Source organism: Genypterus blacodes, unplaced genomic scaffold (assembly GCF_046128005.1).
Source record: "Genypterus blacodes isolate CSIRO-AG114 ecotype Tasmania unplaced genomic scaffold, CSIRO-AGI_Gbla_v1 ptg000055l_1, whole genome shotgun sequence".
Taxonomy (NCBI): domain Eukaryota; kingdom Metazoa; phylum Chordata; class Actinopteri; order Ophidiiformes; family Ophidiidae; genus Genypterus; species Genypterus blacodes.
The window spans coordinates 1,569,634-1,631,642 of record NW_027466867.1 but is presented as its reverse complement, the minus strand read 5'-3'; the positions used below and the strand labels follow the sequence as shown (position 1 = coordinate 1,631,642).

Sequence of the window (62,009 nt, the reverse complement as noted above, 5' to 3'; positions counted from 1 at the left end):
ACAAAGAGCTGTGGCCGATGAGCTCAGCACGGAAGTTAACAGAGTGAGTCACCGTTTCTTGGCTCACCCTCTTGGCCGCACATTCGAAGCCCGTCCTTTTGTCTCGCACACAGAAAACGTCGCCATACGAGCCGTTCTGGATGTGGCGAAGAATACAATACTCCTCTCCCTCCCTGTACTTGGCCCTATTTGGCTGGAGTTGCTTAAAAGGACACAAAATACACATTAAAGGAACAAAATCGGCAACTGGCCTACAGGAAAAACGCATAAACATTTAAAAGGGCAAATGTGGCTTTGCTCTCATCAGTGATATCATGGCAGGCGTTTCCTATCAGGCCTCAGATACAAACTATGTGCTCTGACCACTGATTTGGGGTGTGGTCAGCGACATGCTTGTATTGGAGCACACTAATGTCAGAGATGCATATGTCTTACAGCGTGGAAGAGGATCCCTTCGTTGACAGGTACATTCTTCCTCCCGTCATCCATGTGTTTGATTAAACCGGTAAGGAACGGCCTAACAAAGTGTCTGGACAGCTGTGTCACTCTGCCACTCAGGCCACCCGACACTGTGTCAACAACACGCACGTCCTCAGCGCCGAGGCTGCGGCGAGATGTTGACACAGCTCTCTCGGCATAGGTGGAGTCAGAAATACCCAGCAGGCTTTGTGCGCAGCTGGAAGCCTGGGCGACGCAGCCGTAGGAGGCAGCGACGCCCGCCCAGCTGGATTCAGCTGCGGTGTTAAAGCCAGACACACCCATCAGGTCAAAGGTCAGATCCGACACGTTGGCTTCTTGTCCAAATCTATCTATTGCACGTGTGTGTGAGTGGCTCTCCGGCGCGTCTCTGGAGCTGTGTACACAGTCACGCCCGTCCTCCACACAGCAGGATGAGTCTGAGTCCCTCTCGTGAGTGCGAATGGATTCAGAGTCTGACGCCTCTCTGCTGTCGGAGCTGGATGTGTCTTCTGCATCTCCTAATCCACATTGGTCCTCTGACGGTGACGCATCATTCGCATCTCCAGACGATCCGTCGGGAACACATGAGCATGGATTCAGACTGGATTCACACAGAGCCCGGCCTGAGACAGAGTCAGTAAACTGAGGAGGAGGAGGTATGATGCCGCTCGGTATTGTCAGTTTGCTGTCCAGCGATTTCAGCCAGTCGATCTCCTGCACCCACAGGCCGCGGATAATCGGAGGTTCTTCCCCTTCCTCCTGAATCCGTCTCACCGTCCTGGTTTTCCGCCTCTGTTTCCTGCTGAGGTGGTGGTGTGGGAACACGGGGGCTCCACCAAAGTCTTCGTCGTCTGTGTCACTTATGAGTGCAGTTTCCCTGGAGAGGGACCTGGAAATGACAGAATCTACTGTATGACCTAGGAAGAGAGGCTCTGCCGGTTTAATGACTGAATCTGAATATTGTAGGCAGTAATATAGAGATGTACATACTATTTTGAAAAGTACCTGTGTTTTTTGAGCAGCTCAGATCGCGAGTAGACACATTTGGTGTTGGTTGGGCTGAACTCCTGGAAGTCTTCTCCTGAGAAAGTTAACAAAGACTTCAGCATAGATGAAGGTGAGGTAGACACATTTAGATTGTTTTTATACTGGATTTGATCTAGAATATGAAGATAGAATCCACGAACAGAGAGGAAAGGGGCCTGACATTCCTACATTTGAGGCAAACAATCTTACTTTCTGCCTGTGCAACGATGGAGACATAAGGATCCTCCACAGACTCCTCATGCCCCCCTGTGGCCAGGAGCTTGGCAGTGCCTTGCTCCATCACCCTGCTCAGATGAGGCGCGATGGCTTGGGCCAGCGAGTCTTTCTCCTCGCCGCGCTCATGGCCGTCGTCCTTGCCAAGAAATGAAAGCTCAGATCCTCCCGTCACGATGATGAACGGCGTGTTGGAGTTAAACATCCGAGGTATGGCCATGGCTCTGTCGCTGTAGGCGTGCATCTACGTTATGGGAGCTGGAAGAGAAGATCAACAGAACACACCCAGAGGAGTGAAAACACCACACACACACACACGTATGACTTCATACGTTATGAATGTGGATAAGTGGGTCAGAATGGTTGATATCCAGCCACAAACGCATCAAAGCTAGGAAGACATGAATTTTGTCAAGTAAATAATTCTACAAGCCCTTAAATAGAACTCACTTTGGTGTCAGTTCATAAGATATTCAGTGACACCCGGCGAGATGACAAACACATGAGTCACCCGGCATTTTAGTGTCAGACCTTCCAGCGCCTGCATTAATATGAGATTTCTCAGATTTCCAGTGTGATGAGTGACAAAAACACTGAATTGCAAACCTCTCAAACACGACACACCTGTCAGAACGGAAGAACAGAACTCTGCACTTTTAAATAAAACAATTTAACCCTTGGACTTGGCTTTACATTAATTCATCCATCCGTAGCGGCGACCAATTTGACAAATTAGGTCCCTGGCAAGCATTTTGAACTTGGTGGCATTTGCTGTGGCGGGCGTGAATGAACAGACACCAGTAGTGAGGCCTGGCAAGGAGAGTATTAATAGCAAGCAGAGATATTGGCACGCATGCTTTCCACTGGGCCGGCCAGCTGTCAGAGTCTTTCTTCCTTAGCACTCGCCATGTTGACAGTGAAGACCTGGGGGGGCGGCAGGGTGGGATGAAAACACACACACACACACACACACACACACACACACACACACACACACACACACACACACACACACACACACACACACACACACACACACACACACACACACACACACACACACACACACACACACACACACACACACACACACACACACACACAGCACGTAGGGCTTTGTCTTTAAGTCCTCATACCGCCTGTGAGAGGATGTAGATTGTTAGATATTAAAGCTGGAGCACCACGTGTGTGACGTGGGAATGGTGTGAAATCAACGTGTGTGTGTGGTGTGTGTCAACTACAGGTGACGTAGATCAAGTGAATCATTGTGGGGTTAGTTGCATTCAGTCTCAGAGAGCTGCTGTTTATATAGATGAACATTTCGGAGCAAAGAGAAGACGTTATACTTAAAAACCACTCACTTGTGTTCAGTGAATGCCACATTCTCAGTGTCGATCACAGTAGATTAGAGGCCCTGAACGCCACAGGTTTAAGGTTCCAGCATAATGAAACACTGCACCCAAAGTACACATTACCTCAGGTGGGTAACCAGCGGCTCCGTTCCCGTCTCGGGTTCAGCTGAAGTCGCTGCAGGGATCCGGCAAAGAGTGTCCGTGTCTCCGTCCGTCCGGTGTTGTGGGCCTGAGAGCAGCTTACCGGCTTTTTGCCCCCCCACCGGCGCTTCTGATTGGGTGGGCTGCGACTTTGAGTTATGACTTCTACCTCAGTTCCTGCTGCCCTCCCACACACACACCCAATCCATCATCCACTGTTACCTCCAGAGACAGTGGGCAAATGGTGATCATGCCCTCTGTGACACTAAGGGAGGCTGTTTTGTCTCTTTATGTTACATTAAAATAACAATAATCCCAAGCAAGAAATTGAGCTTTAAATTGAAAAGAAGCAGCCAAATAAATATGAATCCTCATCAGGTGTCTAGTTAGTTTGTGACTCAGGCTTGCAGATTGATCGGATGTTTTCCATAGATCATATTTCATACATACAGAAAACATCCTCCATCTGTCATTGGGCTCTGATCCATCAATGCTGTTTCCTCTCCACACACACATCTGCTGTCCCAAATAGAGACGACCAGCATCCGTACATTCCTGTGGGAATTAACAAAATACCAGGGCAGGGAGTGTGTTGTGATTTTGGGCACGTGTGTGTGTGTCTGTGTCTGTGTGTGTGTGTGTGTGTGTGTGTGTGTGTAAGGGGGGCCCTTTCCCCTGGCAACAACTGAATGGGTCAGTGACTAACCAATGACAAGGCTGTGGAGAAAAAGAGAGTCGACACGTCAGTGAGTTTGTCGGTTGAGAACTCTGGCCTCTGTTGGTAGGTGGCGGCGTCTATACATAGACGTGGAAATCCTCCGCAGGCCTGCTGGAGCGTCTTCACCTCCCATTCACTCACTCAGATTAACGCTGATAACACATTTGCACCGATGAGGGAGGATGAAAGTTCCAAAAGGTACAGATGAGGTGTGAGATTATGTTTCTGGTGCCTGGATTTGATCGATAATTCAACTTTGAGGGCAAACCGCTTCCTGGCTGCGAATGCGACCAAATACAGAAAAGCCTCACATCGTATCTCTGCTTAAAAACAACAGGGCCTTCTCAAAAGTAACTCTCCCCTAATGATCTCCTCAGCCGTAACAATAGAGCCACACAGGAGAGGAGGATCTGACCTCATTTAGAGCCAGAACCTGAATGTGTAGCCCATTGTTCTCCACTCTAGCAGAGGAGTCAGTTTGTCCCTTTGGCCACCAGAGGGCAGATGAAATGGAAGAAGTCTACCAAGCTGACAGGAAAGAAGAACACAACCCCCACAGCTGTGACTCTTATGGGCCGGCCTACAGGTCTTCCTTTCTTGTATATACTCGGGGTCGTCATAACAACTTTTTTGATGACGAGGGAACTGGAGAGAGGTCGGCGGGGGCGTGGTAAGACGATACACCATGGGGGGGAGGGGGGGGGGGAGGAGTGCGTGGGCTCGTCCCTGGAGATCGTGTGCACATCCTGTCCACCGATAAAACTTTATGGATGACCTCACGGGGGTCGTTTATCACATCAGACCAGGCAGATTCTTTTATTTCATTCACAAGTCCTCAATCGCCTCTGCAACTGAGTGAAAACAAATTAAACACGTCAATATAATCACAGCAGAAAATAATAATAAAAAAAAAAAAAATCTATGAATGAGCTAAATCCATTTTCTAAACAATGGCTATGTGGAGCAAACATGAAAGGTAAATACATACATGTGTCTCATGTTCATCTCATGGGTCTACCTGGAATGAATCGAGTACTTTGGGTAAATGAATCTTCAAAATTCCAAGTACTACTCCTCCGACCTTCAAAAGTGTGAGACAGATTTTCAATCCAGCGTAGAGCTCAACTCTCCAATCCAGACAGGAAGGCAGTGCGGCATACTGACTGAATTCTTTTACTTCATGACATTCAATTGAACCTTGCTCTTACTGGGTTCGTAGAATTCTGGACTGAAGTATCGTTTTTCCACGGATTTGTTCCCTTAACTTCCCAGAAGGTAAATACAGAGTAGAAAAGTGACAATGACTGACTGACCGGCACCTCTGACTGTGAAATACAAGAAGGCACAAACTATTCTTTTATAAGTCAGCCACAGTTCATTTACATTAACCTATAGGAGGAAAAACTAGACTTGGATTGTTTTGGATTGTTTCTTAATCCGTTTTATGAATCGAAAAGAAATTAAATAAAAAAACACAAACATCAAAATCAGCTTGAATTGCAACTTCCCCCTCGAGTGACACGATCAACAACGAGTAAAAGACAAACTGCTTCCTTACTGGGCCACAATACTTCCAATAATCTTCATATCATGCGGTTATAATTGATGGTAAATGTCCCAGGAGCAACAGAAACAGGAAGTGGAGTGAAGAAAAGGAAAAAAATGTTTCCGTGCTATAGATTACCGAGTTATTACTGGACCGGGAGTTGGAGAGGATCAGTGCACCTTGTTATAAGTCCAAGGGGGATCTGGTTTTCCTCTCTGACCCCCCGAAAAAGGAGTCCCAGGTCAAAGGTTGGCTTTGCTGGGTGCAGCCTCCGGCCTGCAGGTCACACGAGTATCCGGCGGGACAGCAGTGCTTGGAGTCGGCACAGCACACCGCCTGCAAAGAGGGGAAATGGGTTACAATGTAGCTTTTGTGTCATCATCTGTTACCATCTGTGTGTTTGCTGTGGTTGATCATTCTCCCTCACAGTCACAGTTTGCTTCAACAGCCTGTCTGTCTTGTTAAAGCTTCACTAAAAACAGACAGTCACTGTCCCATGAACAGGTTGTCCAAACATGCAGCAGGTTTCCATTTGATCTTGGAAAGGCAGATAAGGAAGTTACACAATTGGCTTTGCATCATGTGACACAACTTGCCCTTCACATCATCGACATTCCAGAGGGAGCGAGTCAAAGGAGTTACCCTCGCAAATTGAATTAGCACGGATCTCTTTAACAAACTGCTTGTAAATGATTGAATATTGTCATGTGAAGCGTTGGACGTACGTTGGGCGAGGGGCAGCAGGCCCACTCTGTGGCTGAGGTCTTGCAGCACGTGTCCCTCTTGGAGCAGCGGAACTCCCCCGCCTGGCCACATGGTACGTCCTCGTCCTCTCTGGCTTCCCTCTGCTCGGGCTGGACCACAGTGCTCAGGGGGAGGCTGTGGAGGAACAGGCCGTGGAGCTTCTTCTCACATGTTTCAGTCTGCATGTTGCAGGTGTATCCCTGAGGGCAGCAGTGCTCTAAATCCGCACAGCACACCGCCTGTGTGTGTGTGTGTGTGAGAGAGAAAGAGAGAGAGAGAGAGAGAGAGAGAGAGAGAGTCAGAAACAGAGTAGCCGATATGAGCGTTTAAGGTGAACTCCTAACTTTGCCTGGGTGAAAGCACATTTCCTCTTGTGGTGAAAACAAAGTAAATATCAGGTCACTCAGTCTCAGTTTCCTTGGCAGCCGATCAAGAATTACACACCGACATTTAATCCAATCCATGAGCTCAAGGAAAACCACACACAATAGAGGACAATGGTTGGTATTTAAGGGATTTTCTAGGTTTACAAGTGAACTTCTTAAACTCTTAACCCAGTGTGTGGTATTAGAAAGTAGGATTTGCAACCGATATGAAGGCAAACAACAGGGATAAACCTCCAGCCGGTGATGTGCCGTACCTTAACCAGAGGGCAGCAGCCCCACCCTCCTGTTTCCAGCTTGCAGCAGGTCGCTCCAGACGCACAGCTGGTCTTGTCGTCACATTTGACGTCTGTCACGGTGCCCGGCTCAGTCAGAGCGCTCTGTTTGGTGTACCACGGTATGACGCGGTGGCCCTTTGAACAAGAAGATCGATGGGGGTCGCAGGTGTGACCGCTGGGGCAGCAGTGGTCTCCATCTTTACAACACACTGCCTGAGGACGAGAGGTTCAAACATTCTCAGAAATTCCCACCGAAACACTTCCAACACAGTGTGAAATCCTGATTAGAGACTACACGCTTTACCTCTGGCACCGGGCAGCAGCCCCACCTACGGGCCTTGTTCATGAAGCAGCAGGTGGAGTCCTGGGGGCAGCTGGTGTGGGGGTCACACGTGTTCTTTGCTCCCTGAGATATACTGGCGTCCGTCTGGGTGGGCACCCGGTGCAAAGTAGGAACCTTGTGGACCCAGGGGAGGCTGAGGCTGCCAGGCTTGTCACAGGTCTGCCCGGCCACGTTACACTTGTAGCCTTTGGGGCAGCAGTGCTCAAGATCATCACAGCACACAGCCTGAGGGGAGCAGGAAAGACTCCATGGAATCAAATTCAATGGAAGACTGCAGTGTGGAAGCTACGTGTATTTAAAATGCTCATTGACCACCATGGAAACATTACACATCCCATCCCTGCACTCATTCGCCCGCTCTAAAGGAGACGCTGACCTGAGGTAAGGGACAGCACGCCCACTGGTCAGAGCTGATCTTGCAGCAGGTGGTGCCTCCCGGACACAAGGTTTGCATGTCACATTTCTCATCCTGGCCCTCTGCGGGCAGAGCGGACACCTTTGCCACCCATGGCAGAGACAGCAAGAGGCCTGCCGGGTCATCGCAGGTCTCAGTCTCCAGGTTACAGACTGTGTCATGAGGGCAGCAGTGGAGGTGATCGTCGCAGCACACAGCCTAGGAGCAACACAGAAAACAGATAATGGACACCATACAAGCGCATTACTTCAGAAGTGGGAATGCAGTACTCCAGCTCCACAGTACCTTGTGTAGAGGACAGCAGGCCCAGTCTCCACCGGCGGTCTTGCAGCAGGTGGATTGACCGGGGCACGATATGGACTCGTCACACTTGGTCTTGTTCGGTAGGATGCTGATGACGGGGACTTTGTCCAGCCAGGGCATCACGGCATTTCCCAAGGAATCATCACACGTGGAGGCTTCCAAGTTACAGACGGTACCATGTGGACAGCAGTGTGCGTGGTCCTCGCAACACACTGCCTACGAGCGGGGCGCAAACAGAATGAAGTACAGTTACACAATGCTGAAGAACAAGTACAGGACAAAACATATCCAGAGCATGACTGTAACTGAACAACCATTACACTACAAGACATTAGAGAGGCTATTTGTGGACACTGGAACTGCTCATTGAACAGCTGAAAACATAACAATATGGATTGAGCCATGTGACTGAGGGACTAGTACGACCTGTCTCTCCGTCTCAATCACTTGCTCGTATGTTTGTACCTCTTGGAGGGGACAACAGGCCCATTGTCCCATCAGCGTTGTACAGCAGGTGTAGCCATCGGAGCAGGCTACAGTATCATTGCAGGGCACAGCGTTGCCTGAAAGACAAAACCCAGAAATGATTGCCAATGAACATGTACGCAAATCATGAGTTGATCCTGGACACCTTAACATTTTTGGTGATGTGATTTTTCCCCACCAATGAGATCCATGTTGCTCTGAGCTGCGGTCTGTTTTTCCAGCAGCTGCATTCCAGCATGAGCGACCTTAAAGGCCATGGTCATCTCTCCCCGGGCCGACACACAGGTGTCGTGGGTCAGGTCGCACGTGGTGCCAGCTGGACAGCAGTGGAGTTCGTCCGAGCAGCACACCGCCTGCGGGAAGACCAAAGGTAATGAGCGTCAATTTAACGTTTGAGGTCGCATTCATCTGCTCCAAGCCAGCATCACTTCAGAAATAAGGAAGCTAGGAGACAGGATACTACCCTACGTACTTCTTCTCCTGGTTTGGTTTTAAGATGAACAAGATACTCACATCAGGCATCGGACAGCAGCCATATGTGCCATTAGCCATGTGGCAGCAAGTAGTCTGATCGGGACACGATGACTTCTTGTCTGGACATTGAACTGGCAGGAAGAGAGTGAAACTTCTTGATCAGTGAAACTTCTTGTACATTTATAAGATAAAAGATGTTACTCCAGGCTCATAAAATCAAGTGAGCATACTTCGTACTTCATCTTTGACCAAGCATCTCTTTATAGATACTGTTTATCTGCTTACCATCTTTGGGGAGAGAAGCGATTTTCTTCTGCAATGGGAATTCCGTGTCTCCGGATTTGCAGACGCCACGATCCAGGTCACACATCGTCTTGTCAGGGCAACAGTGCTGATGATCGCTGCAGCACACGGCCTGTTAACGTTTCAAACATCGGGCACAAGCAGAATCATAAATGTTAGTATGACTCTAACAGAAGGAGTCTCTGTTTGAATGAAATATGTGAATTAGCTTAAATAGAGATTTATAAAATGAAGTCCTTCTGCTGAATGAATGAATGAAACATTTTCCAACACTGTGATTATAAATAAACTGTGACCTAAAGCCCCCATCAAACTGGACACAAACGAGAATAACATTACCGTACAGTGGATTTGCTACAGTACCTTTGGGAAGGGGCAGCAGCCATACTCTCCATTGTTCTGCAAACAGCAGGTGTAACTGTCCGGGCAGCTGCTTTTCCCACCAGGGCAAGTCACCGAGCGCACATTAGAATCTGCATGGACACATACACACGGTCAGACTGCAAGACTCCAGTATATATATCAAACAAAGTCAACATTTGGGTGTTCTCCGACACAGAAAATAGATTTTGTTTTGTATGAATCATCACTGCTTATGTTCTCATTCTCCCCACCTTTTCTCTTTCGGGCAGGCACTTTCTCCAGCATGGGAAAGGTCTCCGACGTGGCAGACTGACACTTGGAGTGCAAAAGATCACACTTTGTTCCGTTGGGACAACAGTGGAGCTTATCCTCGCAGCACACCGCCTGTAGAGAGAGGCCGACCATTTGTGCCTATTAACACCTTCTTGAGTAAAGGGCACCGTTTCTTGCACATTAGGGACAAGCGCAAGTACAACTCCAATGCTGACAGCTTAGTGAACCTTAGTTTAGGATTTATTTTTAGTATTAAGATTGATGATGGCTGTATACTTGATTTAATGTTGGGCACCTACAGGCCACCAGATCAACAGAAACATAATGGAGTGAAGAAAATTGAAACAGTTGGATTGTAGATATAAAATCCACATCCAATGGTGACCAGTCGGTCATGCAAAGTGTGTTTTGGTGTGGAGCGCTTTGGGAGATTGTGTCGAGTTGGTGGCTTAAGATGAAACTGCAAAGTGTTTTATCATGTGTGTGCAATGATGTGCAAGCTCACGTGTGCTACCTTGGGTAATGGACAGCAGCCCCAGGAGCTGTCGGGAATCTGACAACAAGTGGTTAAATCCGGACACTCGTACTCCTGATCTGGACAAACGACTGCTTTCACTCCATCCCTGAGCTAGAAACATCACAGCACATGCATACGAATGACCGCAGCACACGGGTTAGGAAAAACATTGAATGGCAAGATCACATGTGTATTTTCTGATGCTACTTTGGTTTTTTTCCTAGTGATAGTATGTTGTGCATTTTTTATGTAGTTTTGACAAAAAATAAATAAAATACCAAAAGTCATGGTCATCATTCAAAAAGAAAAGAAAAATTCCATATTGCCTTGACATTTCTCCAATAGCAAAACTCTTACATTAGCATATAAAATAGCTGTACTCAAGGAAACACTTTCTGGGAAGGTTGATAAGTACCTTACATTACATTTCATATTGGTCTAAGGAGCCCTACAGGAGGATGACACTAAAACTATCTGATCTCAGGTTGTGCAAAGGTAGGAGAGTCTGACCTGTTGGGCAGGAAGTCGCATCACCCAGGGCAGAGAAACTGTTTTATTGAGGCATCTACTGTGCTCCAGATCACACACTGTCCCCTCGTAGCAGCAGTGAAGGTGGTCTGAACAGCACTCAGCCTGGATGAGACATTAGAGAGGACAATGGTTACTAAAGTTTACTCCAACACCAAACAAAAACATGTTGTTTGATCCAGATGTAAAGATGAGACCAGTTGACTCAGTGGTCACTCACGTTTGGTAGGGGGCAGCACCCGTACCCTCCCGAAGGGTTCTTACAGCAGGTGTTTCTCTCTTCACACATGCCACCATCAGGACAGATCAGTGCCGTGCTAAGGCCCAGAAGAGCCACACACAGGATCCCCACCTGCATCATCTGAACACAAACAGGGCAGGGGGTTCACAGCACAGTACCATGATGCAATGTGGTTTTCTGACAATATTAGAAGAAACCACATTGACCTATAGTCAATCAATTGTATCTTATCTTCTTGGTTTCGGCGAGAGGAAATTTTTTGAGACCACAAGATCACAGACGAGGATAACAAAGGAATGTATGCACACAAGATTAACAAACTCTCTGAACTTAGGAAACCCAAACGCTTGCTACAAAGTCTACGGCACCTTTGTGTATGTAAGGCTCAGGCATTTCATACTCTATGCAACATTCTGCCCAAAATCACAATGTATGAAAGTTAAATAGAGTTAAAAATATGTTGTGAGCTATGAGCTGTGACTTAAGTTCCTCCAGCACACACAATCAGCAAAAACCTTTGTTTTGTCGGTACATGGTGATACACTCGACTTGTTAGTAGGTCAGCATGGCGTCTACTTACTTACTTACGATATTGTTTTGACTATTAGGTGACACTAGTTAATAAACATTTTGGAGACATCTGACACTTTTTCAAGAAACCTGCTGGTATGAGTTTGCATCACTGTCCCTTTGTTTGCAGCCATTTTTACCTTTATATTGTGTTAGAAGCTGATTAGAAGAATGTAGCTGATAAGAATAATTGTGACAATGATCAATTTTGTTAAGTGATCTTTGATTATTGCTGTTCCAACAAAGCTACAAACCTCTCAAATGAATACAAAGACAAAAAGACAACTAAATGTTATGCAGCTAAAGAAATGGTGCAAAACCCCTCCAATGCTTAAAATGGCAGCCAGTATATCACATTTAAGCGAATATATATGTTTATATTTGTAGTTGTGGCTCCTCTTACCATTGTGAGCAGACGACTTGACGAAGAGGTAGACGAGAAAATGTCAGTTATTCAAAAGTAGAACAGCAATGCATACTCCTCTGAGAGCCTAAGAGACAAAAGTAAGATTTAATCACTGTTTAACATCGTGGAAAGTGAGCAGAATTCATAAAAAATATCATATCACTGCCGACGAAACATTAACTTACACGTTTCGACTGTAGCTCAAGTTGAGGCTGTGTTGTGTGGAGGAAGCTGATCACAACCCAGTCAAATTAGCTTAGCAGGCTAGGTGGCTAACAGCGATGCTACTAGGTGACATGCTAGTTTTACACGGTCAGTAAACACGGAAAGGGCGATTGTTGCCTCGCAGTTACAGTTTCTCTCCAAAGCATCACACACACGCCGTTTTATGACGCTAACAGTCATTCAGCTGTGCACAGAAAAGTAATATTGCGACACAATGAACCGTCACATGACACACTCTCATGTGACTGTGCACCTTTGAGCCGTCTTTAAAGGCACATTACACAGCAAAACTCAAGTGGACAAGCAAGAAAGTTTCAACATTAAATACAATATAGCTCCAATATCAAGGTGATTCTCCAGTACGATCAGTGGATAATCTATCATGGGATAATATTACTTATGAAGAAATTGATACAAATATTCCATATATTCAATTGTCACAGATATATTATTAATATCTTGAGGAATTCTGCTAAAAAAACAAAAACAAAGTGCCCGATACCACTTGCTTTCTAACAACAACAGAGATTGGTGACAGTTAAACCCCTTTGGCAGACGTAATAATGTGAAAATGCATGTAGACTTTCAATATAAATGATGAAGTCACACAACTGACTTGACTGTGGGAACACATTTATTTGTATTTTGTATCATGTACAGAAAGAATCAATTTACAGTTTACAAACAACTGACCGGGTTTATGAAGCAAATGATTTATCACACAGAATGAAGGCCTACATCTCAATCCCATGACCCTGGTGAGTATCATACTATCAAAAATCCAGCAGAAATAGTTGAGCACGATTGATGCGTCCTCTCGTATCGTTATACTTCATACTTTCTGAAAACGTCTAACGCAACTTCACAAAAAGCCTACATGGTTAACAAAAAAACAAGCCAGGAAATCCACAATTGCACAACTCATAATATCATACGTGTTCCAAACAATACATTTACAGCAGAGGACACAATAGATCAATCAGTAGGACTTCTTCCATGTGCAGTCTTATTCTTCAAACTTTGAATGACATAACATTTCAATTTGTACTGTAGGCTACTGACACAGGCTTATGAACAGCAAGCAAATGGCGAAAAAGACTAACAAGTCAGCGTGACTTTTTGTACAGCATTTGATGATTTCCAAGGGGTGTTTCCTTCAAAATCAGCCTCTCACTCCCCATGACGCACTACTGCAAATTCAAACCTCTGTGAATTTCGTATGCTGAGCCGATGAGGTTGTACGAACCACTTCTTCTAGAAGATTTAGTTGATTTCACAGTTGTCATAGGCAGTGGTGATGCTAGTGCCAGCAGGTGTGTGTTAGTCGGTATGTTATTATTGTAAACATTTACGACCGGAAGTGGATTTTGTTAGAAGTGAATTTAGGGAAAGTCAGTGTATATTGATACAACCAAGTCAATTTGGCAACACATAATGCCTCAGTGCATCATTTGTTAGTGCCAAACGTCCTGGATCATTTCAGAAAAGTTTCATTAAAAACACCCTATTCTACATATTACATGCACATCATATACACATAAAATCTCATATAGTTCAAGTTCATACCATTTACAAGTTTGGTGGAAAAAAGGAGAGATTCAAGAAATCAATCTAAGGACATTATAGCCGTGTACAATTGATGATTTTGTTATCAATTTTGGCAGGCATGCTCCCCAGATGATGTGTGTCATTACCACAATGCAGTGTGCTTATTAGTGCCTGTCAACCTCGACAGGGTAATTTCTGGTGACACTGTATGACTCTTACACTAACTGCATTTTAAAAAGGGACCTGCATGCCTATCACTCAATCCTATGTGAAAGAAGGCACTTACAGGAGAGAAGTGGCCCAGGCCCTGGCTACAAACAACCCTTAGAGATCTCAACAGAATCATAAACAGGTCTTCAAGTAAGTGATGTTTTTGCGGATCCGTATCTCTTTAGACGTATCCGTCTCTTGGCAATGGAGGGTTGTGTCTCGAGGGAACTCCAGAGAACTGTGGGGGCTTTTGGTGCCTTCTGCTTATTTCATACATTCAAATGCATGCAACTTTTCCTACACCAAGTTGTCTTTCAAAATGCTGGGAATCTATTTACACGACAGAAATCACAGAGAAGAAATTCCTGTCAAGCCAAGAAGTCTTAATAACAGGAGAAAGGCAGAAATGCATCATTTTGGCAGAAGTGTAAATCACTACTACAAATCCATGACCTAACGGGAAAGATGACAGTGAGACTTGAACGCGATGCCGAACATTTCAAATAATTACTATCTGAACGGGTAATTACAATACATGAACACAGTTACAGAAGGAAGAGGAAATCAAGTACATCCCTGAATGAGCACAATGCAAGTTGCATGTTGGACTTCATAGCCTGCACTAACCATTCACAGGGGTTCAAAAAGCATTTAACGCTGCCATCCATGACTCTCAAGAAGGTACACATGTTCAGACATCTATGTGGACCTTTTATGTAGAATACAAGTCCAAGGAACCAAACCTAATCCATTCAGCTAAGTACCCATCATCTCTATAAAAATGCCATTCACTTCCCAAATGCTGGACAAACTTCATTACCAAATCATTAGTAAGTGCTTTATTCTTATATTTCGCTCTATAAAATGGCTATTTCCACAGTCAGTAATATGCAATGGCTCAGACATTAGTTCAGTGATGTATGTGACAGGATTCACAATAAACTGGATAGGTTTTAGTCTACCTTACATAGATCGTTGTGGTGAAAATCATGGGTTTAATTGACAGCGAAAAGAACAAAAAGTGCAAAAGCACCTCACCAGAAACACCAAAGTCAAACAACAACCTGATCGTGGACCAGAGAAGCGTGTTTGTGCTTATTGTTATCGATTCTATAGCCTTTGATTTCCACTCTTTTTCAAATAGGATGTGGGCATATTCCCCATTGCAATGATTGTTGCAGGTCCAGGGTTTAGTAAGTGGAGTTCAAGACGCCTACTTCCTGGGGTGGAAGACCATGAGAGGCCTGTCTTCGATCTTCTGCCACGGGCTCTTCTTGTTCTCATCTTTGTCATCTGGATCATCCTCGGGACTGGTCATGGAGTCGCGCCGATTCTCGCTGTTACTGCTGCGGCTGCTGTTCACACGACTGCGCCCCCTTCTGGGGATGGTGGATCCTCGCGAGGACGGCCCTTCATCCAGAAGAGGGGTGAGGGAATTCTCCTCAGGTGACACCGGTCGTCCCTCGCTGCTGCTAGGCTCGCTGTGGTCTGGGTAGGCTAACTTGGAATAATTCTTCCCACCGCTGCTGCCAACACCGTGTCCCTTCCGTCCTCCCGTGCCCCAGCGTTCATCCTTTCCCTTCCGACTGGCCCCTGACTTGCGTTCTTGGGCCTCCATATGTGGTTCAAGGTTGACACCTAGGGAAGCGCTGCTGAGGCCACAGGCAAAGCCGCCGCCGCCACTCAGGTCGTTGCCAGCATCTATGTAGGAATGGCGGACGTGGGCGTTGTTACGTCCATCCAAGGAGATGAACCACGCCCGAGGATGCTGTTTCACACCCAATTCCAGTAGCTTCTTCTCAGTCAGAGCCTGCAGTTCTCCGTTCATCTGGGCCATGGTGGAGTCATTGAAGAGCACAGGGATGGTCACAGGCCCACCAGAGGAGTCAGAGGCCCAACTTGGTTCCTCAGAGTCGTCGCCTTGGGATCCACTTTGCTGCTGTTGCTGTTGTTGCCCCTGTTTCTGGAGGTGGTGATGATGTTGCTGGCCTCCTCCCATCTGTGCACCGTCTTTGTCTTGTTCCTTCTGGTCCTTCCCATCTTTATTAGAAAACTCTGAAGGCAGACGCATGTAGTGGGCCGGAATGACCAGAGTTGGCACCATGCTCCGGTACATGTTCTCCTTCATCTGGTCAATGGAGCTGCAGAAGATGATCTGACCCGGCTGGGTGTTGAGGGAGGTGGGTCTAGCTAGGTTGTCTGCTGCGGCGGCAGAATATTCTGGGGGTTTGTCAGATTGGTTTGGCACATAACCTTGGAATCGAGGTGGAGACGGAGGATCGGAGGCGTATCCTCGATTGTCGTTGGCACTGTGGTGTCTGTGATAGTCAGACTCCTTATTTTCCATGGGGCTGTAGCTTCGGTTGTAGTCTTCATGCAGCAAAGGGTTGTCTAAGTTGTTGGTCTCTGTGGCACGTGTCACCTTCATGGGGAAACTTTCACCCCTCTGAGGACCTGAAGCACTTTTCCCCTTTGAATGTCGCAGCATATGAGCTGGGACATGTTTAGTTAAGTCTTCTCTTGAGCTTTGGTAGTCTCGAGATGGGGACATTTCAGCTTTGCATGTGTCATTAGAGGGTCCTGATTCAGCGTGCCCTCCACAAATAAGATTTAGACGAGACGTGGATGTGCCCTGGTCTCTTTTGGCGCCATTCAAATTGGAGGTGTGGGGTTTCCCTTGCTGGCGGCGGGGTTTCAAACACTTCCTCCTGAAAAGTAAAAAGAAAGAGGGTCAGAAAATAGAAAAGACAATCATCTATTCAGTGATTCAGCAGGAATCATGCATCACTGAAAGAACCCACATTGACCTAGATTTATTAATTTTGTTATTGCAAAATCAAATAATCTTGCTGTTATTGCTGTTAATAGAAGCTCAATACTGAGACCTGCGCCTACGCTCCCCACACCTGCAGTAGTAGAGCAGCACACAGAGCAGGATTAGCACCAGCAGGGCCAATGAACCCAGGATGGAGAGCAGGAACAGGGTGTGATAGGTGGTGATGTCCCTAAAGCCCGGGTGAGACAGACCCATGCCTGCAAGACATATCAAGACAAAGTTCAACATGAAACACAGATTTTAATGAGATTTAACTTGGTACATGGGAAAACTTTGCATATTTGAGAAGCTACTGCATTCTTTATATTATTATAGATAAATGCTAACTCTCCAACAACCCCTGGGCTTCTGCACCAAGGAGGAATTAGAGTTTGAATTCAGTTTGCTAAGGGACATAGCCTACAGGGACATCTGCTGGCCCAGCAGCAACACTGAACACTTGAGAGAAACACTACACTACACGACACGACAGCAGCGGGTTACAGGATGAGTGACAGTACCTGAAGAAGAAGGGAAGGCGGCCAACCAATAACCCATCTGAGGAACCACAACATTCCAGATGAACATGGTGCCCTCTTTTTTGATGTACCCTGTCCCATTCCGGACCCACAGTCCTGGAGAAAAGCACATTACAGTATTAGTATTTCATGCAGCATTATTGGAAGGACTGGATGGCAAAATACTATATGTGTATATGACTCTGGTACCTGTCTTTGGTTGGTAAAGCCAGGTGGGTACACTGGTGGCAATCCTGTTGCGGGTGTCAGTGGGGAGGGGCACAGAGACGTGGATTGGATCAGAAACCTGGATCGAGTTCCCATCTTTGTCATAGAGCTGAACACTGACGACAGCCAATGCAGTCAGGTCTGTCCACCCAGTTTCTACACCTAAACACAAACAAGTAATAGCTCTCAGTTGCAGGCCCCACATCTTTCCATGGAATGAGCCAGCACTTGCACAATGCTAAGTCAGTCACACTAGGAAAACACTTGTGACTTCCTCTGACCAGAGCTGTTGGTCTCCTGGCCCAGCAGGTAGGGGAAACCTCCTATTTCATCCTGGCTCCTGGCTGTGGTCAACACAGCAGACAGAGCTGTGTAGTTGGAGGTGGTTGACAGCTGAAGGGATTTCCTCTGAAGCTGCACCAGGGGCTGGTTACGAGCGCCTGCAACACAAATAAAGACAAAAGCAGTCTTAGATTCCCATTAAATAATCCATTTTAATACAGTTTGGCATTAGTATACTTTGACTGAGGTCTATTTGTAATCGAAACTGTTATAAAAATTCTCTGCTGCAGTGGTTGCCATGGTGATAGCAGCAGCAAATACTACAAGGTCATCTTAAATGTTAAACTGCGGAATCGATGCTGGAAGCGCTACGACATATTTGCATAGCAGTGAGGTAATTTGTCATACCTGGTGATCCAGAAAGGACCTGAAGGACATCGTCGTACAGAATGAGTGTGCCCGGCCTCTGGACTAGAAGGTACAGGCTGACCGACGCATACACTAGAAGAGGAGAGACACCATGGTTACCAAGGAAGGATTCAGAGGCGTGGCAACAACAATCCTGATATGAGACGCCAATACGTAGTGGTCTGACCCAGCAGCAGGAGGTGAGTCATCAGAGAAAGAACGTGAAGTCATGCTGACTAAGACCGCTTCCTCTCCCAGCACTGTGACTTACGGGGAATGCGGCTGGAGTGCCAGGGCACCGAATTGGTGACGTAGTCATGTTTGGAGGCTGCGATGATGACCCACGTTCCTGTCCGGTACAGGAAGCTGACCCTCAGCACGCCATCGCCGTCTGCCTTACCGGAAGCCAAGATGGTTTGATTCCCATGGACTTCCACCTGAGCGTCCGCCAAAGGTGAAAGGTCGCTGTTGTCGAAGATCTGGACTTTAACTTGCACCTCTGTAACAACGTAGCAGAGAATACTCGCAAATGTTTGTCCCTTGGTTTAATGTATTACCTGGATTTGCATTTTCTTAATTTGTAGATAAATATACAATAAGTCATGTAGATTTCTGGCTTCCTTGCAAGTGATTAAAATCCATCAAATGCAGAGCTGTATGCAACACCGTGTGTGTATGGTCTAATTACAGTATTAGGCCAGTAATTACACCAGAGAACAGCTCAATTTATCAAGTCAACCTTGGCTCTCTTTCAAGTGCTGCATCATTAAGCAACTGTGCACTGATTTATTCCAAAAAAGACCCACAAAGTAAGAAGACAATAGCAGAATAGACTCAAATCTTTCACACTCATTGGATGCAGTGCGGTCACCAGGGACCCACCCATCATGAATACACAGCACGGCTATGTTTGCTCTTTCATCTTTAGGCCTTTGGTTTGTTTTCTCGTCTTGCTTGTTGGACAGCACGGATATGGGTCACGCTGGGGAGGTTTCCATGGATACACAGTGACTCTCTTAAGGCTTGTTGTGCTTCCTAACACGGCACAATCCACAGAGTGCTATAAATTCATTCCTACTACAGCCATTTAGAGACAAATCATCAGAATCTCTAATGGTGTGTTTAGCTGTGTGTGTGTGTGTGTGTGTGTGTGTGCGTGCGTGTCTGGGGAGTATATACAAATGCTATCAGCCATTACTGTAATTGGTTCTATAAAGGTTTGCTTGTGTGTGTGTGTGTGTGTGAGTGTGGAGAGGATTTCCTCAATCCAGCCTCCACACTTGAAACTGCTTGAACAGGCTCCATTGACAGAATACTGAGTGGCACAGTGTCACATCAAGAGTGTGGGAATCTGACTGGAGGAGCCTGAATGTGTTCACTGGGCAGAAACACTCACTGGGACCCATTTAGACCTCCACATCGATAGCGTGTAACACCGCTTAGGCGTGTCGGACTGGCGTGTTATCATAATTTTTCATCCTTTATCCGATATAGTATGAGGATTTAGCCTTTTTTCTCATCACATGCACAGTTTAACCACTAAACATCAGACTGGAGATTTAAAAACTGTAGATTTGACGGATATTTGATGTTTGGTGATTTAAATTCATGCTTAACCCTGACTCAATACATCAACTTGACATTATTTCATGTTTTACTACACATACAGTGACTTCAGCTGAAGCGTACTCTACTTGTGCTTCACATAATAGAATGTAATAGCAGGATGTCCTTCATCCCGCATAGCTTCAGTAATATAAACACTGGAGCATTCGGTAATGCACATGCTCTCGGGCCTGTCTGTTGGCTCACACACATACACACATACACACACACATACACACACATCTCTGGCCTTCATGGCAGCGATTCGGGCCCTTACTGGTTTAGTATGCTGCGTTCACGGTATCAGCACAAAGGCTTTCACACCGTGTCCGTGTCATGTGCTGCAGTCTGCGGGTACAAACCACAGCAGACCCTCGCGTGGCCCTGGCAGTAAACAACCCCCCGTGGATATCAAATGATTGTTTCCCATAAAATGACCATCAAAACCAACAGATTACGCCTTTTATTCACCCCCCTTTTCAGAATCTAATCCACGCGTGTTTTTTTAGGGCGAGAATCGGGCGCTTTTGTCGACAAAAGCCATAAAAAAAACGATCAACCACTCCCATCTCGTCATTGTGCTGCTGCTGCATCCCCGTATGGCGGAGCTTACCGAACGCTCCCTGGTCTGGAAGAGATTTGCCGAGCGCCTCCCAAACCGCGCACACGGAGGCGAAGAGGAGCAAACGGGGGATGATGAAGCTGGCCGGCATCCTTGCGACTACATCTTCTACTCCCACATCGGCGGCCGTGTGTCCGAGTGTGTCCCCGGCTGCGGACCCGCACGCATCTTCGGGAATGGAGCCGAGATGCTGCCTGCTGCCTGCCTGCCGTCTGTGGGCTTCGCCTTGTTTTTATTGTCTCGGGCTTGGGAAGGAAAGTGTGTTAGATTTCCCTCTGCTGATCTCCCGTGGAATAGCTGCCCTTTTTTTGTTCACACACACACACACACACACACACACACACACACACACACACACACACACACACACACACACACACACACACATTAGGGTGACCATTTCCATAACACTAAAAAGGAGGACATTATGCGGTATATCAATAAATTACCATGGTGTACATAGGACTCTGGTATACTCTCATTTACAATACAATTTTGTGTGGTTTGAAGATGTTTGTGTAGCTGAATAGGAAAAAATATTAATGAAAAGTCAAAAAGTGTTTGTTCACAGTATTTGAATTTGTTCAATACATTGAGGTGTTCAAAAACTGAGCACTGAGATGAATCTTTTGTGCCACAAAGCATAACATGTGTGGACTCAAATGTAGAAAACAAATAACAGGTAACATATATAATAATAAAAAAAAGCTTTTTTGAAAAGCATAAATAACCTTTTATGTTAACAACAAAGGAGATTGTAAAGAAAACAACATTTACATTCAACTGCTCAAAAAGTATAGCATTTCTAAAGTGCTTCAGTCATTTGGGGACAGGGCCGAACAGGGCATTGAAAAGCCGGACTGTCCGGCCACCCTAACACACATACACAGTTTGTGTTTGGAGGAAACAATATTCAACACATCAGAAGATCTCAACACACACTTTTAGAATGGAATTTCAGAGAAATAATAAAACATATAAACATATACATAAACATAAACATATAAACAACTTTTTTTACACACACACACGCACACATTTACACGCACGCACACACACACACAGACACACACACACACACACACACACACACACACACACACACACACACACACACACCGTGGAAGTGAATTATTTCTCCCAGTGTGGCCCTGTAATTGTGTTCAATAAGAGCTTTGCATTGAAAGCAGATGCTTGTCAGTCAGATTGATCAATAGCAGCTATGAGAGGAGTGAATATTACTTTTGTTGTCATGCAATTTATGATTTATGATACCACAAACAAGAAAACAGGACCTTAGTATTGAGTATGATTCTGCACAGAGTGAGTTTAATGTTTTCTCTAAGACAAAGATACTTCCTCACATTGATCACAAGCTTACAAAACGCACAAATCTTCTGTATATTCTATCACGATTTAAAGACTTTGAGGACTTGTGGATTGTGTCGGATTCATCTTATTTTCCTGTTTTATTCTCTTTTGTCTCTTTGTAATTGATGTCTTGCCGCCTATGGCACCTGGGAATATCTCTTTGAACTTTGAATTGCTTGTCCCAAGGGGTTCTTCCTCTTTTCCCCCTCGTCCTCTCAGAGAGCATCAGGCTGAGCTGGGAACCCGTCGCCCTTTGAGACGCTGTATGTTAAACTGGGCTCAACAAATAAACTGGAATGAAGCATAAACGTGTTGCGTAGTGCTGCAGTCACTCTCATAATACGCTCAGAATGTCCAGAGGAGTAAAGGATTCAAACATAAATCTATACATGTAACTCACTCAAAAGTTGTCTTGGTGCTTCAAATTCATCCCGAGTAAAACTTTATATTAGAAATCTGATCTATTTAATGAGTTTAAGCATCATACTGAGAGAAAACAGCATCTGGCTCATTATTAAAACTGCCACTCCCACTTACAGCAATAAAGATAAAGGTTTGAGTCTCCTTCGAATGAAATCCTATCAGGTCGAGTTAATGATGCGTGCACCAAACTGTACACGGCGTTCCTCAGTATGAAAGCTGTGTTATCCTATCATATCAAACATGAGGTTTGGAGAAGTCCCAATCAGTGTGGGGTAGGAATTTCGAAACTCCCTGGTTGGAAACTAAGCGATCCTGCTGGAGGCCTTTCACATGATTATCATTTTATGTTACGGAACACTGCAACAGACCAAATGATTGTAACTTGTGATGTATTAAACAGTTGTAAACAAATTATGTCTCTGGCTGCTGGAAGGCTCACACGGGTCAAATGCCCTGGGAGTGAAGCATTTCCCTCGCGGTGTTACTGTAACTACGTTCACATGCAGAATAAGAGCTCCGTGCATCAAAAGCAGATGCTCGTTACACTAAAAGGCTTTGTTCAGAATGTTTATTTATAGAAAGGAGAATTGATAGCACGGCTACAAGATGTATCTGTTTAGAAACAGGATGCAGGAGGTTTAATAATGAGACTGAACAGCAGCTAAAAGTGGACATTTCTCCCTATCTTATGGTCCTGAAGCCTGAAGATGTTACGCTGAACTTCATGTTGACCGTTTGAGCTTTTGTTTCGGCCTCATTTCATGCAAACTCAGTTATTATTTGAGCAGGGTCAGGATTTCTGGCAAGTTCAGGGAACGCAACAATCTCCTTTCAGATCGAATCAATGTTGTGAGGAGTAAAGGTCCATCTGCGGTCATGTGTGTGTGTGTGTGTGTGTCTCTGATTCCCACGTGTGCAAGAAACATACTGGACACAAGGTTGATACAGGGAGTAATGAGTAAGAAATTAGAGAAATATCAACAACAAACACAAGCAATATGTAAGCTGAACGTGTGTCTGTGTGTGTGTCTGTGTGTGTGTGTGTGTGTGTGCATGCGTGCGCACGTGTGTGTGTGTGCGCGCACGTGTGTGTGTGTGTGTGTGTGTATACATGCTCTGAGTCGTCTGTCCGTTTCTATCAAATCATTTCAATCTGTCACCCAGCAAAACAAATCATCGGGAATTTTCCAAGGACAATACAAACACCAGAACATCCACGCTCAGTTTCAGACCCCTATATCACATCAGAAATGGACAAATTTGACATTTTAATGAGATTTTTATGACATAACATGGCAATCTGAGCACAGGAACAGAAGGGTGGACACACAGCGTTGCACTGTATGCTACAAAGAGCAAATGGAGCAAAAGGTTCCAAGTTTCAAACGGAGGACCGTCTGCTCCCGCCGCCCGGCAGTGATGGAGAGGTCAAGCGTGGGGCAGCGACCAGGCGATGTCAAAACGGTCCCTGCACGCTGGTAAATCACAGAGGCAATCTTGATCGAATGGATTCGTTTTGCACGGGTTCCTGTCTTGCGGCAATCTCTTTCATCCCTTTACATCTGGTCTTCGCTCTCACAGACAAAGCGAGTTCTTGGCACAGAACGTTTATAGGGCACAAAGGCATCTATGGCTGTTATGGTACATCTCTTTTCTATTCCTCTTCCTCCTCTTCTTCCTCTGCTATTTCTATACCTGACTCTGAGACTGACCCAAAACTGAAGTGAAAGTTTCCATCTCCTCTCCCTTTTTCCCTCCTGCTGATTTAATAGCGTTTGTAAAAAATTAGAGCAGCCATTTGTCCTTCGACGCTCCCGGGCAACTGAATGAATTGTTAATGTAAAGATTTAACAGTGGCGTGTCGCGGTACAGTTGGAGAGTTAGATCGTTCCCGTGTACCAGATGGCAATGGGGGGAGCAGGGGTGGAGATGTATCACACACACTCTACTCATGTTTTACATATTACACTGGCAGCATGACAACACTGTTTACTATCTCCCCCTCTTGAATGGAGAGGAATCCACCAGCAGGGGGCGCAGGAGAGCTTGCAAGAAAAAGGGTTTCCAGCTGATAGTGACCTTTGCCACAGTGTGCTTGTCTGGATAATTGTGTGCACTTGTTGTCTTCATGTCATCATTAAACCCCCCCTGGTTGGTGTGTGTGAGCTTTATTCGTCTATATTCAGCTTCTGTGTGTGTTAGGGTTGATTTCAGATCCCCGCTGTGCATGATACACACCTACTGTAAGCATGCGGTCGTGCTGGGTATTGATCTATTCCTCTGATCAGACAAATTGATCCGGTTTTGACTCTGAAAAAATCAATACTTTCTGATTGCAGCGCCTGATCACAGGTTTATGAGTCAAACATAAAGAGACCAGCGATGTTAAGTAGTAGAAATTAAATATGTATCATTATTGCACATTTGTTACAATTACTCATACTTTGTTTTATCCAACCAATACTTACTTTTGTTCTTTCCTACGTCTTTCTTTGCATAATGATGATGAAACCAAGTCAACACAATAAAGAATTCTTAAACAAAAAGAGCCCCGACTCTCTCCCTCTCTCTCACACACACACACACACACACACACACACACACACACACACACATACACAGTCTCTCCCTCTCTCTAGAGTTTATTGATCTTTTTGACACTGTGAATGTTTCAGTGCAGCAGTTTTATATTAGATATTGCAGTGCTGCATAACGCGTAGAGTCAGTATAATACCAATGCACAAGAGCGACACACACACACACACACCCACGCAATGCAATCAGAACACTTGCTGGGTTTTGAATCCCGAGCTTTGTTAAAGTGGTGCCATTGTGTCATTTCCGCTGTCACTCTGGGACCCAAACTGAGGCTCCAGGTGCAGAGCAGCACAAAGCTCCAGCGTTGCCGTTCTGAGAACAATTCTGTCCGACTGACATTTACGCGGTGGCAACAACCCCCAGTGTGTGTATGCGTGATAATTAAGACGCGTACGCCACCCAGCCTTTTCACATCTCCTTCAGTCTCTTGCCGGCACCTGCTGGGCAGCTTTATTTTTAGCTCCTTTGGTCCTTTGATTAAAATATGGCTCCGGCGTCGACCTTCACACCTGCCACAGCTCTGTCAGGTCCACTGGAACACAACCGCTTGATAGATAAACTGCTGCCCACCGGAACCAATGAGCAGCCGTAATCAATTCTCCACCAAACTGGGCCACAGACTACACTCGTCCCTCCACGCAGCATGTGTGTGTGTGTGTGTGTGTGTGAGGCAATCAATCGTCTTTTCTGAACATGATAACCAGCAGCAGACGGATGAATACACGGACGCACACATGTAGGAAGAGTTATCGATACACGAGGGGCGGATGAAGAAAGGAGTGCGTCGCGGCTGGAGATGGTTCAAGGAGACGGCGTGTCTTTGTCCATTGCCTGGTGACTTCATTACCGTAATGGATGAACGCCAGGCAGGATCACGCGTTGGGTGTCCAAATAAATTAAGAAAGCAATCACTTCAGTCAGGGGCCGCAGGCGCAGAGCCTTCCTCTTCCTCCGCTGTGCATTTACATGTATTTGTTTATGTAGATTTAGAGTCGAGGAGAGCTCCAGATTAATGATCTCCCTTTGAATTTTGATGGAACCCACTGGAGTTCGCCGTCGTCGACTCCACTTAATTTCCCCTCGCACGGACGAGGCGATCACGACATTCCTACGCACATTCCGACGACAATCTCATCCGTGTTTTGATTGTTGTCCAACATGACCGCTGCACTTCCAGAAAAATTATAGAAGCTTAAAACAACATCACTGCACAAAATTGACAATATCTCAAAGGAAAGACTATTTACTGCCACATTCTTAGTAATCCGCCGAGCTAACGAGGCCTGTGATTGACCTCTTATCTTACAAAGGTCAGCGGGCCGTATCAACACAGACCCCCGGGCTTCATTAGCATGCACGGGGCCCTGTCATGTTCGGGAAAGGCGCTACTACATCCAACCCTGTCATAAAATCAATACACCATCCTCCGAAGGTTTCGCCAATAACTCACATTGGCTCTGTCACAAACGCTGTTCAAGGACTGGAGATTGTTTACCGCGTGAAATATCTCTTTTGCGTCGGGCGTTGGAGAGCGAGCGGGTCGAGGCGAGGCGATAGGTGTGCACCGTGCTTACTCAGCAACATCAGCAGAGCCCGGCCGATCGTTCCTCTTCTCTGGCACGCCGTCTTCGTCTCTGTATACACACACACACACACACACACACGCACAAACATCCCGTCGAGAGTGTGTCCTTTTCGGCTTGGTTTTGTTTGTTATTGTTGGAAGGTCTCTGAAAGTGCAGCTCTGGATGTGCCAAGAAAGACTCGCAGATGTGGCAAGAGAAAGCACAACAAGAATCAGCACGATCACACATGCATCAGCACATAAACACACACTCCGCCGTGCTCTCACACACTCGCAAACGCTGATGAAGTGTGAGGCTGTTATGCTTTTTCTAGGTCACCGTCTTGCTTAGTGACTTGACAAGCTTTCTTACCTGGAACATCTTAAATTAGCTGGAATAATTGGATGACTCAATGTTTGATTTATGGAATGAATATGAATTTGCCTCCAGAGCTTTGTTATTTGTTACGGATGCACTTGATCAAGACTTTGGGGTTGAAATCATGTCGCTACAACAGAGCGCTCACATGGATCTCTTCAGGGGTTATGGGTGATGATTACATGCATATAAGGGTTAACAGTGTAAACCCCTATATGCTGTGAGTGCACGCTTTATCACAGCGATCTCGCTTGACCCGTAGCACGGCCCCGGACTCACAAAGCCCACCAGGATTTGATGTCATGGAGATATGGCGGTATGCATCATGTTTTCAAAGCTGGGATGCATCGCGCCTAGAATGAAATGAAATTGAGTTCCAGATTAGATGGAGGAAAAGGAGGAGGAGGAGGAGGAGGACGAGGGATGAGCCTGAGGTCGACACGGCGGTGACCTCTTTCAAACGCAGGATCCAGAGGAGGGATTAGAAAGGAAAGGGCTGTCTTACACAACCGGCAGGAGCGGCACGAAGGTGGCAGAGCGGCAACAACGTCTCCAGGAACGCCAAAGCAAATTGCACTCACGGCCCCTTTTGACTCCGTCCAGGTTGATCAATATGGCAGATTTAAGCTCCTTCATGTTGGTCTCACAGGCAGGTGTGCAGGAAAAGGATGCACCCTCGCAACAACAACAGTGCAGTGTGTCACTACAGTGTGTAAGGAGACAGTTTGTCTTTAACAAAAGGGTTTTTTTGGAACGCTGTCGCCACCATGATGACACTTAGTGCCCTGGGAGGTGGGGAAGGACAGAGGCCGGTCGGCGGGGAGCTCTGTCACCTTGGATCAAAGCGTGTGTGAGTAATGCTGCTGTACACATCGGCGTGTCTGAGGAGAGGTTTAGCTGTGCGCACAAAGCATTCTGAGGATATGAGAAAGCTGCCATGCTGTCCTGCTGCATGTGGGCAAAGTGATATGAGTGATGGACACAGAGGGGGGGTGGAGGGGAGAGGGGGGAAGGGCGGAGGTGGAAGACATATCAGGATTGAAACCAGTAGAGACAGAAGGACCTCAGGGATGTAGGTCTCAAATCGGTGGCAGGGGAGGGGAAACAATGCAATTACACGCAATTAGGTTTTGTCTATGAAAGCACTAAAATGCATTTTAAAACTTTGTCTGCATTGTTCAGCAGAGCGTCCCCGGGGAGAACTGTAACTTCATTGACATCTACGGAACCATCTGTCCCTCTTTTTTAGCTGTAAGCCAAATCTGTTAACTCAGGTTTTGGCACTAATTCAGCAGAAAATGGGGGCACACGTTAAAAGGGTTTGCGGTCCTGGACTCTCAGCAGTAAAAGCTTCTCTGCCCGCTCAGGTCCGCGGTTCCTCCCTCTCCAAATCTCCACACCAGCACACACAGCGGATCGGCCCTTTTTTTTGTTTTTAAGTTCCCCATAGCGGCGACGCGTCCTTGATCGCCGCGGGATTAAAGATTAAGGATCTGGGCCGTTGCGCAATTACCTCCACGGCGAAGGATTCCCTCGGATCCCAACAAATAAAGCTCCCCCCCACCCCAACGTGGGCGGCGGCGCGTTTGACATCTCGGCAGTTTTCAGAGCGAGTAGCTGGAGAGGTAGCGAGTAGCTGGAGAGCAGCGTGTGCGGCGCGTGTGTGCGTGTTTTTGAGTGTGTGACATTCTAGCACCCCCTGGAGACACCTGAGGGGGGAAACCACGCGTGTAAAAGGAGTTTTGGTGTGAGGCCAGACTTGAAGGGCACGCAGGTCTCCATCCGCCGGTGCGCGCCTCCGGACTGGATTCGGTTACCGGCGCTGTAACGCAAACTGACGGAGCGACTTCGCTGGAGTATTCATGTGAAACTGAGCCGAGTGGAAAAGAGAGGCTTGCCGGTGAATCAGCTGGCCGAGGACAAGCAGACAGACCGCTGCGCCCGTGCGGCGTTCAGGCGCACACGTCACCGCATTATCATTTATTATTTTAGGGGCTGGAACGCGTCTTGTGTGATTTCCGCTCATCCGTGAGTTGCATTTCTCTGGGTGGTTGCGGTGCTGGTGGGATTGGATCGCAGCCCTCCGCCTCTCTCTCTCTCTCTCTCTCTCTCTCTCTCCCTTTCTCTCTCTCTCTCTGGCTGCTGAACCTGAAGTGTCAGCTGAGTGTTCGTGCGCTCCAGAACCATCTAATCGGTTCCGTTTGACAGATTTCGTGGTCGCGACTTTATTATTTTTCGCCGCAATAAAAGTCCAAGGACATCACCAGCGGAGTCTCCTCAGGCGACACGGCGCACTAAACAAGATGTGAAGTCACAATGACAGCAGCGGGGATTTTATAAGAGGACATTTTCCTATGACAGATAAGAGAATAATGTGAATGTAAAGATCTGGAAATGCGGCGCTTCTACATCCTTCTGGTAAGTTATGCGTAATTTGCGCATATTGGCTGCTACTCTTCTTCATCTGTGCTGCTTTAGAATACAATCAAAACCGCCTTATTGAACATGACTGTGACACGACCGTGCCACCCAGGTGTCATCTGGTTTGGATCCTGTCTCCATGTGTTCAGATGCTGTCCAATTTAAAGCAAAGTGACGCTGTTGGAGCGTTTTTTTGTTATCAGGAGCTGCATATAAGTAGTTTTTGTGCTGAAGCTGCAGAAAGGCTGTAACGACTGGCAACATGAAACACGAACCAGTATTTTGGGTGAAGATGCTCATGGGGAAGGTTGCCAAGTGACACGCTGACAGTGAAATGCTGATTCTGAACACAGAGTATGGATGTGGAAGATTGAGACATCAAGAACCTCAAAAATCACTTCATTGATTAAATTATGTAGACTTAGAATGATAAAAGTGATTTTCTTGGTTGAAACAATTTCATTGAGGATATTCCAAAAACAAAAAGGTTTCCCAATATCAGTTTCTCTTCTCTTCACGTCCCTGTTTCTTGCTTCTTTCTGCACAAATCTGACACCCAACCGAGGAAACAATGTGACATGTGGTTTGTTTGCAATCAAAAGACACATGCTGATGTTGTTCCAGATGCCTGAGGTGAATCGCTTCATCTGCCTCCGACCCATTGTGCGGGAAAGCTGTGGCTGCTAAGAATAGCCAAGAATCATCTGAACCTTTTTCGAAATCCCCATGCCTGCTATTCAACGCGCGATGCCATTGTGGTGATTTAAGACCATGAAGGGCCCCCCCGCTTTCACTACCACCCCCCTGTGCAGCACCACACACACGCAAGCCTGCTAAGGTCAAAAGACGAAGCCCCTCTGAACCCCTGAAGGTATCAAAGCATGACAGCCTCGAGTCACATGCACAGAATGACATCTTGTTCCATCAAGATCACTTTACATTGAGCTTTAATTACTTGGAAGGAAGTGGGCAGTCAAACGCAAGGAGGTGACCGGACTGCACCCTGATACCTGTCGAGACTCAGTGAGCATGAAAAAGAAGCAGGGACCTTTCTTTGAAATCTAGGGCACGTCAGGGTTTTACACAACGTGACCTGATACGCCGTTGCTGGGATCATCAGATATGTACTCGGCTTTACACGGGAATAAAAGCCTGCTGCTCTCAACTAGTGCATTTTAATGATTTTAACTGGAAAAATGCAAATGTTTGCTGTCGTGTGCTGTTGCATTATTCACAAGTGTGTTTTATTTAAAGAGGAAATGAATCATGGGCTTAAAGGTAAGAGTAGCCACCCTTCTTCTTCACCCTTCTTCCACTGCTGAAACGTTCTACCCGGCTTCTAATTAACCACATAACCTAGTTTGAGTTCAGTTTGATTGCGTAGTTTAGTTCAGCCAAAGCAAAACCCGATGACATTTAACGGTTTCTGGCCTTCGTTGCCTCTTATGAAATGTCAGCGGCAGATACTGAGTGTGTGTCGCTGCTCGAGTGTCATCAGCACAGGCAGATGTTTACTGCATGTTTTGGACATTTTGGCTGCACTCCAGCAAACTGTTGTAATATTCATGTGAAACGTTCTGTTCCGCCATTCCCAAGTGTTTATCATCCTGATATGGGTTTTAGTCTCTTCGTATTTGGACACGGGGTGTGGATGTACTCGATGTTATCTCCCTGACAGAGCCATGAACAAAAACATCCAGCAGATCCAGGCACAATTTCACTCTCTAACATTTAGTTTTAAAAGGATCAGTACTATTTGAAAGTATGGTTTTATATTCCAAACATTTGTCACCACACACACAACGCACTAAACTATGACTGCAAACCCCTAATACACACACACACACACACACACACACACACACACAGACAGACGCACACACACACAGCGGCATCATTCATGATCTGTGTACTAGGTTTCATTGTTGTGTTTTTGCGTAACAATTAAGAGCGTCGACAGAGACAAATGCTTACAGGAGTGAAAACTGCTGGAAATTAGATGAGAGGAGTTTTTAATACATGTGTCATCAGCCCAAGGCTACAGCAAAGTTGCAATTCAGCGCTGTTGAACTTCACGTAAAATATCAAAACACAAGGACATGAACAGAGAACTACTTCAACTTTACATTTGTCATCTAACTCATTCACGCCGGCCATTTGTGTCTGCAGGTTTCAGCCATCGTGAGCCTCCTGCCTGCGGGGACCTCGGCGGATCTGACATGTGAAGCTCTGCTCATGCTATCAGGGAACATTTCATGTAAGTGCAGGCTGAGTATTGGGACCACGTGAACTAATTTGGTGTGTACAGAGGTTGGATTGCTCAATAAGGCACTCAAACACACAGTTGATATTGTTGCATGATTCCATTCAGCTGATTTTTATTATTTTTCATGACCACAACCACTGAAATGACGAAACCCTCAATCCACACTCAACTATTCCCTTGTGGATCTTTGGCGACAGGTCTCCAACTTTGGTCTGTTTTCTTGTGGACCTCACAAGAGGAGTAATTAAAGGCATCCTCGTTTACTATAGAGAGCTAATCCTAAACCAAGCAGCAATGCGGCTGTAACGACATAACACAGCTAGTAATCTGCGTTATGTCACTGCGCTGTCACAAAGCTCTGTAATATGCGTGTATCACATTACAGCACCATTAAGTGAATGTTTAGTGATAATAACGCATAATCATAGTCATTAATCATCAATGGCTGAGCAAATGTTCTGCAATCAAAAGAATGTTCCATTTAGTTTGCCTGTCAAGCCCATCCTCCTTTCCAGATCCATTTTATTTAAATCCTTTTTGAGTCATTAAAGCAATAATAGCAAGAACCTCCGGGCACGTCTACATTCATATTTTCTGCTATGGTCCTGTTGTTGCTCGGGGAAAAGTCTGTCACCATTGTTTACCGTTGCCCTTCTATGTTCACCGTTGTAGCTGTTAAGCTGAATCTAATGAGATTTTCACAACCTCTGCTAAACTGTACAAACAACGATTGCTGGTCACTGATGAAATTTCCCTCTGGATTGCAGTGCAAACACTGTTGTCCTGGAACCAAACCGTCAGCAATGGCACAGGTCACTGGAGCGGTGAGTGCTGGATGAGTTGCTCTTCTCAGATGTGCGAAACTGATGCCATCCCCAGTTTCGACACAAGGTAGCATTGTTGTGGAATAGCCCACAGGGGATCCAAGTTTGATCTCAACACAGATTGTAAGATCTAACATCAAAGACAAACACATTGCTGGAAATAGATTTGGTGTGGGGCCACGGGAGACGCACGCTCAGAGCAGGAGAAATCGTTAAAGCCTGAGCACACAAACAGCTTATTCAGCTTCATAATTTATTGCCAACATCACTGTGGCATTGTCAGAATTTCACCAAGGCTATATGTAGTCTCAAGTTATGCCAGGTATGCGTGTCTGTGTGTGACAACCCTGTCCCCACACTGCAGGCTCAGGACCCTACTGTGACACCTCCATCGATGGCATTGGCACCTGCTGGCCCAAGAGCGGCGGAGGGCAGATGGTGTCGCGACCCTGTCCAGAGATGTTCTACGGCGTCAGATACAACACCACCAGTAAGTCAAACCCCCTCACCAAAACTGGCTTTGCTCCACTGGTTTCCCCTTTTGTTTGTACCACTCGACTACCCGCCCCCGGGCGAATCCTGTTTATGTAATTGCGTACACAGAAGTGAGCCTCAGCGTACAAATTAACGAGACACACGAGAATGAGAGGAAACACCGTTGCACAAAGTAGGGCCGTCACAGATAACGTGCTGTGAACTGCAACGAGACGGCAGCTCGAGTAAGAGTGTAACGCCGACTGTGAGAGGTTCAAATGATAATCCGCCTTGAATCGCTTTTATTCGCAAGCACGTTTGGATACGTTCACTGTTTAACACTCCTGTGTCACAAGCAGTTAACCTCTGGTGGAAGCTTGGAGATTCGCAATCAAGCAGACACATTCTTAACATTAATAACCACTAATTACCCCTCAAAGGATGAGCTGGGTTACAGAAACAATGTGACGCATTTATTCTTTTATATTTTGCAGTTATTCTGATGGTCTCTTGTTGTTTATAATGGAGGGTCTCAGCATTTGGAATTGAGCACCGTGTTAAGCCCGGTGTGTGTCTATTCGGGGCACCATGGCACTATGAAGGACACTGGAATGCTTTGCAAAGGTCAATAAATGTAGGAGATTAATGCAAATGGGTGAAAGGCTGTTTCTCTGTGATTCAAACCCCCCTTAAGAACCCTTAAGAGGCACTGGAAAGAGCCTGAGCCTACCAGTAATTTGACACGCAGAGATTCATTTCACCTTTAGGATTAACGTAATCTCTATTCAAGCGTAGCCTTAAAGTACAGACAAAAACCTGCTCAGCACCTGACCATGCCAGACAAGTTCAAGAGTTGAAAAATGTGGTTGAATGAACCAGCGAGGGGTTCGGGATAAAGCCAGATTAAATTAATGTACCTTAGTAAACTCAGTTTCCTTCAAATACACGTTTTTGATTTACTTATTTATGATCTGGACGCTACATCGGTGGCAATGTGGCTCGATGAATACTTAACACCTCCTCTTTCAACTTAATGTGCGTTCGTAGTATTAATCAGAATCAGATTTATTTATTGCTAATGTCGAATTAATCAGGATTTAATGTTTGATATTGTTCACCCTTAGAGCAGAGAGCAGCATTTAATAATGCACAGTCATGCTGTCCTGTCTTAGACAGTGAAGCTGTTAGCTAGCCAGCAGTTTTGTTAACTTTACACATTTTCACGATATATTGAACGTGAGACACATACAAATACACAAAACAGATGAAAGTAGGTGTTAACTCGTACAAGTGCCAGAAAGAAAGAAACATTCCAATTTAGATGTTAAAACTGTCTGAAATTTTGTAGAAGAAGAAGAAGTCGTTTTTATGCTACGCTACATGACGCTAAGTGATGCTACACATTGTGACTTTTCACCTTTTTGGCCGGGAGAAAATGGCTGATAAAGGGTAAGTATCCCTAGTAATCCCTAAGTAAACCTGAAAATTAGTCATAAAAGAAAAAAAGCAGTATTATGGTTTTCTGCACCTATATGATTCTACTTCTGTGTTTTGGTCGCTGCTACTGGAACTCGCTGAAGCACCAGATGCAAGTCGATTGTGGACAGCAAACAAAATTTATCCTATGAGAGTTTTTCACACCTACGGGCCAGGTACCTGCAGGGGTCACATGGGACGTGTTTGCACTTAGCACCTCCCTTCCTGTGACTCTAAGGACTGCGGTGACTCTCACACGAGTGCCGTGCGAGTGTGGCGACCTTCGCACAACTTCCACGTGACCCGAGGAGTCGCGTGGCCCAAAGTGTGAACAACTCTTACCGAATAACTGACTCCGAGCCAAAGAAGCTATTTTGGCGAATGAACCATAGTTAAGACCGAAACCGCAACTCTGTCCCCCACCAGGACAACAACCTAAGGACTGATGTCTTTGTCTTTTGTCTCTTTCCACACATTGGGGTTCAGCAGTGGGGTTTAACAGGCTTGACCTTTGGCGAAGATGCAGGAAACCTTGAAATGTAAGCAACCACAACTGTTACCATACAGGCTGTTAGGCTGTAAAGAGTTTGCAAGTGGTTTCAACTCCATTTCATCTGTAAATGATATCGTGAAAGGGAGTAAAAAGCAAGTAAATGAAGCTGTGGTACTGATCTCTCGTCTCTGTTAAACACCAAAAGCTGCTTTACTCAGCTTCAACTACGAGGTCACACCTATATATGACCACCATAACTTCATGCTCAGACAGCGGTGCAACGTCGACAGCTCCGAGTATGATGAATGATGCGTTCTGTGCAAAGTCGGAGGTCGAAATTTCCCAGTTGCAAATTCTCATAATGCTAAATATAAACGAGAAACATGGCTGAATGCTAGAAGCTCGTCATGGCGTGGTAAGCGCATGATTATCTGAAATGTCAGCAGAGTGTTTTATTGACACAACAGTGGGAGGAAAAACAAAGGTTTAAATAACTGTCTGACTGTTTTATTTTGTTTACATCCAATCCAATTTATTTGGATACACAAATCACCTTGTAAAACTTGTACAACCAGTCATTTGATTTGAGGTAATTAGCAATTATCCTCACAGACAAAGAGGTTAATATATGACTTCCTACCGTCTCTTGTCTGATGATTCGGGCGCTCAGGGGAAGAAACAAACCAAAACACAACAAAACAAGGACAAGGAGGTGCAGCAGATCGGATTACTGCTTACATTCCTTTTATTGTAAGATTTGTTTTACCATGTCATCTTCCTCACAGCCCAGAAGCCTTTGAGGTTTGGCCACAGACGTCATAACACGTTTCTGACCTGTAAACTTGTTAATTAGCAATTTTGTATTTAACCGTTCTCCATTCCCAGACTTCAGAGTTGCTAAACAACAACGGTGGCTACAGCAATAATGATGAAGGGGTGAATGTGCTCTGCTCTGATCCTTGTTTGAATCCAGTTGTGGCTCCAGTGTCTCTCTGCATGTGTTTCCTCCTGATACTCTGTGTGCACTAGATAACCAGCAGTGTGTGACGATACAGTACATTCAAAAGAAAATGTATTCTTCACGCAGGGTTACATTCTACACACGAAAACAAGGAAAGGGGGTGTTTGGGAAACAAAAGGGGGGAGGAGAAGAAGAAGCAAAGATAAAGCCAATTAGAGTTGAAAGGACGTATGATGCAAATTCCATTAGCACAACCAAAAGAGCTTTTCTATGCGTCACACACAGCTGTAACTAATGACATTACTAATGGCAGCGTTAAATTCAGTTAAGGTGTATCAGTTGTCACACCTGCAATCAATACTGTCGTTAGTTGCACTTAGAGTGGCTTTTACGATTTCATTTCCGTAAATGCAACTTTATTTATCACTTAAGGGCCATTTTACAACAGCTCCTGGCCCGACACACAACAAAAGCGGAGACAAAGAATAATTAAATGACACAAATCTGACTAGAGGATGCGGTCAATGAGCAGTAAATACAAGCAGAAGCTGTGATGATTTAAGCACCCTGATGGCAGATGGAATAATGGATTTAGGCTGGAGTTTACTTTGAACAGAAGGTAAAAACGTGTGGATGTCCTGCTGCCGTGAACAGTGGGAGTTCAGTGGGAAGGTTATGTTGTGTTGACACACGGAGGACGACTCCGGCTCTGCTAATGATCTGTCATGCAGTTTTTCATCCAAAGTTATAAGTTATTTAGGCTGTTTTTGTCTCCCGGGGACAGACTGTGAAACCAACAGATGGAGTAAAAGTGCCGGAAGGAAGTGTCACTTAAACAGGCAGCTTAGGATGCGATGCGTTTAATGTCCGGTTTGACTATTAGCTTTGTATTAACGACCCATTTGAGCTGATTGTCAAACACTGTGGCCTAATATTTGTTGTTCTTTTCCCGTCTAAAATCAATCATGAGTTTGTCCTCTTTTGCTTCATTCGGGTCTAGAAAATGAAGAGACAGGCTGAGGAATAATGCTGTGTCATTGTGAGGACTTGATTAAATCCCTGCTGCTTCTGGATCTGTGTACATTTGGGTCGCCGCTGAAATCGTGTCCACTTGGATTGGTCGCACACCCCAGTGGCGCTAGTTTGCGGTGACATGGAGGGAGTGGACGGGTCAAACTCGGAGGATCGATTACGCTCACAAGATGCAGAAAGAACAGTGCGATCACTTTATATGCAGGGGAAAAGTCTGCTAGCGGGAGTCTGGCACCGGCTTTAGGCCTCTGGAGGTGTTTATGCACAGCGTCGAGCACTAATCAGCTTGGCGTCCTCCACCCCTTCTCCCACTTGATAAGAGATCTAGATTCCCCCGAATATCATTTGCATTTTCTGCATTTTCATCATTTGCACTTTATGCATTTTCATCATTTGCACTATTGGTTTAAAGTCTTTCAGCTGTTTGGGGTTATTAATCTTTTCAATGATTACCCTAAAATACAATAGATTCAGCTAAAATGTGTAAAGCAGAGGGCCTGTAGTGAGTTTTGTCGGTGTTGTTCATTAGGAAGCCGGGAGTCTGTGGACCCGAGAGCTTTATCGGTGACCTATTTTGTCAGCACATCAGCTATATAACGACTGATTGTTTGAGAAAATTATTCCTGAAATCTGTCGTGAGTAGGGAAGAATGACGTAGGTTCTGTTGTGTTCCGCCTGTCACAGATTAAACAGCAACTGGCATGAATTGGACTCAGACCAACATTTTTCTTCCTTTAAACCTGTTCAACCTGCCAGCGCGTCCTCGTGGTAACCTACAACATGAGATATAAGCTCTGGACGCCACATAGCTCACATTTCATTACACGGGCGGGTGATGAAATGAGGGAAAGCTTCACGGCTCAATGATTGAATGGAGCGCTGGAGCTAAAATGTGTTCTAATACATAAATACCGTGAGTAAAATTACAAAAAGGAATCAATTGGGACATCCTTTGTGTCTGATGTTTGAACGTGTTGACTCTCTGCCCTGAATAGCAGCAGTTCCATGAACTAGGATTGAGGTGCCAGGCTGGATTTCTAAATTTAGATTGTGACAAATCCTCGACTTATCTTGTCTGCATGTTTCCACCCAGTGCATCTTTTATCGAATGAGTCCACGGCCTGAATGTGAATGTGTGTGTGTGTGTGTGTGTGTGTGTGTCAAGCGGGTCAATTTATGAACTGCTTTGGTAACTGAGCTGAGTGCAAAGATCTCAGAAGGCCGGTGGACTTGTAATCATAACCTTGCTGATGAGAGCCTTAAGCAGTGCTGAAGGAAGCCTGGCAGGAGCTCTGAACGCCAGCCAAACACACCAGGCCTCTGATCTTTCAGCACGCCTCCGTATCTTTGATGCTCTCTTAGACGATTACAACGTGTTGTCAAACATATGCACCGAGCCAGTGATGGACAACCAGGGGCCACTGTCCAGACCGTACAGGCGCTGCTGTATGACAGTTGCCCACGGCGCCGCACGCCCTCTTCTGGGCCCCGTGACTCAGCCCGCCGTAGCTATCTTTGTTGATGCACGTCTCGCCCCTCCCCAAAAAAAACCTGCATTTTTTTTTTTGTGCCAAGCTTGACATTCCCTTAATGGTCCCTCGAGGGAAGCCAGTGTGTATTTTCCTATATCTGTGTGTGTGTGTGTGTGTGTGTGTGTGTGTGTGTGTGTGTGTGTGTGTGTGTGTGTGTGTGTGTGTGTGTGTGTGTGTGTGTGTGTGTGTGTGGAGGCATTTCAGTGTAAGCATGCACTCATTTTTGTTTTTGCGAGTTGTCTGGTCTTGCTCCAGTCAAAGTGGATGTGTGTGTGTGTGTGTGTCTGTGTGTGTTTGCTTTATTTAGAGCGGTGCTTGAGGTCAGTGCGGTGAATGCCCCTTCCTCCCCCCTGCTCACTCTGCGTCTCTTTTTGTTGAATGAGCACACTCTATTATTCTTTCAATATTAAAGCGATAATTGACTTTTTTTGTCTCAGCAGTGACACCTAATGGTAGCTGAGGGTAATAACAGCAGGTTGGCGAAGTTTCTTATATTTCCACGTAAAATGCTAAATATTAACAAATCGTACGTTTGTTCTTCTTGGCGTAACGTTGTCTTCATGTACCTTGATGCTTGCCATTTTTGAAAGATCTTACATGAAGATTCGCGTGTGAGCAGAAAATCAGCGTAATGACATCACAGTCAAGTTACATTTACATCACATTACATTACATTACGATCATTTGGCAGACGCTTTTATCCAAAGCGACTTACATTACATAACCACCCTTCGCAGAGGGGGGAGCAATTGAGGGTTCGGTGCCTTGCTCAGGGGCACCACGGCAGGGACTCGAATCGGCGACCCTCCGGTTCCCAAGCGGAAGCACTACCTACTGAGCTACTGCCTCCCTAGTTAGTGTGTAGGTGTGCAGATAGGAATCCTTAAAGAGACGGACGGGTTGACTCAAATGCAATTCTTCAGGTGTGTGTGTGTGTGTGTGTGTGTGTGTGTGTGTGTGTGTGTGTGTGTGTGTGTGTGTGTGTGTGTGGTGCATTCAGGCCTTCGTCTCTTTACAGGACTGCTAATAAGTGAGAAATGAAAAGCAGATTACATTTCCTATCCGTATATCTTAATCCCCCGAAAAAGGACTGTGCCAGCTCATTGTAGGGCCCTCGAGGTGTCTGATTCTGCAGAACCGAGTGGGCCGAGCGTCACAGGAGCTAGGAATCACACCCAGCGTGGCACCGGCCCTCTCATTTCCTAAGAAAAGCTCCATGTTGGTGGTGGGAAAATGCTCCACCTGGGCTCCGACCCAGAAGAGAACAGGCAGAGCCCCTCGTGCGTGCGGAGAGGCGGTACAATTATTCACCTGAATTAGAGCGATTACTTGGACGAGGATGTGGAAAAAAGTGTGAGCCCCCCACCCCTCTGGAACAAATTGGCTTTTTCACACTCTCTCCCCCTCTCTCTCTCGCTCTCGCTCTCGCTCTCACTCTCTCTCTCTCTCTCTCTCTCAGACACGCATGTACCACTCTGCTACTTCACTGTAACTGCACTATATGTACACTATCTGGCACATTTAAGAAATGTACAGGCGGTGCAGGTGAACAGGTTTGTTTGCCACATACAGTAGATTGAGTTTCCACCATCACTCCATCACGATAATAATTCCCTCCACGCCTCCACAAACAATGGGCTGACCCGCATAGCCAAGTCGGCACATCGCATTCCGTCTCGGATTTTTGCTTTGTGTGTGTTTGTGTGTGCGAGCAACATTTTCCAACTCATTTAGCGGGTTTTAATTAGAAGAGGAGAAGGAGGAGGAAGAGTATAGCTGCAGCCAGTTAGTGCGATGCGTGTGTGTGTGTGTGTGGCTAAATTTGGGTCAGCGTCTTCGCTTCTGGTGAGCCGAATTCAGGCACAGCTCCTTCCTGTTGGCGTTAGTGTGTTTGCACGGCATTGTGTGTTTGGACGTAATAATGAGGCAACAAGGGCAAATCATCATCAAGCCCCCATGCAGGCTTGGAGCGACGCCTGTGTTCCATCCACATGTTGTACTACGTGTTCCTCTTTCCATGAGCAGGATTTAGCACCTGGCACACGCTCGCTCTCCATTTCTAACACCCAGTTTGGAAAAACGACAATGGTCCGACCGTCTCCGAGGCGACGATTATAACGCTACACCCCTAAAATCTGACGTCAGCCTCTTTAAGATAAAGGGAAGAGAAGTGCGTCTGTCATTGATACGACTCCTGGCAGAGGCCCAGTTTGGCAACAATGGCACGCCAACTTACTCCACGTCATCAGCGGGGCTATTTCAGGGACTTTGAGCTTGTGATCCGTCGGTGGCTCGTTCCCAACCTCGGACGACTGGAGGGAAACTTTGGTTGAGATTAAAGCATTACGGAGAAAGAGTTTAACACCAGTGAAAAGCCTCCGTTTAGACTGTAATAAATGTGTGTGCGGTGTGTGTGTAAGTTGTTACATTATCCACTCAGATGCCATCCTGCACACACACGCTCCCCCGTGTATCTCTCTCTCTTTATCCCACCCGAGTCATTGTTTCAATTAATTCAAACACTTAAACGCATTTAAGCTCCAGAATTTAATCAGCCTATTACACCGCCGCTCACTCATACATACACATGAGCGCTCCGTCCATTAGGAACACCTTTGAATGTAATAGAGATGAATCCCCACCTCTCTGACTCAGCTTCAGGACCAACTCCATGTTTATTCATCGCCCCGTTTCTCGCTGTACATTTCAAATCTGCTTGGAAGCGACAGGTTAAACATTTTAGCTTCAGTTTCTAAGTCATCCTCTATGTTGTCTCCCCCAGTCCAGCCTCATCAACAGCTCGTCCTCTCTCACCGTCTCTGTCTCCTTCTCCACCTCCGTCTTCGTTTGCATCACTATCTCTCTTTTCATCTCTCTCTCTCTGCCTCTGCCTCTTCCTCTCTCATTACTTATCTCTGTATCTCCTTCTCCGTTTCCATTTACATCACCGCATCCGCCTCCTTCTCCCTGTCTCTGCCTCCGTCTTTCCGCGGTGTCAAAATTGGTGAGAGTCTTGAGCAGAGCTTTGAACTTAGATTGCCTCAAAAGAAAAGGAGACATTTCTACAGCCACACTGGGAATCCAGAGCCACAACGCACGGCAAAGTCTGATACACCGCAGCACTTAGTGGACTGTCAACTTTTGACTTTTGTCAGTCAGAACTCGGGCCGTTTTTAAAGCCACTTGGGGGTTAGAGGGAACATCACATGCTAGGTAATGCAGATTGGGGATGACAGCCTCCTCTCACTGTCAACAAGCTATTTATAACCCAAGCCGTCGCACGTTATTGACCTCAGGCAACCCAGCAGGATCTTCATATCCCATTCTCCCTCAGAATTCCTCACGGTTCTTCTCAATTCTGCGCTACGATTACAACTACAGCTACAGTTTTCCTTTGATTCTGCAAGAAATCAATTGAAATTTAAACGCAGGACTTCAAAACCCGCAATTTCCCTTTTTCTTCATCTGTATCGACTCGGACTGGAGCTGTGTGGCAGGCACAAGCTCCCAATCCCCCAATTATTTTGGCGCTGTAGACTTTTGGCCGAGCGAGTATCTGTTGTCAAGCGTGACCTCTGCAGCTGGGGAAACTTTTCCACTGACAGTAAGTGACACAACAAAATCTGTATAAAATATAAAGTCCCTCTATTTCGGTGATGTCGTGTTGCATTATTCCTGGATGCTGACAGTCAGACAGCTCTCAGGCAGGTTACCTCTCGCCACCCCCGACAGTGAGCAACAGCACCCGGTGCAGCTTTAACTGTCAGCGTGGAGCCGGTTACCGCTCGACTCAAAAGTACTGCCTGTAAATAAATCGTAACGCTTCCACAGCAGCAGGGGAAGGTTTCCATCTCCGGCACCGCCAAATAAAGAGACATAATGGGCCAGATGATAACACGCCGTATCATTAGATACACTGTTTCATGAGCTAAAGTCAATTCTAGTGAAATCTAGGACATCTATAGTAAGAAACTCCCTGAAATCCTTAACGTATTCGGGGGGGAAACAGGGGAGGAAGAGTGTTTCCCTCTCCTGGAACGACCATGTGTGCACGAGGAGCCCGCAGGTGGGAAAAGGCATGAATTATAAAGAGACAAAAGAGTTGGGATTATGCATGAAAGTGAGATAAACACAACACCCGAGTCGTGACTCAGTGAGAGAACACAGAGCCGGTGCTGCATGTCATTAAGTGAGCGACGTTGTTTTAATGTGTATGAACTTAAAAAGGAGAATTTAAGGGGTTGAGATAAATAATTGAAGGAATGAAATGGGTGGTAAGCTCCAGTACGCAGCTGATGAATGAGGGGGAAACGGCATTTAGGAACTGTTTCTCTACAGAATTCAAAGCTCGTTCAAAGCTGTCATCTCTCAAATGGCTTTTTAATGGATTTCATTACGTTTTTTTTATTGCCTCCTTTATTTTCGACCGACTTAAATGTAGATTTTTGCCAGATGGTTGCCGTCCTGTGAATGCTCCGCCAAATGTGTAATCCGACACCCCAGGCCGGCGCCGTGAATGCAAGACTACACACGAATGTCCACGCCATCGCCATTGCCATCGCCATCACCATCACCATCATCGACTCCTCCCCCAAAACAAACATCCCTGTCCCGCCCCCGTCCATCTGTGTGTCAGCACCGCCCGGCCCCATCTACCTCTCAACATCTCAACAACTCGTCTCCTTTAAGTCAAAATCTATCAAACATATTAATAATGCAGGTGCCACTATGACCATCTGTGCATGTCAGGCGCTGGCTGCTCCAATCACACGGATCATTGGGTTCGGTGTAGAAGGATTCCACATGCGAGCGTGTGTCCTAGATGGAAAATGGGGTGTAAATGTAAAGATTCCCAGGCGCTGCTCGCTGACTCGGTGGCAGGCTGGGTAGATTAACCTCCAGAGCAAACGTGTGAAGCATCTCCGCCGGTACAGATCCACTAATGATATCCGCCCTTATTAGTTTGGAAAAGTACAAAAGGTCACGATGCCGCCGCCACCGCCACCGCCACCGCCAGTCTGGGATTTCACTTTCTCTACCTCGGTGGCATTTTTCACAATAGGCGTCCACGAGTTGACGAGGAGGGATTGAAGGAGGACACAGAGACGCCGACCAGCGCTTGAGAAATTACGAGGAGGAGTTATGAGTTGTGTCGCCTCACCTTTGTCTTTCCTCCTCTCTTGTCTTTCCCCTGCACAGATAACGTCTATAGAAAGTGTCTGGCCAATGGAACATGGGCCCTGAAGGGGAACTACTCCATGTGTAAGGCCATACTTCACGAGGAGGTAAGACACAGACACACACTCTCACTCTCTCTCCCTCTCTCTCTGCATGTGTTTGAGTGTGTGTGTGTCTCTCTCTCTCTTTCCTTTACTTTCATTTCTTCAGCCTTTACATTTAGATTGACTCAAAAGCCCAGACAGACAGTTTGTTTCCATGGCAAAGCAACTTTACAAGTCAAGAAGTTACATTTGAAGCTGATGATGAATGATTTTTTAAATGAACATTCCATCCCTGTTCACATTTCACACACACATTTTTGTCTTAATTGCAGTACAGACAAAAATTCTTCTTCACTTCTTCACTTCTGACTTCACGTAAACACACAGACTCAGAGCTCTATAGTGTAAATGTGCAGAGCAGCACCGACTCGAATGTTAGTCCAAACCCAACAACAATGCAATTCATTAGTGTGTAGTTACGAAGTGTGTTATTTATAGTTCGCACGGTATGGATTCAGGATCCAGGCCTCGGGCTCCTGCTGCCTGCGGGCGTCACCGTAAGTGGAGAACATCGATCAAAGACAAAATACCATCAGTGCCTTGCCCAGGAGCAACAACAGAATGAAAAGGAACAATTTGCATAAGACGCTGGCATTGTGGCTTTAATGTCACGTTGCCCAAAGTTGCGAGGGCTCGGCTGGCACACGTGTGTCATTTGTTAATCAACCTGCGGCTATTCCTGCACACACACAAGCGTTTCATAGAGGCAGTTGAGCGAATTGTGACAGCGAAGAAGAAGAAGAAGAAGAAGAAGGCGACTGCAGGGGTCCTGCGGCGCTCTATGCAGGGTCTTTATCCATTCTGATTGTTGCTCCTTTTCCGTCCTCTTCCTCCACCTGGCCGGCGCATTGTGATGTGGCAGATGTGGCGATCGCTCTTCATAATTAGAATTGAACGCTGGGACAAAGCAGACAGAACACTCTGACCCAAATTAAGCCGCGCTAACAAGCAGAACACTGAAAGCCTGTTTGTTTAAATGCAAAACCTCCATACAGTCTCTACCTGCGTCGGACAGCTGGACCATCTGCTGAAGATGAATATGGATGAGGCGGTTTGTAGAAGACCGAGTCCTATTTTCTTTTCCCCACACGACCGCAATCCAAATCTGTATTGTAGGCGCATTATCCAGCTGATAGGAAACTCAAATCAATAGGTTTAAAGTGTAAATGTAAAAATCCGACCTGGCACAGATGCAGCACTTTGGTTGTGGGGTGGTTATAGATTTCCCAGTGTGTTTGCTCAGAGACTCTCTGAGGCTGATGGCAGATCGATCCCAGCAGATGATGGATAAAGGGTGTCTGACCTTTGGGAAAATATGTGTTTGTTTTCGCTCCTTTTTTCGAGCAAGTGAACTAAATCACTCGCGGCGTGATTGACATGGGAGAGGCAGGGGGAGGGGCGGGTGGCGTAGAGAGGGACGACCTCCGAGTCTCGGATCTTCTCGGGAGGAGAAAACCTGGCAACTTAAATCCGTACAGGGCGAATCTACGCACGTTATCAATCGTGACGCCCAAGTTTCCCGGGCAGACGGGAATGACTTGCGAGGAAGGGAGAGAGAGGTATCGGCTGGAATGACAAGGGAGTTAAGCCTTGGATAAGTTGAGGTGAAGCTGAAGGTGTCGCTCCTTCATCCATGCTGAAATATTACTGAGGCGTGCTGAGACACAGGCAGAGACTCCAGTCTACGCTCTTCCTTCTTCTTCTTCTCTCCCTTCTCCTTCCTGTCTTTGGTGTGTGTGGCCCCTGCGCAAATGTCTCTCCCTGCCTTTGCATGACACATAAGCAAGGAACTGTAGCATACATGAAGATAGAAATAGCACAGGGTCGTTATTAGGAGGCGATAGTGTCGCCTTGGGATGTGGGTAAGGACATCAACAGTCCAGAGCGCAGAGAACAGGCTTTAATTCAGATGTACCACAGCAGCACTCAGCTAGAGGCCCTGACTTGAGTAGGGATATCTGTGTGTGTGTGTGTGCATGTGTGTGTGTGCATGTGTGTGTGTGTGTGTGTGTGTGTGTGTGTGTGTGTGTGTGTGTGTGTGTGTGTGTGTGTGGTCTAAAAGAGAAAGGAAATATACATCAGCGTGAATAAATTACACTTGCACATCAAATAAGCATGAATATTAAACACCATTAACATAACAGAGAAGCATCTCCACAGGCCGGGACAGCAAAACTCACACACACACACACACCGCATACCCCACAACCACAGAGAAGTAGTAATATATCCATTTTCAATCATTAACAATCTTTGTGTGAACTTTTGTGACAATTTACCCGAGGTTGTCGGAGGAAAATGTGGATGAACTCCGACAGTTTTGCTTCTATCTGACTTACAAATGATCCCAAATTGGAAATGTGATTAACACAGCAGCGCCACCAATAGGCCATCAGCTTAAAGCGTTTCATATTTGACAATGAAGTGACAGATAAGGTGGGCGGGGCCGGATTAACCATGTCCATGTTTAATCCGGCCGTAGACACCAGCGCGTTACGTAAATCCACTTAGTACAGCAAAGATTACAGTGTGTATCGTGTGTGTGATCACAATAGGTATCTGCATATGTGTGTGTGTGTGTGTGTGTGTGTGTGTGTGTGTGTGTGTGTGTGTGTGTGTGTGTGCAAATACTGTATGGGCAAATTGAGCTAAAGGCAGAATAGAATTTACAGTCTTTTGTCATGGTGAATCTATTGTTTCTGTGAATGAAAGTGAGACTCAGAGAAATGAGCCTGAAGATGAAGTCAATGTTTTTCTCTCTCCCCTTTTATAGAAAAAAGGAAAGATGCACTACCAAATCGCTGTGATCATAAACTTCCTTGGTCACTGTATTTCCATGGTGGCTCTCCTCGTCGCCTTCTTCCTCTTCCTGGGTTTGAGGTAAACGTCCGCCGCCGTAATCCTGGGGAAAGATGTGACAGGAATATCAGTCGTCTATTCTCAAGATCCCTCGTTTCAAATCGCCTCTTGTATTTATTCAGAAACCCCTTTGGTCACGGGATGGAACCTTCTCCTATCTCAATCCCGCAGACGTATAAAAAGGGGGGGGTTTAGACGCCGCCGCCGCCAAACTAGGGCACGTTTATTCCACAAGCCGGAATAATGGACCCATCTTCAGGAAGCAGGAAACAGACATGTGGAAGGTTCCCTGGAGGGGCCCGGCGACAGAGGTGGAATGGGTTCCTCTTGACAAACAGAAACAAGCCGCGCGTTAACGAGAGAAAGGTCTTAGCGCCCTGCGACAGACGAGGGCCGCTATCGATCCCCGAGACACCCCGGGGGAGTGCGAAAAGCGCGAAAGGCCGCAGTGAGACGGGATAAAGAGAAGCGAGACAGGACGGCGTTTATGCACAACTCGTGTTGGCGCAGGAGGGAGTGAAGGAGAGACCAGCGTCTGCCAGCTGTAAATGGCCTTTTCTTTTCTTTTTTCAATGCGTGGAGGGAGGAAGGAAGGAGTTTGAGGCGTTTCTGGCTCACCTTCTTGACCTTTTGCGACAGGATTGCGTTATGGCTGATCTAAGGAGAACGAGGAGAAAAGAAGAAGAAGGGGAGCGAAGCCAAAACGAGGCGGCGGCGGCATTTTGCTCTTAATTAATGTGCATCTCACCCCTGCAGGATCCTCTGGCAGGCGGCCATGGGAAGTGAGGTCACTTACCGTAATGAACACCATCGTGACCCTCTCTGATGGAAGCGGCTGCATTCTGACGGCAGCAGCAGAAAATTATAAATAGACTGCGGGGAAATACTGGCTTATTAAGATTTGCCTTTTCGCCCGGTTGTTACTTCCCCCAAAGCTGATTTGATGGTTGTTTTTTAACTAATTAACAACCGTGGTCTTCTCCGTAACATCCTCACATCGTCACTTGGTCTCTTCGTCGTTTATCCCTCTAATTAATACATTTGTGGACGCTAAATAAATGGACGAGAGTGTCACTGGAAAATCCCCGCTCATGTGCTCGGTCAGCACAAAGCTGGTGCAAGGGACACCTATTAAGAATTGATGCATGCTGAAAAATAAATCACGTCAGCTGGCCGAGGGAGGGAGGGAGAGAGAGGGGGGAGGGAGGGAGGGAGGGAGGGAGGGGGGAGGGGGGGAGGAGGTCTCTGCTCACTGATAACGCCCTCAGCCGGTGGACCATAAACACCACGGTCACTACGGTGACGGAGGCCGGTTTGCTCTGTGGTGTGCGAGCTTCTATTTTCCGACAATGTGGCTGGAGGGCATCGGAGCAGATTGTTAATTGTGTCCTCAGGTCCGTCACGCCACACAACAAACAATAGTAGGGAGAGAGGGTGACTTATTATTTATGAGGAGCTCTGAGTGGTGGAAAATGTTACTAAATGTTTTACTTTTCCCCTTTTTTTCAAACTTAATGATTGATGCATTAAAACTAAAACGCACAACATGTTCATGCAGGTTATTTACTTTTATTATTTTTATAGCCTATATACATTTATAGGTTCTGGGTTGTGCCTTTATTAGCAGTCATGTCATCAATTCCATTTAAAATGCAGAACTTTACTATCCTGGAAACATCGCTGGTAGGAAATAACTTTGTTTTAGCTCCACAAAACCAGACAAAGTATTATGATGTGATAAATAAAGCGTTATTCCACCACAATAATCCATTAAAGTCGCCAGATGTAGACGTTAAAGTTGTTAGAAATGGATGTTCTGTGGTCAAAACTACCCACAGGAGAGTTCTTACTCTTCTCCAAGCATGAGAAATAAAAAAATAAACGTAAAAAGACAAAACAGACGACGCTGAAGAAGGAAAAGGAGATTTTTCACAACCTGGCAACGCAAACGTCAGGATGTGGTTTTGCCTGTGTCCTTAAATCAACAGCACAGTTTGGAGGAGTCAGCACACACAGTCACATCATCTTCATCTTCGTCTTCCCTTCCCCAGGAGCATTCGCTGTCTGAGAAACATCATCCACTGGAACCTCATCGCCGCCTTCATCCTGAGGAACGCCACCTGGTTTATCGTCCAGCTGACCATGAGCCCCGAGGTGCACGAGAGTAACGTGGTGAGCTGTGAAATGATGTTGTTAATCTTTGACTGCACAGAAACAGAACACACACACACACGCACACAAACACACACACACACTACTCTCTTATTCTGTAACGCATCTTTCCAGTCACATCAAATTTGAATTTAAGTCATTTTTGCATCCTGAAAATTGACCCCAAAGGCCGTGTGCTGAGTTTAAAACAATCCTGCTGTACTGGAGTGACTTCTTTACCCAGTAAACCACCAAGTAATCAAATCAAATGTTCCTTCCTCCCCCAAATCTAATGGGAATTTGGCAGATTTAACATAAACTCCAGACAAACCAACCGATACAATAAAGCAACACCAGTATCACATCCTACATTTTTGAAGCAATCCTTTTTTCAATCTATAGGGTTTGGATTGTTTGGCCCACACAAAAATTGGGCTTTGTTTTCCCAGCGAATAGATGGATGGATACTGTTTTCCCACAATGCAGTGCAAAAAAAAGAAAAAAGGAAATGGAGTAGCTGCTGAAAGCTGGAAGGAAAATAAACAGTTTACAGTGTTGAGGCAGCTCCGAGGATCCTGGGGGAAATGATGGAGACCTTGGGAAAACAGCGTTCCCTTTGTAAAAACCTATCATCTGGCATCATGTCTGCTCAGTAACAGTAGAATATAAAACTATAAACGTATAAATAGGGTATTATTCTGTTTGATATTACTACAAATGAAGGATATTATTAAGGATGGTGTATTTTGCATGCTGTTTGTTTGCAGGAAGTGGGTCACTGAGTATTAAACTGTCTGTTTTTGAGCGTGGTGCGTTCAAGGAAGCTCGGGTATCTGACCACCTCAGAATTGGCAGCAGATTTGAGCTCAAACTGCCAAGCAGACGTGTCTAACCGTAGCTTCTTCCTCTTCTTCTCCACCGTGCAGATCTGGTGCCGCCTGGTCACCGCCTCCTTCAACTATTTCCACTCCACCAATTTCTTCTGGATGTTCGGCGAGGGCTGCTACCTCCACACCGCCATCGTGCTCACCTACTCCACCGACAAGCTGCGCAAGTGGATGTTCATCTGCATCGGCTGGTGTAAGTGTGTGTCCCCCCCCCCCCCCCCACACCCCACAAAAAGAAATCGCCAAATTAAACCGCAAAATCTAATAAGTTCAGGCCTGGGATCAGAGTCTTGACGGAGACACTTGAATGTGCTTTAATGTGGCAGCTGTGAAACGTATTAGCGCCGCGTTCACTAACACCCCCTTTCACACTGTCAGACCAAAGTATGGGGCGCTCAGATTATGTGTATTGTGCCGCGTGTGTGAAGAAACGGCAGCGCGTCTCCGAGCAGCTCCAGACTAAAATAGGAAGAGCTTGAAGTGTCAGATGTATTAATCACGCAGAAACAGAGATAGGAGTGAATACATACATGCATATCACAAGAGAAGCGGCTCATTAGCACAGACACACACTGTTTCCCCCGTTAGTGTCACTTTATCTGCTTGCTTTAAGACAATAAAACAGCAAATATCACTCCAGTCTCACTCTTTTTCACCCATTCATTCATCCATTCATTCAATCATTGTTTGTTAGTTCATTCATCCGTCCATTCATTCCTCGGTTCCTTCGGGCCTCTGGCATATGCAGATCACAGCGACACCAGCAGCAATTGGCTTTGACAGAGAAGAAATGCGGCGCAGATTTAGTATTCCTGCCGAGAAATCCCCCCAGAGTATTTGTGTGATTTTCCCCAAGCAGAGGAAGATGAAGGAATATGTCACCATCTCTCTTTCTCTCTCTCTGTCTGTCTCTCTTTGCAGGTATACCGTTCCCGATAATTGTGGCCTGGGCCATTGGGAAACTGTACTATGACAATGAGAAGTAAGTATCCCTGTGTCACTGTGATATGAGCGTTTATATACTCTTTTGGAAGGGTCAAAGGTCACAAATCTGAGCGAGAACAAATCACAGCACACACACACACACACACACACACACACACACACACACTCACATATCTCCCCAAATACCTTCAGGGCTGTGTCTCCATACCAAAGGGACTCTGTTTTGTTTTTGTGATCTCTTCCGACGTGCTTCAATATTTCAGCGGCGAAAAATGACATTTTAAAAATTCAGCTGCAACGCTTCCGATCATAATCCAGCGTCCCGGCAACTACTCCGGACGTTCCACAGACCACTGGGGACGAACATCGTTTCTGGGAAAATGTTTAAAAATGAATGTTTAATGCTTTGAGCGCCACCGACCGAGCTTTATTCACCTCCGTCGTCTTGCGGGAGGCGGAGGAGGAGGAGGAGGAGGACAAGGCGCAGGATAGCTCTGTGCAATTAAGACCGGAAAACTAAGTGGTTAAACATGTTTCAATGCAACTTTGGGTGTAGTGACCCTTTTCACACACGCACACAGACACTGTTTGAGAACCTTGCACCTCACTGAGTGCTTTTGTTGATGTTCAGGTGCTGGTTTGGGAAGAGAACTGGAGTGTACACAGACTACATCTACCAAGGGCCCATGATCCTCGTGCTGGTGGTAAGAGAGTTTCCTGTTCCTGTTCAGTCACACATCCTTTCTTAAAGTTCCATTCCGTGATTTATTTATATTTTACCATCATGTTAATTTGGGGTTAATGTCATGATTCACAGCGTCGTCATGGGGATCATATTTTAATCAAAAACGTGTACAGATTTGTTTCTACTTGTGTGAAAGGATCTCTAACATCAGTTCAGTTCGGCGGAGGTCACATGAGGCGGACATCTTCAAGACTTTCAATAGTTCCACTGTGTTCCCCGGCCTGTCCTTCACCTTTGAGTATCTCTGCGTGTTCCTTGATTTTCAGAGTGAGGTGCTTCTTTGTCGCGGACTCCACTCGACTCATCTCGTCCGGATCACAGTAACCCGCCTCAAAATCCGCCCCCCACCACTCGTCCACACACTCACTACTTCCTCAGCCAGCACCTCCTCCTCCTCTTCCTCCTCTTCTGTCTATCCATCTCTCCTCCCAATATGGACTTTTCGCCCCGCTGGGTCCCCAGTGGTGCATTGACCTTCCTGTCCGGTCAGAGCAGCAGAGTCCGTCCGTCCTGTCGTCTGGTGTAACTTGAAAAACTGGATCCAAAAGGCACTCATGTTTGCCTCCATCTTTGCCTGACCGCCCCCTCCCCACGGAGCACACATACACACACACACACACACACACACACACACACACATCTCCCTCCGCCCATATTTGTCTCCTGCTTGCACTGAAAACGCCGGTCTTGTTTACCTCACGCTCCATCCAACGGGATCATTCGAGAGTTACCAGAATGTTTGAGGTTTCTCCTGTCAGGCTGTTGCGGTTCTGAACTTTTCCTGGCCTCAAATCAGTAACTTATAATGTCAGCACTTGAAGCAATAGATTACAATTGTGAATAAATACAGGATGTTTTGGTGGGAATGTTAATAGAAGCGGTAATGCAGCGGGGAAAGTGATGTCCATGCATCTGTTCAGGTCTCGGTCAGGTCAGGTCAGCAAGCCCGGGAATGTAATCCAACTGCTCGTCTCACATGATGCCTTCAATGTCACCACACTCTCTCAAGTATTCATCACAATGTAATTCGATCCATCGGGGCTTCTTATCATCATTTCCAAAGCTGAAAGTCGCTTTAATCTCTTTTTATCTACCTTTGTTGAACACACTTATTGTAAGTCGCTTTGGATAAAAGCGTCTGCTAAATGACCGTAATGTAATGTAATGTAATGTAATCAAAAATCTCATCAAATCACAATGTCTGATTTTTTTCCCCCTCCACAGATCAATTTCATTTTCCTCTTCAACATCGTGAGAATCCTCATGACCAAGCTGCGCGCCTCCACCACGTCTGAGACCATCCAGTACAGGTACGTGACCAGACCAAGCCTCCGCCGTCTCATTGTGTTGTTATTGATATCGATCCGGGTGCGATGGACAGTTGCAGTTGTTGAGATGAATTGTCCGGAACCGTTGGGACCTGGTCCGTGCCGCCTGTTGTCACCGCTGTCCTCTCCTCCTCCTGCAGAAAAGCGGTGAAGGCCACGCTGGTTCTCCTCCCTCTCTTGGGAATCACCTACATGCTGTTCTTTGTCAACCCGGGAGAAGACGAGATCTCGCAAATCGTCTTTATATATTTCAACTCATTCTTGGAGTCCTTCCAGGTACGTCCCTGGGTTTGAAGGCCACACGCAGTGGGCGGGGCTTGATTGATAAATTCTGAGCCTGACATTGAGCGTGACCTTTTTGGGGGAGATACCGATGATGAATGCGCAGCGATTGTGTGTTTCCTGGCTACTAAGCATGATTGCGGCATGAGGCTCGTTCATCACCTGCTCCGCCCACCTCATTGACACCCCCCCCCCCCTGCCTCGCCATCAGACATCGGCCTCCTCCCAAACAGGTTTTAGCAGGGAACACCATTGACCCTCAGATGGTCATAACCTAGGCTGAGAATTTTCTCAATCGAGCCAAGTAAAGCCACTATTTTTGTTGAATTACACAATAATTGTAAACAGTGGACTGCAGTCACTGTGCTCAGCTGAGGAGACGATTGACTGGCCTCCCTCTCACAATGTTTTCTTCCTCTCTTCCTCTCACACAGGGCTTCTTTGTGTCTGTATTTTACTGCTTCCTAAACAGCGAGGTAAGCACATTCACATCCATTATTGATCTTCTTCTCTCAGCCTCTGACGCTTATTTATATTTCCCTTCGCTGTCCCCACCTTGTTCCCCCTTTTTTTTAGTGCCTGTTGCTGTGTGTTATTGTTGACGAAGTGAGCGATGAAGCTGAAAGCTTTCGTGTCCGGGGCACAATTAAGACTTGTCGTGTTGCGACATAAATGACATGACGTCGTACACTTTATGACACCGTCAGCCCTAATTTGATTACATGCAGGAAGCTGGGGGGTGAAAATAGCACAGGGATGATAGATTGCATGCTTCACTTTAAAGCGTGCGTGTTGTTATGACGACGATTACAATGACAATGATGTAAATGAAGGTGAAGTTGATGTTCATCTGCTAGAATCATAGCGTCCTGATGTCGCCGCTATCCAGCTGTCAGAGGCAACATCAGATCATACAATAATCATGAGCGCCTTCTTACTATACATCCTTATATACTTATCCCTCTTTGCTCTCTGCGCCGGCCGAGTATATGAATGTAACGTCAGCTGACTGCTGCCCCGCGGTTATCGTCCCTCACTGTGTCGGCCCGGCTGGATGACGGATGAATATTTCATCATGAGCTGTGTAAAAGCTCTAACACTGGGCTAAACCAGCGTGAGCAGCTTGTAGAGAGTATTGATTTAGTGTTTGGGAAATACAAGATGAGGGGATGAGATGGATGAACAGGGGGATAATACGCTTCACGATGGAGAAGAAGGGATGAAACTGCAGCACACCCAGATCCCAGCACGTTCAGGAAAAGCTGTTAGATATGAAAGACACCAAGCTGCCATCTGGTCCAGGGGATCCAGGAGGGAGAAATAGGATTAGAAATAAAGTTGTTTAGCTGTTTTATTATGGGGAAACATCTTTGAACATTGAAAATGAGTTGGAAACAGTAAGAAAATTATTGGCGTTTTTATTATTATGAATGATATGAGCTGCAAAAACCAAAAGGCGTATCCGGAACCGTGTGAGGTCATATCTCAGAGAATGCTTGTGTCGACAGGTGCGGTCAGCCGTGAGGAAGCGGTTCCACCGATGGCAGGAGCAGCACTCCATCCGGGCCAGGATGACCCAGGCCATGTCCATCCCTACATCACCGTCGCGGGTGAGCTTTCACAGCATCAAGCAGTCCACGTCGCTATGAGGACGTGGAGGCAACAAAATAAAGAGAGAGAGAGAGAGAGCAGTTGTCCTAGATAATACGTGCTTTACAAAACTCAAGCTGTCGTCATCGTTTTTCTCTCGCCCACATCGCTGGAGGACACGAGAACACTTCCTGAGCCCGGGACAAGGCTAGAGAGCGAGAGAGAGAGAGTGTGAGACTGCATCAAACCTCAGGAGGGACATTAAGCAGGCCTTCATGAAAAATGGACGGGGCCGGGAATGGAGGACACTGCAGGATCTAACAGTGTGTGTATGAGGTAAAAGGTTAGCGTGAGAACAATAGAGCCACTCGGGGTTCTAATGTTTGCCCTCATCTGTCCTAATTGTTTTTGTGATGTTGGAGCTGATGTTGCTGGACCGCACTGAACTGGATTCTGTCCTGGTGTGCACTGCACTCTTTCTTGCCACAGGGGCAAGTGGCATTACAATTACTTTTTCGGAATTTTCCTTTTTTATTTTTTATCATTCTGCTGTCACAAACAATCGTCTGGTCGTTGTGTTTGTGACGTGCAATTATCCTCCTCTGCTCTTCAACTCGGTGCCGTCGTGTTAATTTCATTGACTTTCAACAATGTTTGAACACATTCCACGCCCTTTAAGCTCACACACACACACACACACACACACACACACAGATTTTAAGATCAGTTTTTCCAGTTTCCAGAGACGTTGCAGAGTAGCTCTGCGATTTCTTCCTGAAGTCATAACTGGATTTGGCATTAGTGAGCCATTGTGTTCCATCTTTTCATATTTTGGGTGATCCATGGCTGCGTTAATGTGAAGGCTCTAACAGGCTGTAGTGTAAAGATTGATTTTTAAAAACATTCATTAGCAGTGGACAGATTCAGGAGCCATTTCCTTTAATAAAGTGGATATTTATAATGTGTGGGGTCATCACAGATATCAACCAAACCAAAAACAAAAACAAACCACTCACTGTAACTCATATGGGCACGTTATCCATGGGATCAGATGTGATCGTAATCCACAACCCACATTCCTATCATACAAATACTGATAACTGTGCATTTTTCTGAACTGCTGTTTTTATACAGATCTTGTCAGTCAGTTGTTTTGGATGCTTTTAATGTGACATGTGAACTCTGGCTCTTATAGATATTGACATATTTAAGAAATCAGAATCTCCTAATCAATTCTTCTTAATAGGAAGCATTGATCCTGATTATGAATTCTTCTGTGTAGCTTTTTCCAGGGCGATCTGAGCTTTTACATGAAAATACCAGGAGAAACACTAAATTAAATCAATGACATAAATCACATTTATTAGAAGTTACTGTCATTTAAAGAAGATACTGAATAGATAAAGTGAATGCCATGTCCATATTTAAAACCACAATGAGGTTTTGAAGAGGATGTATGTTTGTAACTCTCTCTAGATTATGTTATTCCAAGAAAGAGACAGAGCAAATCTAACGACGACACAGATCTCACAGTTTGTAGAGATGTCATAGTCCTATGGTACAAATGGTGGTAAAATCAAAATCACTGTTATTCACTATATTATTTATTGTTATTTATTTACAATATTTTTCATACTTGGGGGAAAAATGTGAAAAGATAATAAATCAAATGTGTGTTGTATTTGACTGAATGAAACATTTATCAAAAGGGTGATGTCATGTTTATTTCTAGCCACACCAGGAAACAATATGTTTTCCATTACTAAAGAATAAAAGTCTTCTGCTGCTGTACAGGGGTGGCCTCTCTGAAGCGGGAGCTCTGGATCACTCTGCCATTTATCTCTGGAGTCTCCTGAGACAAAACAAACAAGAAATACATTTCGGAGCATGGAGTGATCCTTTTAAGCTTTGTGTATACGTCTCAGAGGGCAGTGCAACTGAGCATCAGCTTTTAAATAAGATCCTTCTGCACAAGTGAGCATTCCTCCCATTAGGAAGAACAAGAGAGTGTTTGCCCTGCTTTTAATCTGCAATGTCACACTAATTCACAGTTCCAAAGAGAATGGGGAGTCGGGGGGAAACTGCAATCTGCAAAGACGTACAAAGTACCATTCAGAAGGATCGTGATTTCAAAGAATCATGAGATGCTTCTGGTCCAGGGCTCTTAACACTATCATAATTAAAAGCTCAATTGGATGTGAAATAGCTGGAGAACACTTACAGACCAAAAATCTTAGTCATTGCCCCTCGAGCAGTTGATTGCTAAGTGTTCCCCCCATTTAAGAAAACATTAATTTTGGAATTCAGGCTTTCCTCACATAAATGCTCATGTTCACACTCACTGATTTGATTACATGAAATCAAATTGAAAAAAACACTTAGGTCTGACTGGTGCTACTATGTGATATTCTGTCCCATGAGTTAACTGACATTCACAAAGTTCATCTCTTTACATAGTTGGACGGATCAATTTACAGTGATTAATGGGTTAATTTAATCAGAAGCGGTGTGTGAAATATAGCCAGTAATTGGAACAGAAGAAGTGTCTCATCTGTAGGTAGCTGCTGCCTCCAGGCTTCATGGGGCGCAACTGCAAGGGAATCATGTGGAATATGATTCATTACCGCCACCTAGTGTTCAATCACTATAACTACATCAAGAAACTTCTCCGTTATGAGGCAGAAATAAGCAGGAACTTTTCAGGTGACCCAGAACAGAAGTGATTTTCCAAAGGTGCAGACGAAACGACACGAAAATAAAACAAAACAACAACAAAAACTGCAGGAAGAAAAAGGTTTTTTGTACTGCGTTTGTTGTTTGTTGCCCTGGCTGCAGATCGTACGAGGTCAAACAGGTCGTGTTTGTGGCGTCAGATGGTTAAGAAGGGTCCCTCACGCCATAGACGGCTTGGTGATGAAGACACGCCCCTTTCAGCAGTCTGTCAGCTGATCTGATCTCCAGAGATACATTGAACTGCATCAGCAGCACCGCGACCATCTGACGTGCGCCCCCTCCTCAATTTGGCGGTATAGTATACAAACATTTTATTTAGAAAAAAAAAAAAAAAGCTTTTACAACAGCCACACGAGCAGGGTATATGAAGGGTAAATAGAGGATGCGAGTCTCTCTGCATAATACATCAATAATGCTGTGAATGACTCATGTGTCTGATCTAAGGCCACACGCTGATATAAAAGAGACAAATGCTTTGGATACTACTGGAACACAAGACACAAGTGTGTGTGTGTGAGAGCCTCTGCCTCCTGTTTACTGTACACGATGGCCTCATCCTGCACATTAAATCAGCCAGTGGCATTGAGGAAAACAATTAATATTCAAGAGAACGCCCACTCCCACAAAATGAAAGGCCCATCAGTCTGCATTTTACATCATTTGCTGGCAAATGTGAATGTGCAGCTTTGGATGTCTGCAGATGTTCATTCATTAAGCTGAGGTATCAATGCCAAACATCAATTAAGTCTGTCTTCCAGAATGCAGCATCATCTCTGTCATGAAAGGGAAGATTAAAAAAAAGCACTAACAACTGATGACTCATAAAATGCAAGAGATGATGGAACGAATGCATTAAAAACTATAATAAGATGCAAATGAATGGTGTATTGTGCAGGTTGGCTCTGACTCCTGTTTGTAGCTGCAAGTGTGTCTGTCTACATGCTGGAATGTTCCTGATGTTGTGTGTCTGTCAAGCCTTGATGACATCACCGTTGTAACGTGTTTTAGATGACACCACTCTGTTAGTTTGATGGCATCACTTTATCTGATCGTGTCACCTGTATATTTAAGTAGCTTTAGAGTCTGACACTGTTGGAAGCAACCAAGAAGCAACAGCTTTTTTTCACTGTGTGTTGTTCACTTTGTAAATTGTGTGTTTGAATCCATTTTTAAGGAACCTTACCTCATCTTGTTGTGCACCTGACTAAACGCCGTCTGCCAGGCTCAAGCAAGAGGTGACACATCTTTGTTGAAGAGGTGGAAAGACGTCTCGCCACTACACTGGCCTTTGTTGCTAAGTTGCAATGGCAACATGGTACTGACTTTTCATTTTTACAAAATGTAAATATTTCACCGTGACTGAATAGAGATCAGAGAGCGATGTCATTACTGACACACACTGCCATGTGGAAAAATGTTCAATTCTTTTTTGGGGGACCTTTCTAACCACACTAGTAGTTCATAACTAACCTATCATATTTAGGTAGCAATAGAAAATGTTATATTTCCATCCTCTTGCTTTGTACAGATCATTGTGTTTTGGCTCATCACACATCCAACCTCCATCAATCCTGAGTGCAGATCCACACCTGCAGATCCTCAGAAGGGCAGATTCATGCTCTGTTTCAGGCTTGTGTTGCCTTCAGGGAACACACTTATTGCATTAACAGATCCCATACCCATTAAATATCTGTTAACAAGCAATATCTGGATTTCTCATATCACTGGACATAAGATGAAATAAAGAAACTCTGTAGATTTGTTTGCAATTATCAGCATTATGCAGTTGTGGTGTGTATCACCAGGCAAACATCTTTAATTCGTGTAAACTGAAGCTCTGAATGGCGAAGCTTTAAAAATATTAGTTTACACAGAAAGACAAGAAAATCCCTGATAAAGCCGGACTGTGTGTAGCTAGCATGCGTGCTGTGCGTGTTAAACTCGTCTATGGGCTCAGTGAATGCTGATATTTAATAATAAAGGACATCTTATGAAACTAGTGAGTATATTTCAGAGTGAAAACAATATTTGGAATAATGAAGTTTCGTGCTATGAACTTTCGTCCCACATTTCCGCTGTACGGGTATTTGCGAAGAATGACATCGCGGCTGACCAATAGGAGGCCTCAGATGGCGGTGATGACCAATAGGAAAGCCGGGGGCGGGTTATTATCAAGTCGTCAACGGTTAGTAACAGGACAAGCAGGGAAGTAAGATTTCTGTTGTTATTTTGTCAAATTTATTAAACAGCTGCGGTGTCAAGATAAGCGGCGCGTTGGATCGAAGCTCTTGCCGGTTATTTCAGGTCCGTCTGTTTTTTTTCCCTTTACTTTTTTTTGCAAAACAAGCAAAAATACGGCAGTCATTGAAAAGTCAATATGGGATTGGGGGGTAGCAAGCGAGCGAAACAAGCTAGCGGAGCTTTAGCCTAGCATGCTAGCTAAGCGGGCTGCTTATTGGCTGCGCGTGCGACGACGTACAGACGTGAACCCCAGTCTGGTTAACGTAGCTAGCATTAGCTTGCAACTAGCCTCAGAGAAAGTACTATTAACTATCATACATTCATGCGGCGAGGAGTTCTTTAACGGCTGTGCTTAATTCAAGAGTTCAGTCCACACCTCAATTGTAGTTGTTAACCTATTATGACATGTTGAAATATTTTTCTTTCAAGTAAATTTGCACTGATAACGTTCCAGGGAGTAAAATTAGCCTGCTAATGTTAGCTTGCCAGCTGGACGTCCCCGCACACCGCTGCTAGGACAGTTTATAACTTTATACACTCAGACGGGATTTGTTTTTGAAATGTTTAGATTGGATTCTGGTCATCCTCATTTATACATTTCTTTTCTTTTAGGTGGCACGTAATATCCACGTGCAGTGTTTTGGAATATGGCCCCATGGATTACAGAATGGATTCTTTCGATAATGGAGCTAAAGGTATTATTACTATTGTTATTATTAATCGTGACTGTTGTAGTAGTAATAGTAATAATTGTGTTGTGATCATGTCATTCATCAATGGTAATAGCAGTGTAGTAGAAATAGTGCACATTCGAGCTGTAGTTTACATAATGATTCCTTGTATATGTACAATTAATGCACTGAAAAAAAAGAAAAACTTTATGAAGACTTCAATTTTTCCAATTCCATTGTAAGGTGAAATCGAAGTTTAAACTATAACAACAAGCATGGCAGATTAATTGTTCAATCTGATTTCATACACACAATTTCTATTAATAATCCATTTATATTTATTATTATATTGCAAAGTATACTCTCGGGTGGAGAGGAGACAGATACACATATTTATGCACTCCTTGAAATATAATCCCACAAAGTCACTACTTTTATATCCTAAGAGACGTCGCAGATTTAACCAAAACCACAACAGATTATCTGAAATTATTTTAGAACTATTGAATTGTATTGCATCATATGGTATTTGGTATGGTATTATGTTTCCTTTTATGTCCAAACCCTCTAGTGCCTTATTTTGGGATGATTACGGGAATATGATCACAAAGTTTAGCCGGACCATTCATATATTTTGATTTGTAAACAACTCTTGGTTTGCTCTTAATCCTGCGAAAGCGCTCCCTCGAGTGGGCCTTGGCTGTAACTGCACCACTGCTGTTGTGAATGAGGTAGTTCGGCTCGGTTCTGCTTTCCCCGAGTTTATGTATTTATTTAGTTATACGATAAAGAAACGATACGCATTTCGGAATTTGTGATTATGTGGAAGGGTAGATAAACAACCCGCTGGTGATTATATAATTACTGGCGCGTTTAAACGTTTTATATTTACGGGTCATGTATTTGTAGTTACATTCTTAGTAAAACAGGCGGTGTAATGCTAAAGTGTGATCCGTATCTACTACCCGCCACGTTTCCAGCGTCACAGCCTCCATGACTTTTGTCCGTTTAACTAATGCATAATTGACACTGCGCTATCTTTTGGGAGACAATGCCCTCCTGTGGTATCTTCTTCAGAGCGTTTCATGTCGTTTCTTATCTGCCCTTTACTCTAGCGGCGAGTATGAGAAATGTCTCCCGCCTACAAGTAAGCAACACGCGCGCGCGCGCACGCGCGCTTACACACACATACACACAGAGCGCTTCTATGTTTGTCAGACTCAAATCCGAGGGAGAGGAGCTAGCCGCCATTTTCTAAGCGTCTCTCCCTAAAACGAGAGAAAACGGCTCGCGACAAACTGGCACCGGGATTACCCCCCACTTCGTGAGAATTGGACATTCTGATACAGGATTGCCGTGAAATCGCCCACATTTTCAGTATTTCGGGATAGGAAGGACCGTTCCTCGGCCTTGCCTTATATTCGCTGTAGCGGCGAGGCGAGCTAGCAGGGCGAGCAAGGTGTAGATCGTTGATTCGCCCATTGCCGAATCCGGAACGAACCCGGGCGGCTTTGGACGGGGCCCTTTTTCCGGCATTCTGGGCGCAGTTTGGGTTTGATAAATGGCCGAGTGATCGAACCGAACCCGGTTTTGTGATAACACTCTTGTTTTTTTTCAGCAAAACTGCGGGGGATTGTTGCTGAAATTCCCTCGGATAGTGCAACCTCGTCACGTGGTAGGTTCCTCCTTTTTCTTTGTTAGCGAGCTAGCTTGACTCGCAGGTCTACTCCCAACTTCTCAGCTTTTGACATATCTGCATTACGCACTGTTTGATGATCCTCCAGTTACTGTACTTAAAGCGGCGCAAAGGACCCCGACATATGTTTACGCCTCCTGTCTGCCTGTATTTATTGTCTCGGGTCTAATTGCAATGCATACCATGTCTACACTCTCCAGTAGATATTTTTACGCGTTGTT

General features: G+C 45.5%; 4 protein-coding genes across 10 annotated transcripts in view; 2 read left to right on the top strand and 2 right to left on the bottom strand.

The window, feature by feature from the left end:
- Positions 1-4,731: 4,731 nt before the first annotated feature.
- Positions 4,732-12,560, bottom strand: grnb (granulin b). The gene is made up of 17 exons (XM_076152018.1): positions 12,289-12,560; positions 12,101-12,188; positions 11,107-11,247; positions 10,869-10,991; positions 10,356-10,469; positions 9,820-9,952; positions 9,569-9,678; positions 9,188-9,317; positions 8,942-9,033; positions 8,607-8,781; positions 8,408-8,505; positions 7,925-8,158; positions 7,601-7,837; positions 7,186-7,449; positions 6,861-7,094; positions 6,202-6,459; positions 4,732-5,812 (listed from the first exon to the last, which is right to left on the bottom strand). The coding sequence occupies exons 2-17, from the start codon at positions 12,101-12,103 to the stop codon at positions 5,660-5,662; spliced, it is 2,499 nt and encodes an 832-aa protein (XP_076008133.1). The 5' UTR covers positions 12,104-12,188; positions 12,289-12,560; the 3' UTR covers positions 4,732-5,659.
- Positions 12,561-14,260: 1,700 nt separating this feature from the next.
- Positions 14,261-20,794, bottom strand: fam171a2b (family with sequence similarity 171 member A2b). The gene is made up of 8 exons (XM_076152106.1): positions 20,556-20,794; positions 18,609-18,836; positions 18,338-18,430; positions 17,929-18,087; positions 17,630-17,809; positions 17,423-17,536; positions 16,993-17,119; positions 14,261-16,794 (listed from the first exon to the last, which is right to left on the bottom strand). Exons 1-8 carry the CDS (start codon positions 20,653-20,655, stop codon positions 15,300-15,302), a joined length of 2,496 nt encoding a protein of 831 aa, XP_076008221.1. The 5' UTR covers positions 20,656-20,794; the 3' UTR covers positions 14,261-15,299.
- Positions 20,795-28,342: 7,548 nt separating this feature from the next.
- LOC143002151 (corticotropin-releasing factor receptor 1-like) lies at positions 28,343-56,078 on the top strand. The gene is made up of 14 exons (XM_076152109.1): positions 28,343-29,317; positions 31,490-31,577; positions 32,354-32,410; positions 32,775-32,900; positions 43,578-43,663; positions 46,434-46,540; positions 48,571-48,691; positions 49,597-49,750; positions 50,479-50,539; positions 51,134-51,206; positions 52,472-52,557; positions 52,716-52,851; positions 53,292-53,333; positions 54,366-56,078. The coding sequence occupies exons 1-14, from the start codon at positions 29,294-29,296 to the stop codon at positions 54,504-54,506; spliced, it is 1,302 nt and encodes a 433-aa protein (XP_076008224.1). The 5' UTR covers positions 28,343-29,293; the 3' UTR covers positions 54,507-56,078.
- Positions 56,079-59,366: 3,288 nt separating this feature from the next.
- LOC143001786 (KAT8 regulatory NSL complex subunit 1-like) overlaps positions 59,367-62,009 on the top strand; it is a 20,101-nt gene continuing 17,458 nt past the window's right edge. For 6 of the 7 annotated variants that reach the window (XM_076151569.1, XM_076151568.1, XM_076151566.1 and 3 more), the window contains exons 1-3: positions 59,367-59,484; positions 60,034-60,116; positions 61,711-61,767. The gene's annotated coding sequence lies outside the window, so the exon portion shown is untranslated. Of the gene's footprint in view, positions 59,485-60,033; positions 60,117-61,293; positions 61,768-62,009 lie in introns of those variants that run through there. The other variant, XM_076151563.1, reaches the window with a different exon arrangement.

What these genes read in the sequence shown, in the direction of transcription:
- grnb (XM_076152018.1), bottom strand. An exon ending in GCCTGCCCGAAAGAGAAAAG is followed by an intron (nt 9,679 to 9,819) that starts GTGGGGAGAATG and finishes GTGTCCATGCAG; the next exon opens with ATTCTAATGTGCGCTCGGTG. An exon ending in GCTGCTGCCCTCTGGTTAAG is followed by an intron (nt 6,460 to 6,860) that starts GTACGGCACATC and finishes ACACACACACAG; the next exon opens with GCGGTGTGCTGTGCGGATTT.
- fam171a2b (XM_076152106.1), bottom strand. Translation starts at nt 20,655, where the DNA reads ATGCCGGCCAGCTTCATCATCCCCCGTTTGCTCCTCTTCGCCTCCGTG. An exon ending in TCCAGACCAGGGAGCGTTCG is followed by an intron (nt 18,837 to 20,555) that starts GTAAGCTCCGCC and finishes ACGTTGTTACAG; the next exon opens with AGGTGCAAGTTAAAGTCCAG. An exon ending in GCACTCCAGCCGCATTCCCC is followed by an intron (nt 18,431 to 18,608) that starts GTAAGTCACAGT and finishes CTCCTCTTCTAG; the next exon opens with TGTATGCGTCGGTCAGCCTG.
- LOC143002151 (XM_076152109.1), top strand. Translation starts at nt 29,294, where the DNA reads ATGCGGCGCTTCTACATCCTTCTG. An exon ending in CATTCTTGGAGTCCTTCCAG is followed by an intron (nt 52,852 to 53,291) that starts GTACGTCCCTGG and finishes CCTCTCACACAG; the next exon opens with GGCTTCTTTGTGTCTGTATT. An exon ending in ACTGCTTCCTAAACAGCGAG is followed by an intron (nt 53,334 to 54,365) that starts GTAAGCACATTC and finishes TTGTGTCGACAG; the next exon opens with GTGCGGTCAGCCGTGAGGAA.